The 71,142-nt window shown below is 42.5% G+C and overlaps 4 protein-coding genes across 5 annotated transcripts in view; 3 read left to right on the top strand and 1 right to left on the bottom strand.

Annotated features, from left to right (window-relative positions):
* The window catches only part of SLC25A48 (solute carrier family 25 member 48), a gene marked incomplete at both ends in the record, with an annotated part of 12,827 nt that extends 10,347 nt beyond the window's left edge, over positions 1 to 2,480 (top strand). The window contains one exon of the mRNA XM_082291252.1: positions 2,358 to 2,480. Coding sequence (XP_082147378.1) covers positions 2,358 to 2,480 — 123 coding nt within the window. The remainder of the gene's footprint in view (positions 1 to 2,357) is intronic.
* Positions 2,481 to 12,684: 10,204 nt separating this feature from the next.
* LOC309578674 (uncharacterized protein) lies at positions 12,685 to 14,932 on the top strand (the record flags this gene model as incomplete). The annotated part of the gene is made up of 4 exons (XM_082291437.1): positions 12,685 to 12,792; positions 13,026 to 13,052; positions 13,732 to 13,803; positions 14,825 to 14,932. 4 exons carry the CDS (start codon positions 12,685 to 12,687, stop codon positions 14,930 to 14,932), a joined length of 315 nt encoding a protein of 104 aa, XP_082147563.1.
* Positions 14,933 to 31,226: 16,294 nt separating this feature from the next.
* LOC309578581 (F-box/LRR-repeat protein 3-like) lies at positions 31,227 to 44,479 on the top strand. Of its 2 annotated transcripts, none has more exons than XM_082291322.1 (7): positions 31,227 to 31,363; positions 34,606 to 34,701; positions 36,116 to 36,256; positions 38,734 to 39,183; positions 39,903 to 40,025; positions 40,524 to 40,695; positions 41,872 to 44,479. In XM_082291322.1, the coding sequence occupies exons 4-7, from the start codon at positions 38,809 to 38,811 to the stop codon at positions 42,513 to 42,515; spliced, it is 1,314 nt and encodes a 437-aa protein (XP_082147448.1). In that variant the 5' UTR covers positions 31,227 to 31,363; positions 34,606 to 34,701; positions 36,116 to 36,256; positions 38,734 to 38,808; the 3' UTR covers positions 42,516 to 44,479. The 2 variants fall into 2 exon arrangements, with proteins under 2 accessions (XP_082147448.1, XP_082147449.1); XM_082291323.1 differs by having other exon boundaries at positions 31,258 to 31,363; positions 34,580 to 34,701.
* A 1,051-nt stretch (positions 44,480 to 45,530) lies between these two features.
* LECT2 (leukocyte cell derived chemotaxin 2) lies at positions 45,531 to 49,670 on the bottom strand (the record flags this gene model as incomplete). Its single annotated transcript, XM_082291436.1, has 7 exons — positions 45,531 to 45,721; positions 46,151 to 46,302; positions 46,778 to 46,892; positions 47,229 to 47,399; positions 47,911 to 48,062; positions 48,931 to 49,063; positions 49,625 to 49,670. 7 exons carry the CDS (start codon positions 49,668 to 49,670, stop codon positions 45,531 to 45,533), a joined length of 960 nt encoding a protein of 319 aa, XP_082147562.1.
* Positions 49,671 to 71,142: the final 21,472 nt, after the last annotated feature.

Here is a 71,142-nt window from a genome sequence, read left to right as displayed (position 1 = left end):
CAAACAGGAAAATAACCCACAAAATCACAAGTCAGTGTGATTTCAATATTTGCTAACATGCCACTACGTTAGGCTAGCTGTCACAGGAGCCTGTGGTGTGGTTCAGTTTTTGCCACTGAGTGAAAAAAGTCACATTCCTGTGAAGCACAAGCACCTGGAGAGCTGCTGGGGACTGTGCTTGGACAGTCAGAGGGGGAACAGGGTGCCCAGGCTCTACAGTACCTGCCTCGTGCATTCCCCTTGGTGTGCACTTTCAAAGTAGGGTGGCTGAAATGGGAACTTCCATGGGTTTTCCCTTCTCTCTCCGTCCTCATCCTCACCCTATGCCCTCCTTGTCCTGCCTGAATTAACAGCTGTAAGGGTTTGCTGCTGGACTTCTGTACTTCTTGTAGTTTTCCTGCTGTCACACCTGGCACCTGCCCCAAAGCCATCAGTAGGATTGAGTAATAGTTGATAGCAAGACTGGATCCTGCTCTTGTAAGAAAAATCTTTTTAAATGTTGGGAGATTCACGACTGACAAATGGCAAACCCAGGGCTGTATGTTTTCATTCTGGGACAAAGGAACAGCATTCTCAGTGCTGGAAAAAACTGCTTGATGTACACAAAGAAATGCAACTATAACCCTTGTCTTTTTCCAGAGCCAGGTGTGTTCATTCTGATAAGAAAAATTTATGCCTCTGGACTTTTCATCCTAAATCTTCATTATTATTTAACTTGGCTCTCTTGTGTTACTTTATGGATAATGCAAAAACACTGAATTTCCTCCCAGAAACTTCTCTTTACTAACAAAATAAAACATCCCAATAAATCAAATAATATGCAAAATGTCCCAACACAGCAATTTCACATTGCAAGTTTTATCTAAACTATGTGAACATATTTTGATTCTATCTCAAACAAGTCAGCACTATGCTTAGGATTTATTGGACATAAGATAAGATGATTTTTAGTAGAGTTCAGTAATTTCAAGGGAAAAACTGGTTATACATTTAAGTCTAAGGTCTTCTGCTCTTGGGGACAAGATTTTTCATGTTTGTTTTATAATAGCTGTGGGAATTTTGCCATTATAAAGCCTGGAAAGGGGTTTAATTGCTGATGCTCCTTTTCATGTCTATTATGAACTTGTGGTGTTTAGATTGGTGACTTGTGGTGATGAGCCTTGGTGGTTAATGGAATGATTTTGTGAGAAATGGGCCAGCAGAGATACTCCCCGCAACCATCATGTTATGAGCAGACTCACCCTGAAGTGAGCAGTTTGTGCCCATCCTCGCACACACCAGGGTGTGCTGTTTGTAGTGAGGGGGGCTCCAAAGGGAGACCGGTTAAGGCCAAGAGTCAGGAGTGACAAGGTTTTTTCAAAAGCACTTTACTGTTCAAGCACTTAAAAGCCACATAATCTTTCACTCCTGTACATGCCAGCATCTTTTAAAAGGAAATATATTGAGCAGAAAAAGGAAATCTGGAAGCTGGTATTTATTATTTTAATTAAAGAAAGCACTGGGTTATGTATGGGTACCAAAGTTTGACCCTAGGAAGACTCATGTGAAAATATCAGCTTCTATCAAATATTTTTGCCAAAGGCAGTAGTGAGAAAGTTCTCAGCAAGGTACAGAGGAAGTCTGGTTTTCAGTTGATTGAAAAATTCCTTCTATGCTCAAAGGTGAAACCTGAAAAATAATCCCTGTGACACAGTGCCCGCGGGCATGGCTGGGCCGGCTCGCAGCCACACCGCTCCCTCTCCGCTTTCCAAACATCTTCTGTGCCCACAGACCCAGCCCCGAGGGTCAGAGCATTTCCTGCATGGAAACAGAGCCTTCTTGTACCCTGAGGTTTGCATAGGGTTTACAAGTTTATGGATGCAAAAGGAAGGAAGGCCAGGTTGGACGAGGTTTGCAGCAATGTGGTCTGGGGGAGCACCCCTGTCCATGGCAGGAGGTTAGAACAAGGTGAGCTTGAAGGTCCCTTCCAACCCAGAGCACTGTGTGGTTCTGTCACCCTATGACTGTAGCTAGGTAGGACAACACTGGAAGACATTTTAGATTTCTTGCTTTCTGTTTTACACCAGTTCCATCAGACCAGCTTTTACCCTTTACCTCTTGTAGCTCTGGCTGGTATGTACAGATGGGGGTCCATAGGGAGCACAGGGCACAATGATACCAAACCAGTGACTTCTGCCATTGCATTCCCGTTCCCCAGTGCCAACCTCAGCTAAGACCAGCAGTGGGAGTGTATCTTCCAAGCAAACCAAAAAGATTTGGTTCTTCAGAATCCCACCATGACTTCAGTCAATGTTTTCTTCCTCTTCTTAAAGCAGTCAGTATATTCTTATGCTCTAACCTTTCTCCATCCCCAACAGGTCTTTTTTAGGGGCCTCATGGTAAATACAGTGCGAGGATTCCCATCGAGTGCAGCCATGTTTCTTGGCTACGAACTTTCTCTCAAAGCAATGAAAAGATGCCAAACTGAGACCAATCCCTAACTCCCAGGTCAGACCCTCTAGCTTTATTAAAATTACAGAATTAATCTTTGAATCCAATAGGGTTGCAATTGCATAGATCCTCTGAAAGTCATATTACTTACATGGGTACCTACACCTGAAGAGCCAAACACAATTTGGGTCCGTGGGATTCTGAGCAGACAGCAGATGTGCCAATGGATTTTAGTTTCAGTCTACATCTCCTGAAGCTTCACTGTAACCCGTTCTGATTGTTGTGATTATTTTAATTAATATCAATCAGGAAAAAAAATTGGAAAGGAGAATATTCTCTAAATTAATAATTAATAATTAATAAAATTTATAAATTTTGAAATATTATTTTTACTGTAGTCCCTGCACAGTATTCTTTCTTCCTTTGTTCTATCCACAAAGATATGAAATTAAGCTGTTTCGAAGCGCCTTGACTACCAACTCACTGTTTCACTCTTTCCCTCATTAACTTAGAGTTGCATAAAGGAGCAAGATTAAAAATACCTGATTAAAGAACCTTTTTTAGCAGCTAGATACTCAAGATTTTTCTTGGAAGTCTTTGCTGTTTTCTGCAGTACTTCATAAATCTCCTTCTTTCTTATTTCAAAAGTGTTGCCGAGAAGACAAGAAAGTCTCCTACTTTCCTGAGCCAAATCAGCAGTGTCGTGTTGGTGAGGGCTCACCTGCTCTGACTGAAGACTCCCATCCTGCACCTACAGCAACTGCTGTGGACACGTAGCACATGGAGGACACTGAAAATCACACACAAAAGCTCTATCAAATCCAAAGACTATTTTATTATCAAGTCTTTCACTGTTGACTGAGAACAACTTAATAATTCTGGTGGTGGTGGTGGTGGGCTTCTTCATCAATGACATTTCTCCTATTGAACCAGGAAGACAACTTACTTCCCTTTCCCAAGGGATGTACCCAAACCCAGCCCACCTCACATCACCAAGGCAGTGTCTTTCGTACAGCACGGCATTCCAACATTAATTCTTTTTGTGAACAAGGAAAGGAGGAAGTGCGGTGGGTACACAGGTGCTTTTTCTGTAGGAAGGTCTGGATTCCCACCAAATCCTAGTTTGCTTTCAGGTTCAAAGTGGGTGACTCCTCACATACAAACGCTCATGTTCTACAACACAGTTTGGCACAATTTAACACATTATCATGAAAAATGTGAAAGGTTTCAACAAATTCAGTCTGTTATTCAAGGTATAAATTGAGAAACAGGAGTATGTTAAATTCAGAGACTAAGCTGCTTTTTTTAATACAGAAAACAACAAAACAAGTCTACATTTCATATAGAAGGCTGCCTATTAATTTACACAGCTTGCCTGGTGCAGCCCGCCAGGGACCAGCTTGAGGTATCTCGTTAGACCTTCTGAGCTCCCTGACGTGACCTGCCAGCTGCCAAAACGTGCAGACATCACTTTGTAGCCTTGAGCAGACCAACACCAGAGGAACTCTCTTTAGGACAGTACATTTCAGACCTCCAGCTCTTTGCTGGAATCCCACTGAGACCACTGGGGCAGGCCCAGTCTATCTTTCGTCTACCTCAGCCTCTCAGTTATTCCAAGATCTTTTACATCATGATTATTTCTGTTTATGCTGTTAAATATCCTTATGATTTAATTTCTAAGCATGGAGCTTTTGATGCCAAAGCCCAAGAAGAAACAGCTTTGCTGCGACAAGAGGACTCTGGTGGTGCTGGCAGGAGAGGCCAAGGGGTAACTGGCTCACATGCAGAGGGACACACAGCATGCAGGAATAATCTAGGACAACACTTCATCTGGGAAATGTTCTAGAGGAACAGTTCTTCCTCTGGAGAAGAGCTCTGGGGGAAAGGCCCAGTGATTGCAGTTTCAGGAGATGCCTTCAAAAAAGGTTTTTGAAGACAATGTGGAGCAGCTCTCCAGCTTTCCTTCATAAAAGGAGAAGAAAACAGAAACTCCCATGTCCTCTTCCCTGGATGAATGGAGGAATTGGTCACAACACTTGAAGATCTCAGCAGAAAGTGCCTAAAACTTTGGTTCTGTAACAGTACTTGGAAACGGGGTCACCTTCCTTAGGCTCCTCATCACTGAGGCCCAGATTAAAAACAGAAGTGTGGATGCTTCCAGAACTGGCCTTAAAATGGTGAATAAACAGCTGGTGTTGCTTCATCTCAGGACTTGCAGGTGAGAAGGCTCACAGTGCCTTTGACCTTCTTGAGGACACATGGAACTGTTTTTGACAAACAATATGGAAAAAAATTGATGAGCCTTCACACAAGTATTTGTTGCTGGCTGCATTTAAGGATTCATCCTTTCCATGTTGCCTATTTTAAGGCATGTATGTAAAACATGTTTTTTAGATGGACAATACTGTGTCTCTCCAGGGATAATACTTGGGCAGACTATTTTTATAATGCAAATAAGTGTTGTGTTTATCTGCCTGCATAATGTAAAATGGACCATGAATTAATTAAACTGATGAGTTCACAACAAGCTTGTGTACCTGCATGATCCTGTCGTCATGGTGCCCTAGTTTGATCCATTCAGTGCTCTCTGGGTGTAAAGCCCTGACACCCACATTGGAGTTGCATGGTGATATTTCATTATATTTTTCATCCAATTAAACCAGTTTTGAGATGGGAGCCCAGGATTTGCCTGGACAAAACTCTTGGGTAGCACACACCTGTCAGAAGGAGCTGTCAGGGAGAGCCATGGGCACCCTGGTGTGGAAAGGGAGCAGAGGGCAGAAAGCTACTCTATATAATATAAATATATATAATATAAATACAAAATAATGAAGAGCAAGTGGGAAGTGAATATAAAGCTTTGGCCACTTGATGGCATCCTCATCCCTGGCAGGGCATGTGCTAGAGCTGCCGGGCAATCCCTCTGTGTCTTATCCATTCAACCCCGAGTCTAAGTCTGCTGCCAAACCAGAACACATTCCCTTCCCCATGGGCAGCCCCCCACTGGACAGCTTCTACATGATTTTGGGGTGACCCTGCCTGGCCAAAGGCTGCCTTGGTCTGGCAGCAATGGAGGCAAGGCCTGGACACACTGGTTAATCAGTTTGTCACCCCATTTGCATTCACAGACAAACCACAAAAGAGGCAAAGCAACCCCAGGCTAGAGCACGAGGGTTTCAAAGGTGACGGCAGCACAGGCCACTGTGAAGGAGAGTAGGCTGCCTCTGGACCACTGCTGGTGACCAAGGACACCTTAGGGTTGGGACAAGCAGCTTTTGAGGCACAGTCCTCTGTGATACCGCTCGCTGTGAGTGATCACACCCCTGGGAAGTGCTCAAGGCCATGTTGGGCAGGGCCCTGGTTTAGTGGAAGGTGTACCTGCCCATGGTAAGTGGGCTGGAAGGAGATGAGTTTTAAGGTCCTTTCTAACCCAAAGTCTTCTATGGTTCTATGATTCCTGCACATGGAGACTGACAGCTTAGTCTTGCTTTTGCAGTAGTGAGTGTGTGGCTGTGTCACCAGTGAAAGAGGTCCAGTGGTGCTGGGGTTGAGTGACACCACAGGGGTCAGCCCCATGTCCCAAAGACGAGGGATGGAAATTACAATTTATACACACAGAGACTTGACAAGTCTGTGTCTTGTGAATAATCTTCTGTACGATATATTGAATGCATTCATTCTTGGAAATAATATCAGTATCTTTATCCATGGATAGAAATTAGGATCTCTGAAGAAATTTTCAGGGACCTGGTGATGGAGTTTACAACAGCCTTGCCTCGCAGGCAGACAGACAGACATACAGCTGATTCAGTGGGGTACTGATTACATATATTGGTGATTTTGTCTCTGAATTACAAAAAAGAAAACACCTGTATCAACAGAATTCAGAATATGGACCAGCTCCTTTGTCAGTGCTCTGTCCATATGCACCTGCCATCAGTGGCATGTTCCACACACATGCTGGAGTGGATGGCTTCTACCAGCTTGGTAGGTTGTTCAAGGTGTTTACAGAGCCCCTCATTTTTAAAATAAACACAGTAAATCCTGAAATTGTCAAGAAATGAGAAGGGAGACCAGAAGAACCAGGGATACCCACTTCTATGTATTTGTTGCCTGGATAATAAAAGTGTATTCAGACCTGTCACCCCTCAAATAAGATTGTAATTGCCCAACTTTCATGTCTCTGGCAGCATTCCAGCTCTTACAACAACCTGTATTACTTAATGAGATGCTGTCTGTTTTTCATACTTTATAAGCTATTTAGTGCTATGGAAGGAAGAAAAGGTAACAGCAGCTTATTTCCTTAATTGAAAAAAACCAATCAAACAGGAACCAATTTCCCAGTGAAAATCTGCTTTTCTAGCAAACAGCCCTGATTTGGATGAAGGTCTTTGAGGCTGGGAGAAGCTTTGTGATGTCTGTGGTGCATGGGGTGGGAAGAGGCTGCCCAGCAGTTTTAGCACCTAGTGAAACCCTGCTTATACAAGTCTTTTTCAACCTAAATGATTTTATGATGTCTCTAAACCAGGCTGAGATTTTCTCACGCCTCGGGAGTCCCTGCCTGGTGTGTCCCCACCACAGGGGAAGGCAAGATCACAGTTCACATCTCAGTTTCTGATTTTCTGAGACGGAAGAGTAGGTGACGTCTTTGCAGGCATTAAGATATATCTCTCTGGTTTATCTGAAGTTCTTTGTTTGGTCATAGAGGCTGTTATAGTAGAGATTCCTCCCCTAGGCATGGCATTCATGTCAGCCAAGAAGGCCAATGCCTGTCTTGTACTTGTGAAGAAAAAAGTAAAATGTAGAGCCAGAAAAATGATGAGATCCAAGGAGACAAGTGGGAAGAAGTTCAAGTGCTAAACTGAATGTAAACTGCACAAGAACAGCTTCCTCTCTCTAAAGCCAACTTCTTCCTATATATCCTCCTTCAGTAATGCACAGACTGATCACTGCCAGCTTAGATAAGCAGCCTGTAGAGTATCCTTCCAGAGACAGGCTCCAAAAGGAATGAAGCCATGAAGTGAGGGGAAATTTAAGCAGTCACACTGATTTTCAGTGCAGTTTTCCTAAACTGTAGATCCTGTGACAGCTCCAGAATCAGACACAAGTGGAACAACCAACCAGTTAGGAGTCACTTGTGCAGCAGAAGAAGCCTATTTCTTTAAGGGGATCTCAGAGGGCCCATATGCAGTTTCACTGTGAGATATAAAGTGCTGGATACATCAAGAAATCCCTGCTTTGTAAGGTGAAATTCTAAGGCCATTGGGCTGTACAACACCCAGTCTCTGAAGAGAACACAAAGGTCCTGTTTGAGTGATGGAGAAAGCAATGGATAACCTTGGGTCACAAGGAGAAAAATCTGGAGAAACCAGAACCTTGCAAGTGGGAAAGAAAGAGCACGCTGAGACTGCCCTGCCACCAACACCTGCTGCATCAAACTGGCACCTGCAAGGCCTCACCTCTGTGAAAGCACCAGGACTTTGCTCATCTTCATGGACTGGTCTCTTCTCCCACGTTTCAAAATGTTTTAGCACTAATGTAGCCTACTTCACACACGGCATAGAAATAACACGGTATAGAAAATCCTGCCAATTCCCATGGATAAGGGCCAGCTTGTTCTTACTTATGCAACTAGGTGGGAACCAGTATCTGTGCCTACTTCGTTGTTAAATTTCTATCGCTGTGTTTCCATCAAGCAGCCTGAAGGTGGATTTTCAACACTTCCAGCATGAAAAGTGAGCTGTGATATGGGGATGGCTGGGGAAGAGCTCTAACACAGCCATGGAGTGAATGCCTCATGCTGTCTGTCTGTCCTGCATGTTCAGCCTCCCTCTGCATGCTGTGCTGAGTGGGAAATCCAACACAAAGGGTCATCACACAGTGAGACAAGAGAGGAAGGGTGAGTGGACTTTTGATGTGAGAGCGCTCAATGTTTCTCTTTCCTGGTATGAAAGCGGTCAGGCCACAAAAGAAGACACTGGAAGAAGACACCAGGAAAAATCTTACATTACAAGAGAACTGGTGACCTTTGTGCTCAATTCCTGCTGCCTTCTGCCTGCTTTTAGAGACGGTTGGTTGTGGGAAGCATTTTCAATATGCATGACACACAGCATGGCTGGTGTGCTGCTGTCAGGGCTTTTTTCTTTTAGATGCCTCAGCTCTTGCTAAATATCATTGCAACATGGAAAGCTTGGCTCACTCCAGGACAGCTCTGGTGCCTGTACTATTGCATGAAACAAGAAGGACTTGCAGCTCTAAAGGTCTCTCTCATGTGCTCCCCCCTCTCACAGCTCCTGAGTGCCACTAGTGTTTGTTAATAAGCTTAAATGGTTTCAAATGAATTAAAACTCTTCTGCAAGTAATGAGAGCTCCATTACCTACAGAAGCTAATGTGAGCCCTGAGGACATCCTGTGGTCCATCTGCTAGGGCAGACCACAGCGTGTGGCTCTCAGGGGGTGTCACTACCCTCTTGGATTGGACTGAATCTGAAATGTTCCCTGAGTTCATCAGGATTCAATGTCTTTCTGTAATAAGCAATCTTGCTATTACTATGTTATGGTTTACCCTTTCACAAAGGGATTAGAATGCCCCTATTTTCCTTTATTTCCACAGTAACTTATGTCATCTTTATCTAAGAGAAAGGGAAAAAAATACTCCAAATAAGAAAATGAAACTATGGATAGCATCTCTTCATTTGCGGTCTTTGCATCTCTTCTATCTTGATCAGTGCACACAGCAAACGTAAAAGAAGCTGGTTTGTTATCTGGGTGTTTTTCCTCTGCAGGGAATTGGTTTTTTTTACATTAGAAAACCCAAAATGTATAGAGATTCTTAGAAACTCCACACTGGAATGCAAATTCTCTCATGAGAACTCAGAAGATCTGGAGGTTTATGCAAACCAGGTTAAAATATCAGTCTGGAAATAGGATGTTTTGTGGCATTTTTGGTCATTCCACCTAGCATCAAAGTAAAAGCATTAAAAGAAAATATATATCCCAAAGTATTTACACATAAACCACAAATGTGCAGGACATTAGAGTCTTCAAAGGAGCCAGAACAAAATGCCTGCAAGAGACCACAGAAATACATTGGAGAGTTTTGTATATTCACCTTTTCTAAATGATCTTTTCTGGGTTGGAATCTTAATATCCCATCAATTGAAAGTTGATGGGCTGCCTTGGTGCTGGCAGTACCCGTGGTGATGGAGCTCTCTACCTCCTCCTTATTCTGCTCCTCCACTGCACCCTGCCCACTGCATCCCTCAGCAGGTAGGGAAGTGGTAGGACATGGGGATATGCCATCTGCTGCTGTGTGGCTCTGCCCCAGGCTGACCACAGCGAGTCTCCCCATTCAAGTGTCCCAGTGGCAACATAGGGGATGTTTCTATGTGCTACTGTTCCCAGTACCTTTAACACTGGTGATCTTTATTTCTATTTTTTGAGCAATGGATGAGAAACCTCTACTTCCTCTCCCCATTTTGGTCTGTGTTGCTAAAAGAGAGATTAAGGGAGAAGAGTGGATGATCAGCTACCTAGACATGAGGACAGAAAATTAACTGACAAATGACAACCTATTTGTGAAAATACGTTGCTGCAGCTTGTCATCATAATGAAGATTTTTAAAATATCAAAGCCAAATGTTTGAAGATTCTACTAAAAAGTTAGTCTTTCTGCAGGGATGGCACCAAATATTAATTTCTACAGCCTTGCATCAGCCTCTAAATGCCAGAAAAGAATCTAAACTCTCTAAAGAGAAGCTGTAGCTGGTGCCACTCGCTCCTGCGCCTCATCCACCCTGGCTCTAACCAATACATGGAAAGATCTTTCACTGCCAGTTTGACTTCTGGTGATTTCTCTATCACTGTAAACTGAATGCAGCTTCTCTGATGACTCGTTTAGCCTGGAGCAACAACAGTGTGAGAGAGATCTCACTAAGATACCAAATAGAAATGAAAAGATGTAGAGATAGCGCTGGCACTGCTGGCAGAGAATGACCTTGGGCAAGGAGGAACTGTGGGCTTGGCAGCAGCTCAGAAGCAGCCCTGAAAGCTCAGCCATTCTGATTTGCAATTAGCAACAAAAATACAGACCTTGCCTTTTGGGCTGTAGGCCTGGGAAGAAGTTATCTGATGTGCTCACTGCCCAGTGTCCATAATTACATTTAGTGTATGGAAAGGTCCTAACTATGTATCTTGCATTTTATTTATTTATATATTTTATTATTTTTATATTTATTTATTTATTATGTATCTTGAAGTTTGTGCCAACATTGCTTTTATTTACAGAGCATGGCAGCTGCACTGAGATGTCATTACTCAGGTGACGAGGCCTGAGAGACCCTGCTAGGTACATCAGATTTTGTAAAATCCTTGCAAAGACAGCGTAGCAGTTACTGGGAAAAATGGGATTTCTAATGAACATATTTGCCTTAAAAACAGACACAGTAGAACTTCCTTGTTGTCACAAAGAGCCCCTTGCCCCTCTCTTCCATGACTTGTTACCACTTTCATTGCACAACCTTGGCTAAATCAAAGACACTTTTGAACTCTTTCCTTTAAAGAATGTAAAATCATTTTGTCAAGCATCTGAGAAACCAAGTCTCTCACAAATGTTACACGTAATTTAGTTCCCTCAGGGGATTCATGCTTTAAACTAATTGGGGCTTTACTGGCTGAACAAACAGAGAGCAGCATGCCCACTGCTTTGCTTGGGCAAAGAGAAGTTTCCTCGAAGGTGATGTACCTGTAACAGAAGTCTCCTTATTGTTTTTTAGGGACTCACAGGCTCTCAGTCAGAAATCAATGATTTTATTCCTTCTCTAACTGTCTGGTGCCTTGAAAGATGCCTCTGCCTGGCTCATGGATGCCAGCCATCCCCATGGTATATTTATGCATCTGTTGATCATAACACAGCCTGCCATCAGCTTTAGCTTGCCAAGGGAGGGTCTGTGGCTTTCTCTAGGTGTTCTGTGGCGCCTGTGTACAAGCTGTACCTGCCTAAAGGGCTCTGTACACTTTCCACTGAATCACCTAAGGACAAATTTCAGCAAAAAGGCAGGAAGCATCCGGCCCAGGCCAGAGGTGATGCTGGTGTGTATGCAGGGAGGCAGAGGCAGGAGCAGCAGGCAGGTCCTCCTCTGCTCCCCTTGTTGGCAGCAGAGCCACACTCAGCCAGGTGAACCCGCTGCTGGTTGGAAAATTCCAGAGGAAAACCAGCTAATTGCAGCTCAGTGTTTTCTCTTGCCAGGACAGTTTCCAGAGGAATCACACTTATCCTTCAGCCAGACTGACCAGAAGAAGTTTCAAGGTTTTGGAGGAGACCTTTAAGGCATAATGGGACTTATGGCAAACAGAAGGGAAGCATAGAAGTCAACGCTGGGGATTTAAAAGAAATCTGAAGGGCTACCACTTGCTCTGGCAAGGTGTGCAACTTGCAAAAAGGAAACTTCTGTAGCCAGCGAGGGCTCTCACCAACATCCAGCCTTATTTGGAGAGGCCACCTGAGAGAATTGCAAAGTTAATACGATTTGGGTTATCTAGGACTACTTTTGCATCCAGCCCTTTCTGCTCAAAAGGCAATGGGTAGGATGCAACCCTCTTTGCACTCTGAGGACCCCATGCTCAGATGCACACTGGTGCACGTGCACTCCACAGAGGTGGGATCACGGTCAAGGACTATGGGATTGCTCTCTGGATGCAGCAGCTGTAATTCAGTGTGACAGCTTGTCCAGGCACTGCTCCACAACAGCATCCATCTGTCTGTCTGCTCCACAGATGCCAGCAGTGTCACCAGCTTTCTTTGAGCAAGGTTCTGCTCTGACTCTGGGGGGAAGCCACCCTGCAGCACATCAGTTTGCTTTCTCAGGAACTTTGGCAATGCTGAAGCATTATCATCTCTTTGCTTTCATGTAACTGTAATTTACATAAGTACAGGAGGCAAACCCCACATCTGAAAAAAAAAAAAGCTTTCGTAGATTTTTAACCATTGTTTCCTGCTGGGGTGTGATATCATAATGTTCAATTTAATCTCTTCTGAGGAGCATTTGTGAATTTCCAGAGTACTAAAGTCACTGAAATATGTGACTCAATTCCACATTCGATTTCTTTAAAATGCTGTCCAAGCTATGGGAAAAAATAGTGGGCACCTGGTATCAGTTTATAATTGGGTTTTTCCATATTAGAATGGGAGTTTTGCAAAGACTCAATTAAAAGGAGTGTCCTCCTGTTCTTCTGTCACCCATCAGACTGAGCTGACATGAATGCCAGCATGCTGTCATACATACTCCTCTCTTGTCTGCTGCTCTCTGTGCAAGCAGAGTATTGCGGTGTCCGGGAAATTATCCGCTATACAGAGCACCTGCTTGTAAGTGGCTGTTCAGCACCTTAATTCTGAAAAAATGCATGCTTGTGCAGGAGATGATAGTAAATACTGATTTCTCAATTGCTCTTCTTCCAGGGCAAAAGTCCTGTGAGTTGCCCATGTAGGCAGGCTGCTGTCAGTGTGAGTACATGGCTTTTGAGAATATAATGAGACTAAACAAATCTGTACTTGTACATTGAATGCTGGATTTTAACACTCACTCTTTTTGTTTTCAGTCATGTTCGTGTCTCCCCATCCCTGAAGTAAGTATATTTCTTTTTAAGCTATTGTAGATGTTAAAGAAGGTTGGTATTAACTGAGTTTAAGTTTGTTCACTTTGCTCCTAATGTAATTTTTGCTTTCAGTTATAAGGAAGATTGTAATACACCAATAGCAGCAAAACTGAGCTTGATGAACAGTGGTGGGGAGGGAAGCAGAAGCCCTCCCACTACAGAGCAATCAGAACCAAGCCCAGATTCAGGCCAAAGTCCTCTGTGGGCTTGACTTTCATCTCAAGAGATACAGACTCTTGCTTTGAAAATCTCTGCAAGACTTTGTTTTATGGCTGGGTGCCTAAATACTAAGTGTACCTGGGCTAGAGATGTCAGGCCTCAGACTTAGCTCTAGGTGTACCCAGCACTATTTCATTGTTTTAAGACTCAGATGTGGTGAAGCCCCAGTATTAGCTGAAACTATGCTTCAATGAGGTAACTTTTACAGTTTGAGGTTTTCTGAGAGATGGGATAGGTGTTTCTTATGGCATACATGAGAATTCAGTGTTTTACAGTCTCTCCAAAATTCTTTTACCAGTTTTCAATATATGGCAAAATAGGTTGCATTTGAGTGTGACATGCTGCCACATTGAGGAATACAAATTTCTTCTTTCTGTGGATAAACACAAAATGCATTCTAGGTTTTTCTGATGTCTGCTTTGTTGAACAGAGTGGCCATGAACTGGCATGCTTTGTGAATGGAACCAAACACCTGCTGGAAAACAATGAATCTTCCAATTCAGTAATTACAAGGCTTTACCAGACCTTCCAGGCTCTACTGGATAGAAAACTCTGTAAAGTAAGACTTTCTTACTTTTCTACAGATCTTTTTCTATCTGTTACAAAAGAAGTGATTTTTTTTATAATTTAAACATTTGTAGATTAAGTGCTTCATTTATTTCAGATGTGTTGTAAATACTCATATTGTACAGGAGCCAGATAAAACTGCAACATGTGTGAGGCAGTGAAAAGCTTTTTAAGTTGGCAGAGCCCCACTGTGCCCTTTCTCTTCTCCAAATCCTTTGAACATAGATCTCTGGGACAGGAGCTTTATTTAAAATGCTTTTCTATTCTCCTTTCTCAAAATGTGTTTTGACATGAAACAATAATGATCTAACACTGGGAAATGGATGTGCAGGAGTTGCATGGCTGGAGCCAGGTCCTTCTCCTCTGCAGCTTTAAGCAGCAGTTTCTTCACTGGTTCTTGGCCGTGAAATATTGCTGTGACCTGTAGCATTTTCCAACTTGTGATGACGCTCAGGAAGGCTCGTGGGTCCTCCCTCAGGTGCCTTTTCTGAGGCAGTGAAACATCCTTTATCTACTTGCTGAGCAAAGCTCTGGTGTGATTCAATGAGACACAGAAGATGCTGACAATGCAGTGTCTCCAGCTCCTTTAAGCTGCCTTCAAACCTGCAAGGAGGAATAGTTAGGGTGGCCTTGGGACACTGAGCAGACCCCTTGCCCCAGGCTTACCCAGCTCTTTATGGTATCTGCACTGTTTTCTGGGTTGAAAAAGCCTAGTTTAAATGACTTCAGCTATAACTGAATATATGAACTGAATATACAGAATTATATGACAATCCACCTGCCACCTTCTTAGCCACCATGAAAAGCCACTCTTACTCCTCAAGGAACAATTCCCTAGGAAATGTTTTTGAAATCCTCGTGTAGCTCCAAATAATGTATATTTTCACTGATTCATCTAAATTCTTTATTTTATTACAAAATCTTTGCTAACCCAATCTTCGTTCTTTCTTTCACAGAGAATGGCACATGACGATCAATGCCAGTACAAGACCAAGGGAAATGTGACGGAATTTCTGGAAACAATCCTGAAGACCTATCAAAAAATTAATAAATCCGATGCTTAATGTTTTGGTTTTTTTTAAAGATTTTCAAAACTCCAAAGTCTTCGAAAAGAACAGGGAACAGAAGAGTTATTTATTGTATTTATTGTTCACCTGCAATATAAAAGGTAGAAATAACCATTAATAAACCAAATAAAATTATAATTTACCTGAGCAGGAAGAGTATTTGAGTCTTCATTTTATGTTCTGTACTTGGTGAAAGGTTTGAACATCCTGTTACCATACCAGTAGGTGTCAAAATGCTTCTGCAAAGCTCCAGTCCAACAATTTCACTAATATGAGATGCTCCAGCAAAATTCACACTCTTCCCACTGTATAGCACATGAAATATTTCTGGACTTGAGATGGAAACAAAAAATCTGTGTTTTCTTTCTGCATCACTTATTTTTTGACAATATCTACACACCATGAACAAGTCACTTAGCTTCTTTCTTGCAAGGCTGCAGGTTTTCCTGCCTACAGCCACTTTTTTTCTTCTAAATATTCAGTAGTAGACAACTCATGAGCATCTTAACTTACAAAAACAAGACCAAACCCAGCGTTAATTACAAGGTCTTAATGGGGTTGTGCATTTGAAATGTGTTGTGGACAACTGTTTATTTCTCAGGATGTATTTAATGCTGACTTTTTTTCTATACTGCCATGAGCTCAGAAATGCTTCTCTATCACTTCTCCACTCAGCTCAACAGAAGAGTCAAAAATGGAGCTTTGCCGGAAAAAGAAACCAACCCATGTGTATGGGGAGATGCTTATCTCAGCCACCTATTCCAGCCTTACCAGCACCTTACTTAAATCTCTTCACAGTAGGGAAAATCCCAAACAGGTGAGAGGTCAGATTTCATCTCTGTTGTGGCTCAGAGAGGAACAAAAGCATTGTAACATGGCCTTTGAGATGGAATATCTTAAATATCTCCAAGGACTCATATCTTCACCACCTCCAATGGAGTAGGGTGGATTTTTCAGAGTTCAAGAAAAAGACACAAAGCATATAATTTCCTTTCTTTATTTCATTGGCAGGATGGACATGTTTCTGGGATCAAAAGCATGATGGAAATGCTCAACTAAACTGTTGTTCTTAAATTTTCCATTTGTATGGGCTTGGGGAAGACACAGAACTGGGTTATAGAAAATGCATCGGATACAACTATATAAAAGGAATTAAACTTATGTAACATATCAGAAGCATTTTCTCATGTGTTTCTGCCAGCTGTTTAAAATGATAAGGAAATAATAAATATTAAAACAGAAAAGACTATTCTCTGGTAACACCTACAAAGATGAAACCAAGAAATAAAAAAACTATTTCATCTTTCTCACATTTTCATATCTTCCTACATTTTCTATACCATTCAGCTCAGACAGCTCTGTCCTAAAAAAACACTTGTTTTTTTGCATTCTAGTGCAAAGAAAAATCCTCCATATCTCTGATGAATTAGCAGAATGCTTATGATTGCTCCTGGCCCTAAGCAGAAGAATTAACATCCATCTATCTTATTGAATCTATGATGCCAGATCTAAAATTCTAAGTATCATCTCTACAAAATTGATATTCATCTTGTTAATATTTTCCAAGTGCAAATCCAAGCTATTTCATTCTTCCCGTAGTGTTTTGCTTCGTGTGTGCAGCTCACCAGCACTGTGTCTAGACATATTATGTAGCAAGAGGAAAGAAGCTGATTCATTTTTATAGATGAGCAAAAAAGACTTCCCAGGTCATAGGACTGCAGACAGCAAGGAAAAATAAAATTCTTTGTCCAATACTTTTTATTCCCAAAATTAATTAATTAAATTTATGAAATATAACAATGGTGAAATTGTGACACAAGCAAAAGATACATAATAAATTCAGCATTGTGCAACATAAGCTGGCAAGCATGGAATATAGTCAGTCAACTTCCAGTCAAGAGACAATAATATGAAACTCTTGCACAGAATTTGAAAAAAACTCCCAACTTACAAACTGCAGAAGATACAGCTGCAAAATCTCTATTATCTGATGCATCAGTTTGCATCTGCGTGAGAGAAATGATCACTATGTGCTTAAACCATTGAGTGCAGGATTGCGCAACCTGAAATAGGAGCTCCACTGCCGACTGTCACTGAACCCCTGTGAGCTGATGCAAAGTGTTTGCTTGCACTGGTGACCTCCCCAAGCTCCTGCGAGCTCTAGTCCAGGAATGGGGCACTCCTTCATCCTCAAATATTTTCACCCTCTGCCTCCTCACAGGCATATTCCGATCTTCTCTGTGGGACTCCTACACCCTCAAGGCTTTGCAAGCCCCAGGGCAGGCTGTGGGAAGGGCTGGATGTCTCTTGGCAGGCCAGAACATCCCTGGGCTGGCCCCTGAGTGGATGTGGGACCCAGCAGATGCTCATGGGCCTCTTCTCTCTCTGGTGTTTGGCTCTCAATAGGATTGGAAACTGTCAGATGAAACAAAAGGCAACTAATCATTGAGTTACTTAATTACCGGAACAAGTACCTTACTCTGTTATCTCAGTTATCTTTCTCGGGCAGCTCTCTAGCGGGATGTGTCATATTGCACTCTGATAGAGAGGATGTGGCCTAGGGCAGGGAGGACAGGGGAGGTGAAGAAGGTCAGACATTCCATATGCAAGATAACTTGTCTGCACAGGTCAATTATATTGTGGAATAGATTGACAATTATGAATTGATTATCAACAGTGGCTTTGGGAAAGAGCCCTTCTTCCAGCCATTCAAACCTGTCCAGGAGCCCCTGGCAGGGTGCGTGCTTGTTTGCAAGTATGCACAGTTAAACACCTGCCTTGCTTCTACACCTCACATCAGATACTTGGAGACTATTTGCTTTATGATTTCAGAGACAGAAACCCTTGGTAACTGAGGAGGCAGGGTAGGAGTGGCTATTTTCTGCAAACTGGAAAGTAACACCATTATCTGTATACAAAGCACCTCTTTCTTCAGGAATGCCTGTTCAGGAGAGTTCAGTGTTGGACATACACAGACCAGTTCCATATCACGTACCACCACAACTGTAGTATTTTTCTCATTATCATGAAGTAATGCAAAATTGTATGCTATGAGTGACCCAAAGGCACCTGAGAAGCTACTTTGCTCTTCAGCAAAGAGGAATTCTCCCAATCCTGCTACAGCATCCAGCACACAACTCTTTCTTTGAAGGGTTTTGCTGCTGCCAACAGTCAACCAGAAACCCATTCACAAAATCTGCAGTTCCATGTAGAATTTTCTTAGTTCAGGCATCCACGTAAAAGCACAGGTATTGTAAAACCTGTAGTGTTGTCTTCAGAAAGCTGGCTAGGCCAGCTTTAAGTGCTGGAGTCTCTGCTAGGACACTTACCAGGGCAGAAGTACAGCAGCAGAGCCAAAGCTCTTGTGCTCCAGTCTGTTATCCCTGATTTTACCTAACTTCATGACCTCCTGCAGGACAAGCCCAAGCCCTAAGCAGTGCCAATGGTGCCAATGACAAATAAATGAAATAAATGAAAACTGGTTTTGAAGATATTATTGGAGGCACTAGAACTGCTGTAGTGCATCTGGCATATTGTTGTTTTTCCCTTAACTTCTTGCACCCCTGTAAGAACAAGTCTGGTATATGCCATGCTATGGGAAGGAGAGGCACAGGCTGTTCAAATGTTTCCCAGCCATAAATCACACTTGGTATATAAAAGCAGCTCTGAGTATTTGTAAAAGAAAGCTGATCTTATCTGGGTTATCCTCACAACACCCTCCTGAGGCATGTGGACAAGCCTCACTCTTCTAGTTTTACAGAAAAGTAAGGAAATGGCATTTGTTAAGATGGAGAACTCATTTCTTCAAAAATCTCTGCATTTTACAGTTGTCTGAAGACTGGTAGTGCTTGCTTGTAAAGCTCAACACACACCAGGGTTTAACTTTGCCAAGACTCAATAATTTATCACATAAATTATATCCAATTAATGACATCAGGTGGTGCTCCCAGGATGACTAAAGCCAAAGGAACTACAGTTCCCAGTCACAGATAAGCCTCTACCTGCCCATAAGTGGTTGCAGCTCCCTTCCCATCTTCTCTATTGGTCTCCCACTTTTGACTCAATCAATCAAAAAATCTCCAAAAGTCAGAACTAAAGATTCTTCAGGACCTCTACATGCATCTCTCATGGAAGCAACCATGGTGATCTATAAATTACAGTATCTTAATGGACATATCCCATTGCACGAGTTGCACATGTTCAAAGAGTAAATCTTTTGTCATCTTTCGTGAACTTCTGTAAATAATCCTGAATTTTCACACCACTGTTACAAGCCACAAAATAAATGCTGTCTTTTTCCTATTGGGATACAGAGTGGGTTAAAGCTCAGGCAACGAGGGAGTGAAAGAGCTGGAACCTGAAGGCAAAAAGCTTCAGTAACACAATGCCATGGTTGCAAAAATTTTATATTTTTTTTGTGAATCACATACAAAAAATCAAAGATGTTTATTACGAATGAGCAATGTGTCTGAATTGCTTTTGCTATCTTAAATCTAGCAGTGAAGTAACACATGATACAATCCTAAGCTTGTATCAGGTTATAATTTAGAAAAAATATCAATAAGTATGAAACTGCTTTAAAGATAATTTTCCGTGTAAAATACCAGTGATATTTCTTTTTACTCATGTCAGAAACAGCATCATCAAGAGACTTCACAAGAAAACAGATGCCCTTGATTTTTTCATTGTGTTCATATTGCTAATTTTTAATTTGATAACTTTCAGACTAAATAAATATTTCCCAATAAGTCAACAAAAAGCCCAGGAGTGAGGGGAGTTCCCCCTGACTCCCCATAAACTGGAATTGTAAAAGATCAAAAGAAGAGGGAAATCATGACTTAAGAGATGAAGATAATGATCAGCCTAGTTCTGACTTTGCAAGCCGCTTGTGGGAGAGAAGAGACATATTCTGTCTGGCATTGACTTCAGGCAGGATATAAATCAGCCATTGAGACATAAGATTGTTCCACAGTGGCACAAAGTTTCTCACTCTCATTTTGCCATACTTCCATATGCCTGACATCATGCAATTAAGTAGAATGGAATAGAAAGGAAAGCATGAAGACCGAAGATCCCTACGACCACAAGGGATTTTCAGCAGTATAGTGCACTTAGAAATAGAGGCTGTGGCATTCAAAGAGAAGGAAAAGTGCAAACATGCATTTAATTGTTATCACCTACTCAGAAGCAAGCCCCCTAAAGACCACACATCTCACAAGGGTTTAAGAGAACAGGAATTTAGGGCCCAATGAATCCTTCAATGATGGCTAACTGAGGCAGCAAAAGTTGTACAACAGTTTTGAGGAACAGAGAAGAGAAAATTAAGAGTTTCAAAGTACAGTCTCCGGGCTCCTCTCATGCTCCTCTATACACTGAGGGCAAGATGTGCATGAAAATTTAATTCAGCTTTCACTATTCCAGTAATCCCCTTACTGATCTTTGTGGAATCAAGAAAAGGTCTGAGTATAGCACATATTCGGCATATTTCAATATAATGCCCTCATTAACACAGAGCACAGAGAAGAGAAAAAGAAAGGAGTGGCAAGAATCAGAGAATCATAGAACTGTTTGGGTTGGTAGGGACCTAGAGCTCATCTCGTTCCAATCCCCTGTCATGGGTAGGGACACCTTCCATGAGTCCAAGTTGCTCAGGTCCCTGTCCAACCTAGCCCTGAACACCTCCAGGGATGAACCAAACAGACTTCTTGGGTTAGGTGGGAGCTGCCATTCAATGCTTCTGTTGGAAGTGTTCTTGCCACTCTGCCCCAGCTTAGCTGTGTCAAACACTGGGACAGACTGGAAGGTCAGGACATTCCAATGACTGCTGAAAACTCTGTTCCTTGCTAATTATCTCCTACAGATGTCCAGTAGGTAGAAAAAGCTTGAAAACTCTGTTCCTTGCTAATTACCTCCTACAGATGTCCAGTAGGTAGAAAAAGCTTGGGCCCTGGAACAAACTGATTATGGGGATCCAGAGATTCCCAGGCTCTGAGAATTCCCCTTGCATGAAGGGAAACCATAAGGGAAGTGGAGCAGCATGGGTGAAACAGAAGCAAGAAGCGCAGGAATGCTCTGCTGCCAACCCCATGACAGCCGACAACAAGGCAATACCAGCTACAGAAATGAATAAAGAATGCTATATTAATCTCATTTTGTACTTATTTAACATAAGAAAGAAGGACTATTACAAACTTAATGAGGAAAACCTCGGTCCGGGTGTACAGATGAGAGATGCATCAGGGAGTAGCCAGTGGAGGCATACAGAAGCCCAGTCTGGTACTGGTTTGATACTAGACATATTTCTCAAATGACATGTCCTAGGAATTGTCATGCTCTTGAATACAAATACCTTATGAAGTAATTTAGAATGTACTCAGTCAAAATACAGACAGAATTCCTGCTATAAACAAAGTACCTGAAGTTATTAGCAAGTAGGCAGACTGCAATACCAAAACAGATGCTCCAAAAATTCTCCAGGGAAGCAGTGATTAGAAGATACTGAATCCTTTGCTACTACTGACCCCAGGAGCTGATGGGATGACTAGAGAATGCCTGGGACTTTGGATCAAGGTGGCTGTACCTAAACAGTTTTGTATGCAGGAAATGTGGCTGTGCGGGATGGGGAAAAACTGTCCTACCTAAAAATAATCATTCATTTTCCATGGGACTATTCACACAGGAGGGAGAGGGCAAAGAAGAATGAGACTGCACCCGCACTGAGCGCCCTCAGTCAAGTTAGTGTATTTTGAAAGTAGATTAGGCTTATCATTAAATTATACTTGGACAAGTTGTCAGTTTTTCTGTTCACCAAGGCCAACTCCAAGTACATTCACTAAAGGTATTTTTTCAATCAACACCCAGGTAAGTACTTTGGCAGCAAGTTTTATCCATTCAGACTTACCAGTAATGAAGGGAAACCTGGCAGAATTATCACTCCTGACAAGTCTTGTCTGACACAGTAAACATAATGGATGGATCTATAATGAACCTTTTCATTCTAAATGTCTGTGTCTCAAAATAAAACTATTTCCAAGCAACACCTATCCATTCTCATTGGAAAACATATTCTTACTGGAAAACTTTCAGAAATTATGTTCATTTTCAGCAATTGAAAACTAAGGAAAAACTCCTGTTTTTCAATGAGGTGTTCTGAGAAAACCTTAGGAGAATTAATACTGAAGAGTACATGTTTTTTGTTCCCATTCAATTTTTCCTCCAAGTTTCTTGGAATCAAGTCAACCTGTCACGTAGTTCTACAGCTGGCACTCCTCTGGCTCCATTTTGAAATGAAGCTCAGTTATTGCTGTGCTTTGGTTATACTTCACACTTTGGTCACTACAAATTTGCAGTCATCCCTACCAGAATTCCTGATCAAGCTGGAAAACCAGTTATTGCAGATTAATCCACAAGGATTAGATTAGCTAGAGCCCAGACTCAAGAATAACACATACTCTTTTCCAAGGAGGACCATCCAGGCCTGTAATTTGACTGTATACATTGCAAAGAGACACACCAGTGAAGGGCATCTAAAAGTATATCAAGACACAAACCAACTCCAGAATGAACAGCACACAAAAATATAGCAGTTAAAAGATACAGCCTTGAGAGGGTCTTTTGTCCCTTTTCTAGCAGTGTGTTTGTGCCCACATCCAGGTTGTGGTACCACACATGGAATCACAGAATCACTTAGGTTGGAAAAGACCTCTGAATCCAACCTATGACCAAACACCACCGTGTCACCAGACCATGGCACTGAGTGCCATGTTCAGTCTTAAACACCTCCAAGGACGGTGACTCCACTGTCTCCCTGGGCAGCCCCTTCCAATGTCTAATCACACTTTCTGGGAAGAAATTCTTCCTGATGTCCTCCCCTGAGGCAACATAAGACTTATGTCCTTTCATCTGCTGGTTGCCTGGGAAGAGAGGCTGACCCCCACCTGGCTATACCCTCCTTCCAGTAGCTGTAGAGAGTGATAAGGTCACCCCTGAGCCTCCTCCTCTCCAGGATAAAGGATGTGGTAAGTTCTAACAGCATGAGACATGTTCTTGGCTGTTCCACCTGGCTTGAGGTATAACATTATTGATAGTCTTCCTGGACTAATCCCAGCCTTTCAAGATTTTCAAAATTAGATTGCGCAAACTTTGTTATGCCACAAAGTAAAGCAAACAGGATAATGGTATGCAGGTGTGGTGCAGTTAAATAAATAAATAGACTGTTTAATAAATCAGATGTAGAGATTATAGATAATGATTAATTATGCATCATCTTCCCTTAGCAGTTTCAGGACCAGCAGCTGTATTGTCTATCAAAACTGACAGATATCAACTGTGATTCATAGTTCAGTAAGCAAGTTCAGGCTAGGAAAGCTGACTTCTATCCTTAGTGGCTTTCATCCTATAAACATGAATTGGTTTAACAGAATCAGTTCTGGGCTTCTTGAATCCAAACATCTCCTTCCAGATCCCAAACAAAATATGTAACAGTTCTTCCAGGAATCACCCTCTGGTGCAGGACACCTGTTTTCTCAAAGGGTCCCAAATCCATTGCAACCCATCAGTGATGTGCAGCCCAACATCCCCTGCATCTGCAGCAGTGTCACCAGCCACAGTGAGGATAGTCTCCAGGAGGTTGTAGTTGAAGGGCAGCACTTGTAATAGAAAAGAAATAAAACTTGAAGGGAGATAAGGAACTCACGCAGCCAGAGGATAAAATGGAAAATGTGCAAAAAGGGCATGATACACCTGAAAGACAAACCAAGCAGGACTGAGTGCTGCAAGTGTCACCTGATGATGTATCCCCTGCTCCAGTGGGACTGCAGTGCTTCACTGCCATGGGAGAAGCCAAAAGGCCACTACAATTTGACAGCAGAGCTTAGCAAACATGTGTGAGGCACCAGACACCCCCCAGGGGTGAGACAAGGTAGTCCACGTTCACAGAGGAAGGCGACTCCTATTTCATAGGAAACCAACCACCCTGGGCATCTACAACTCAGATATCAACAAGCTCAGATCCTCAACTGCAAGCTGTGCATGGGCTGTCCTCTCTAGGAGCTGGACAGAAACAGCAGCATGGTTTCAAAGAAAAGTTCCCATACTGTGCTCAGTTTACTGGGGACATTTAACATGTGCTTCTTTGAAGGAACCTGCAAATACAATAGCAGGATTACTGGGCAATTGCTTGACCAGTGGGAACATCAGCGTAGGAAGATGTGGACACCAAGTTCTGAGGACAACATTAGTTGTCAAGTTAGAAAGCTCTGGGTTTACAACTTTATTTATTTTAGAAATATGAACCTTGGGCAGATTGGATACAATCCATGATATTTCCACTGGCATCTAGCAGAAATCGGAAATTAATTAGTATTTTAGTCTCCTCCTCTTGCAAATGCATTTAACAATTGAATTATACTTATGTACATTAAATACCATAAATTCTGGAACAGATCCCAAATACTGTCAAGTTTTGGCTAGCAAAGGATTCTCTCAAGAGGTGAAGGGCACACAGTTCAAATAAAGGGCTGCTCAAAACTTTTGGTAAGAATAATCCCTGCTGGTGAGGCTCTGATGGAGGGAGCACGTTCTGCTCCATCAACATCCTGATACCATTAGTACTGGTTATGAGATTTACAGAACTGCAGAGTGGGAACAGAGATAAGCCACAACCCATGAGCATATATATATGAGTGTAAATATATACCCATGAGCATAAACCAGCTATTTTTGGGCCATTCTAAGGCTCTTTTCTACTGCCATGCCTGCCAGGGTTATTGTTCCTTATTTCTATGAGTGGTTTCCCTTCTTTGGTAACTAAAAGGCAGGGGTATATAAATAAATATAGATGTAGATATGCACACTTACACCCCTGGCACACATGCATATCCCAGTATCTCTTTACTAATCTGCAGAGTCCTCAAAGTTCTAATATAAAAACAAATCCCAGAGACTGATATGTGAGTTCCCTCTTGTGACCAAGTGATGTTACAGCAATACCTGAAAGTACACACAAAATGTGTTAAACAAAACAGACATTTAGAGAGAAACAAAACAATGCAAACTGCAGAGAATCTGTCCGTTTTGCATTTTTTTGTTCACCAGCCATTAATCTAACATTAAAAAGAAATACAAATTACACCATCTATGCATAGTACAGAAAAGAATGAATAGGAATACCACTGTGAAGAAGACTGTCAGAAAAATGAATTAAAAAGGAAGATGAGGTTGCTAAAGCTAAAATATTACTTTATCTATGCATGAATCCTAGGCCCCACAGATAAAATCCAAATAAGGGGGAAGAAAATGGTTGATACCCCTTCTACAAGTTTTATAGAATTTCTATAATTTTTTAAGAATTTCCCTTCCTGGCAGAGGAACTGCAACAAACCCACTTCCTCCTCCTGCCAACTGGGTGAACAGATTTTCTCAAATCTGTGAAAAAACCCCAGTACTTGGCAATGGCAGAAAAAGATGATATGCACATAAAGAGAGCATGAATGATTGCAATATAGGATTGAATGGTAACGTACACAGTTGTTGAATCCCTTCCTCTGATCTGAAGCAGGGTTTTGTATGTCTGGACCATCCTTACCAAAAATTTTCTTACCCTGCTCTGAGATCTTCCAAAGAGGGTTCTGGAGGCTCCATAGGCAGCTTTGCCAAGCTATAACTCAGCTATAAAACTACAAAGCTTTTATGGTATTAAAGCTCAAAATGTTTGCCACTACATCAGGTGCTGACTTATCAGGTATTTCTTTTATCAGCTATTTTTCTGATCAAATCAAATCTTCAGCTGCCTGTTACGGACAGCCTTAGTTCTCTAAGACCTGTGTTTTCTCAGTGTAAAGAGCATCTATTTGTTAAAGAGGGTAATCAGAACCAGAAGTATTACAGAGGGCATCTTAAAAGACAATTTGTCATGTGCTCAACTCAGACACATTTATCAGAACCTCAGTGGATATAGCCATTTCAGAGGATTTCATTACTCAGGTCAGACACACTGTGATCTCTATACCAACACTAACAAACAGAAGCTGAATTAGCTGGCAGGTTATTTTTAACTCTGCTTAGCTAATATTAAGTCAGAGGATCAAATAACCTGTGCTTTACGGATTAGTGGGCAGAGTGACCCATCGAAAGTGTCACAGCACTAATACATTAATAACCTAATAGGCACTAACAGCCCTGAGCAGCCCTGGCCTCACCCTGAGCCTTGCCCCAGGGCCCCGAGTGCCCACTTAAGCTCAGCCCTGGCCTGTCAATCCCTCCCTGAGCAAAGCAGGAGTTTGTGCTGGGCTGCAGCCACTGCCACCCCTGAGCCTGGCCAGGAATCCTGACCCGGCTTGACCGTGGACCTGCCTCACCCCCAGGGACCTGCTCCATGATGTGGCTGAACCTGGCTGTCACCTGTGGACCTGCCCTGCTGAGCTGGGTGGTGACCCCTGCCCAGCCAGCTGCCAGACCCCTGGCTCCCAGCCAGCCTTCATCATTCTGGAACCCTATTCAAAAAGTTAATGATTCGAAAACTAGGGGTTTTGCTAGATAGAAATTATATATATATATATATATATATATATATATTTAAATTAAACATTAAAACACATTGGCCTGATGGGGTTTGAATAGCATGCCTACAATACACCACAAGAATACAGGATCTTCACATAGTTTATTTTCAGACAAGTTATAAACTATTAATACACATTTGTGGTGGCTCTTTCCACAGAAAGGACAAACAGCACTTGTATCAATAATTTTCTTATCTTGTTTTGCAGTTTGATGGGCACTGTTAACTCTAACTATTAAGAATTTTGTCTAAGACATATGTCTAGCACGTATATATATATATAGCAACTGTAATATGCCATCTTACCGAATCACAGAATTAAACAAAGGGATTGGACTGCAACACACTTAAGAGTTACACCCTTCAGTGATTCATGCTTATTTCTGGGGAGACAATATTAGACTACTGTTGCATTTCTAAAAGCTCATCTCACAAAGATTTGCTCACATAAACCCATGTTTTTACCTCATTATTATGAAGGAAGGCATTTGCAAAGAGGCTTATAAATGAGCCATTGTTTTCCTAATCATATGTCAGGTTCAGTGTGTATACTACAAACTTTTACAAAATAACTTGGGTGATTTCTATTCCCCAGAAAGGCTGTTTCTTGGTTCCTGCCTGTGCAGCAGCTGGTATCTAGCAGAGCAGCTCATGAGCCTCCAGCAAACACGACATACTAACCCACTTTCTGGGCAGGAGCCTCATTCACTGCTCCAGCCTGCACAGTTAGGTTTGAATTGTTAAAGTCACAGAGTTTGATCACAAACTCAGAGTATTTGGGTTTTAAATTAAGAATTATCATCAAACTTTTAAAAGGAATGGCTACAATATACCACTTATTTGGCTTAGCACAGTGACGCAAATGGAACTGCTTTCAGAGGGAAGCTACGACTGACCCTGAATACCCTTCAGCATGGAAATGATGGGGCCTGTGTGAAACCCTAGCCAAAGCCCCGCACCAGGGCCTCTGTGATCTTCCAAGAGTTCAAGACAGCAAACACTCAACCAAGAGTTGTGTCCTTTGGTTATGTGGATTTGTCAGAATCATGATGAAAATGAAGCAGAGCTTGCACTAAAACGTGCAAGTCCTGCTATGAAATTCAGCTATGCCAAACTAAGGGTGTCAAAAAAGCTGGCGGTAAGTTCTTTTTGAGAACTCTCTGTATGAACTGGCTTTGTACAGCACAATATCCTGTATGGCTTCCTATTTGATATTACAATAAACATCCTTAACTTATTTCCTTAATTTTTTTTCTGAACTCTCTCACTTTTGCAGTCCCCCTGTTAAAAACTACTTAAGAAATGGCCAATAATTTCTAGACTTTTCACACAGCCCTTGTAAAGCTTTCAAGTTCATGGCACACTGATTCGGAATTGACACACGTTCACTCTTCGGTCTCAGGGAAATTTGGATCTCCTGAATACTTTCTTATGCTAATTAACTCACGGCTTTATTCAAATTGTTTTCCTTGATTTCTATTTCAAAGCCCAGTGATAAAAAATTTGAATATCATTCTTGATCAAAGTACAGAAAGAGTAAATGCTATGAAACCTCTGTGAATTATTATGCAAAACATTCCTGTAATCACCATAAACATGAGAAGTGAATAGACTGTGTCTTTCTGTAAATCTGGTTCCAGGAGAGACAACCACAGGCGGAAGGCTAAGGTCGACTTTGTGTGGCTGGATGACGTGGGCAGTAACAGCTTAGATAAGCAGGGCCTGTATCCAGTATCCCAGTCTGTATTGGGGCCAGGCTGGATGGGGATCTGAGCAGCCTGGTCTAGGGGAAGGTGTCCCTGCCCATGGCAGGGCATTGGAACAGGACCTTTAAGGTCCTTTCCAACTCAAACCATTCTGTGGTTCTATGATCCAGTGGTGCAGTCTTCCTTCATCTTTGCATCTTGTGTATGAGATGAAGGATTTGGAGACACCAGCAGAAGCTCTGTGCCAGGCACCTGGGGTATGAGTAGAAGACAGAATCTCCTGGGTGTGCCCATGTTTGTGCCCATTTCCTTCTGGTACTGTCAAGTCTACAGCTGATTTTTTTTTTATTCATATATACCCATAAACATTTGAGCAATAATGTCTACAGCTATAAAATGCATAGAATTCTTCTACACTATTTTATACTTGTCAATTTTAGGTATAAAAAGTGTTTCTGCTACACTAGATCAAAACAGGAAACTCTTCTATACAGAAAGCCTCAGAGATTAGACTATATGAGTCTTTCTAAAGTACATTTGAACCTGTTCCTGCACAGCAGCCCAAAGGTTATTGGCAATGCACCATGACTGGTGGATTTAGATAGTAGCTGCAAATCTGCGTTAATCTCTGTTTACAATCTATTTTCTACTACTGTCTACAGAGAGTAACGACTAAGCTAAAGATGGTTTTCATAGCAGTATTTACTGAAAAAATAAGTTTTAAACCATCTACTAGGGATAAAATACTTGAGAATTTTACCTGGAACTTAATCTCCTACTTCCTGTAAGCGCTGAATAAAGCAGTCAAGAACCAGATAGGTAAGTCATTTTGGTAGGTTTTCTAAGCTATATTAAGTGTGCAGGGCATTTTGTCTCTCTGAGGAAACTGAAGATGAATTAAAGAAGTGAAGAATTTGAAGATGTCATGGTGACTATATGATAAATATTCCTTTCAGTTTGTTTCATTAGCCTTTCAATGTGCTAATTTTCTAGGTTTTTAGATGTGTGTGAATAAACTGTATTTTGATGTCACACAGATAAAGAGTTAACTTTTGTCAGCTTTGGTTTCATGTAGGGCAGATATAATCTACCATGGAAATGCTGCACATGTTAGCATTACCTCTTCATAAAAAGATGATATCAAGGCTTATTATTAGTAAATAATTGCTATATGGAAGAGCCAGGAAATCCATGGCTGCAAGTATTTTGCAGATGGTAATAAAAACTCCATTGTTCTGATACAGCTAGATATAACTAGAATAATAAAGCAGCACTGATTCGTGATGAGCTGTTATGCAGTGTGTCTGCATAGATTAAATCTGCAAGGTTTTTAAAAATTGTGCTTTAGATAGTAAAATAAAAGGTATACTTTGGGCATCTGCAGTTTGGATGTGATGCAGCACTCAGCCTTCTCTCCTCGGTGGGGTGCTTTGGAGAGGCCCCAGAGAGGATACACAGAGTAAGCAGGGAAAGCCTTGCTGTTCAGAATGGGGCCCTTTTTGGCCAACAGATTGCTAGAAATCAGTAACAGCTGCTTGTACCCCATCCTCCTTTGAGTCTATGTTTCTATGCCTAGCTCCCATGGGAAGGGTAGGGGATGGCTCTGCCTGGAGGGAACAACCTCTGGAAGAGGCCTGTGGGGCAGTTTCCAAGGTCAGGGCTGCCCTAGCCCAAGGACAATAAGGGCTTACAAGCCCCTCATGTCAGGAAGTGATGGAAAATACATGCAGCAGGAAATAAATGTGAGCCAGCGTGTGTCCAGGTGGCCAAGAAGGACAATGGCACCTGGCATGTATCAGCAACAGTGTAGCTGTTGGGACCAGAGAAGGGATTGTCCCCTGTACTCGGTGCTGGTGAGGCCACACCTCCAGTGCTGTGTCCAGTTCTGGTGCCCTCACTCCATGGACATTGCTGGAGCGGGTCCAGAGAAGGGCAACGGAGCTGGGGCAGGGTCTGGAGCACAAGTCTGGTGAGGAGCAGCTGAGGGGGCTCAGCACTCAAGGGAGACCTTCTGGGTCTCCACAACTCCCTGAGAGGAGGGTGCAGCCAGGTGGGAGTCAGGGACCAGGCAACCAGCAATAGGACAAGAGGACATGGTCTTAAGCTGGACCAGGGGAGGTTTAGGTTGGCCATTAGTAAGAATTTCTTTCCAGAAAATGTGACCAGACACTGGAATGGGCTGCCCAGGGAGGTGGTGGAGTCACCATCCCTGGAGTGTTAAAAGGAAAAGCTGGATGTGACACTCAGTACTGTACAGAAAAATCATGCTAGGAAAAGCCAGTGTCTATAAAGGAGACACAGGAGTCCTGCAACTTTATTCGAATAAAGGGAGGGAGTCCACTGGGGCACACACCCACAGGGGTTTCTCTCTAGGGGTTTTGGAGGGTGCAGTCTCCTTTTATCCTAAACTCCCGGCTGCATGTTGCCCTCTTCCTTTCCCCATTGCCTGAGGTACTAAGAAGGTATAGCCTTCCCGAACCGCCTACCACATATCGCCCCTTGAACCTGACATTTTACCCCAAAGTTCAGGAACTCAGGCTTGTGTGGATCCGTTTCTCTGTTTCAGGAGTCAAATTGTCTGGGTTCTGTAACAAACTTGCGGCTTGAAGTCGGTAGAGACATTAAGACCCATTTCAAAGACGTTAACACCCATACCCTCACCCATGGAATTGTTTGGAAAGACATGAGCACGCATCTTTCCTGTCAGTGCCACGGTCTATTTGACAAGTTGGTATTCGGTCACCGGCTGGACTCAATGATCGCAGAGATCTTTTCCAACCTAAGTGATTGTGTGATTCTGAGATAGAGGCCTGGTGAGGGGCGAGCAACCGCCCTTGCTGCTGTGGAGGACCGGCGAGGGCCAGGGACCGGACCCGTCCCTGATGCCGGGGGTCACTGCTGACCCCAGAGCCCACACCTCAAGCCCCCCATTTTACCCGCGGGCTCGGGCCCGGCGGGGCGCGAAATGGCGCCGCCATCACGTGTCCGCCGCCCGCGGCCTCGCCCGGCGCCTGCGCTGGGGCGGCGGGGCCGCGGCTCCGCCCTCGGCGTGTCCCGGGCGCTGCGGGCTGAGCGCGGTGCTGGCCCTGCTCGGCCCCTGCTCGGCCCCTGCTCGGCACCTCGGCCCGGCCTCACCCTCGAGGGAGCCGCGCACCGGCGGCGGTGAGCGCGGGGCGGCCGCGGGGACCGGCCCTTGCGCGGCGGCCGGGGGGGACAGGCCGCAGGGGCGGCCCGGGTTGAGGAGACAGACAGACAGATAAATAGACAGACAGATAAATAGATGCGCGCCCTCCGCGCCTGGAGACTTTAAATCTCCCTGAGGGCCAAACCTCGTGAGGGGCTCGGTGTGCGGTACCGCGGGTTTGTGCCATCCCGGGAGCTCTCACCGAGCTGCAGGAGCGCGGTGCCTGGCAGCTGGTTTTCCCATGTAAAGAGCTTAAATGGCTTGTTAAAGTCGGGTAGGAAGGTTTCAAGAAAACCTGTAGAAGTAACAATTATTATTTATTTGTCCCATAGGTGTGTAGATAAGCGCTCAAAAGAGCTTTTCTAAAGAGCTGTGCAGCTTCAGATTTGTCACTGAGTAAAACGAGGGGTCTTGGGCGTTGTGCACAGGGAAGTGGCTTCCTTTTAAAAGTAATGCATCAGTAGAAGTCAAATATCTTAATTTCACCACCGAAATACTACTAAAGGTTGCTATGCGTTTGTATTTCTTTAGTTAAAATTAATGCAAGCATTAAGATGTTCAGCTGAATGTGGTTATTTTTAGAACTTTGAGGATTTGTTAGAAACGTACGAAAAATGTGGTAAATCCCTTGAGTCAGAGGCTCAGTTTTGAGAAAAATGAGGACTGATTATAAAAAAAATCCTCTTCAGAAGCAAAAATTCTACCCATTAAAAGTCTGATGTGCCCTAGATGAAGAAAAAGTTTAATCTCTGAGCTCATCATCCTGAAGGACTAGATCTTCTGAGATTTAAGCTTAAAATGTGGATTTTTACCTGTGTTTTGCATCATACTCAGTGGTTGAATTTGTGGTGGCAGCAGTTTTCCAGGGCTGCCTGCCTTGTGCTGCTCCTGTTCCCAGACAGACTCTGAATTCCGAGTTCCTTAACGTGGTGAGGGGGTGGCCTCGGTGCTGTCACTGAACTGCGATTTCTTTAAAGACACTGTGGTTAATGGGACTGGTATTTCAGCCGTGTAAGGCAGGTCCGTAAACATTAATTTCCAAGCGTTAGAAATTTAAAGCTTAATTATCAAGATGCCTGCTTTATCCCAGAATATTTCCAAGCTTGGTTATTTGGAAGGTTTTTTATTTCTCAGGAACTCAGTCTCTGCTGCATTTGTGTTTGGTTACTGCTGTTTCTCCTAGAAGCCTGATTTTATGGTGTTTTAGTAATTCTTTTTGGGTCCTGGTGTTGAGAACTGGAAGGGAAATCTAGAAATCAGAGGAAGCAGTTACTTCTTTGTGGCTTGAATCTGTGATATGTTTGGTTATAGAAATAAAACCTTTTTTTGAACTGACATTGTAGCCTTGGAAGTAGTGAACAGCTGCTTGCTTAACGGAGTCACTGCTGACCACTTTTCAAATTCCCCACCAAGCCCCCATGCCTTGGGAGAGGTTTTAATGTCTTAATTTTAGCAGAAACTCACAGCTCTGTTGTCTGGGTAAGTTGCAGAAACAGTTTTTAACTTGGTTTTTTTCTGAATCCTGATGGTTTTAGTGGATTTGAGGTAGTTTGAGCAGGATAACGTGCAGCTGTCAAAATACTTGATCACCGGTAGAGCTGTATGGGGGGGTGCACCAATTTTTGATACTTTGCTTTATACAAATGAGGATATGAATAGATTTGATGAACCTCAGTAGTTATCAAAGTGTTTCATTTCAATGACTGTGTGGCTGCTGTTTATCTTTGATAATCATTTGGGTAACTATCTTAGATAACAATTTACTGTTTGCATAACAAGCTTGTATTTGATTGCATCTCTGATAACTATAATATTTTATTATATACATTTCTGCTTATATAAGCTAACATGATTTATGTTGCTTTGGATTGTTCTTGTGGTTTTGGACACTCAGATGTTTATTAGATGTAAACCTGATTATATTTTTATTGTTAACAGTCACTTGCAGTAACTTTTTTTTTTTTAATGCATTATCTAAAATTCTGCTAGTTCTTGTCTGCAGTGTAAAAGTATGAACTTCCTTCTCTACAGAGGGCTTTGGGACAGGTCTGTTCAAGAGAAGCTCTCTTCCTCAGGGGTACTCTTGGTTATTTAGCTGTTACAGGTAACCAGTCCCATCTCTGTGAAATTCAGAAGCCTGCTGAGCACTGTAGGTAGTCTTTATTGACTACCTGTATTTGATACAATTTTTACTATAAAAGGATCCTGTCCTTTTCTTAATTTTTCGGGTTTTATTTTACTGTTAGTAATTACTTTTGCCTGTGGCCACATGAGAAGTGTTGGGAAGAATACTGAAATTCTGAGTTGAGAACAGGTGGAAGGGTACTCTTCCCCCAACCCCATGGTGAGGGTTATGTAAAAGCATCGTAAAGCTTATCACAACAAAGATTTCAGATTTTTGGTGTGTTTGTATAAAAGAAAACTTTGTGATATTCCTGGTGGTAAAGCTTTGAATGATTACGTGTAAGGGTACACTCTGAAACACAAACTTACTTGTAATGTAGTATTAAAAGAAAATAGTGTAGGGGGAGGCAGGCGACTTTTAATCTGAACCCCTGGATGCAGTGCCTTGTGATCCACCTTCCCAGGTGGCACAGGCTGTCACCCGGACTGTGGGAGCTTGTAAACAGGGAGGTGGCTGGGGCTGGGTGCTCTTGTTGGGAGCAGCTCCTGCCGTGTGACTTCAGGCAGGCCTGGGCAGGTGCTGGCGAGGGCTGTGCACGTTTGTGGTAGGAAGCTGAGCCTCTGTGTTCATCATCTGTCACACGGTTCCCCAGGCCATTCGACAGCCTTGCCACAAAAGGGAAAAAGGCAAGAGAAAACATTTGGGTGGGTTTTTTTCTCTGTTTTTCATGACTCTTAGATTACATTAGTAGCTACAGTGTTGTTTACCAAGACTGCCTAGTAGTGATAATGATAATGCAAATACTGAATAACTCACTGTTTACGTTGTACTGTTGACCAATAAATGTAGATGCAGTTGCAACATTTGTTTCCCATTACTTTTATACTTGATCTGACCTCACTTTTCTCTCAGTAACAGTATTTGCATTGTGGAATAAGCTACCTTGTGTTGAGATGATCCCCTTGAGCGCCTCCACTAAAGCAAGAAAATTTATAAATTGTTGTCAACATATTTCCCTATCATTTTTGCATTGGATGTAATATGAAGATTTCTTTTCTAACTAACACAGGTCTTTATGGCATTTTATCTGGACAGGAGGGGAAAGCAGACAGATGCATGTGAGTGCCCCATGGCTGCAGCTGCCTCAGTTCATTCATTTATTGCCTATTGTAACTTGGAAGCATTATTTAGGTAAGAGAGTTGCTTCAAAATATGTGGTTTATAAACTTAATACACTTCTCTCTGGAATCTTTAAATTGCATCTCAGTGGTTTGTGCTCTCAGTTATAATGTTATTTAAGTATGCTGTTTATATGTGGCATTATAAACCTTTCAGTATGCTGTTTATATGTGGCATTATAAACCTTTCATTTGTTGGACACTGACAGTGCTTGAGAAAATGAATTCTATGTGCTGTACAGACTCTGCGCACTTCACAGGAGAGAGAACATGTGATACTTGTAGACTGTGCAATAGAAGGCCACCATAAATGACAGATTTCTTCAGGTGCCACCCACAGTTACTAATGAATATCAGCTTTCTCTTTATAGACAAGCATGACTACTCAGCTCTAAATTTTCTGGTGTGTGAGCTGAGCAGCAGCATTACTTGCACAGATTGCAGTACTTGAGTTTGATTTTGTATAGAAGATGGGGGCTACTTCTCATGTATAAATAATGTGTACTATACCTTTGTTAAACTTGGCATCTGTAAAGCTGATATTAACTCGGTAGTTTTTCAAAAGATGATGCTATGACATGGCAGAATCTAAAGCCTTGTCTCATTTCTAAAGAAAAACAGAAGTTCAGCATTGGAAGGTTTCTAAAGATGTTATTACTGGTTGAACACAACACCTGGTAAACATCTGCTTTTAAACCTACTTTTAAAATCTGTCATGATTTAGTGAGATGGGTGTTGCTGTGCTTGTAGCTTTCCATTAAAGCATCTTCAGATAATGTAAAATGGGTAACTGGATTTGGAGGTCTATTTTCTCATAGTGCACCAAGATACTCTGTCAAACTAAGCTAGAGGGTAGTTTTTTCATTAGTATGTGGGGTATATTTGTACATTTTTGGTATCTTTTTTCCAGATACAGTTTAATTAGCTAAAATTGTTTGTTTACTGTCAAGGTGCAGTAAGCATACTTTTGTGGAGTAAAAGTGAGTAAAGTTTAAAGCCAAGAGTCTTTAAATGTCAAATATTAGAGGTCCTGTGTTTAAGTGTAACTTTTCACTCATGTTTTGGTATAGGGTAAGCTGAAAAAAACCCCATTTCTTACCTAGGTTTGTAGTTTTCTTTGGGTAATACTCAAGAACTCAGAAGTGTATCTGTGTTGCATAAGAGTGCTCATCTAACTAAAATTGTAGATAATGTGAAAGCTAATTTTTTGCCCACAATTATACCTTCCCCTTAATGAAATGATATTTTTCAGATAATGTTTGGTAAAATTAATTTGCTTGTTACATTCTGTTGCTCTGCTTCCACATCTGCCCTGCAGAGCAGTGGGTGGTATTCATCTCAATCTTTGTTCCAGAATGTATGTTAGTCCTTCGTATGGGTTTCCCAGACACTGCAGAACAGTTTTTGTTTGGTTGGTGGCTTCACAGGTCGGTTCATCTTCTGGGACCCGTCCCTGCCTTCTGGTTAAGGAATCCATGCACACACACAGGATGATTCAACAGTGGGATGGATGTTCAGATACCAGAAAGGTGCTGGTAACTTGACAGGAACCTCCACATTCTTTGGAGGTAGGAGTGTATGTATGTGTGTGTGTAAGCCTCTCATTTGAATACTACCTGGATTATATCACATGGGACTGTAATTTAGCTAACTTCACTTGTGCTTTAAAATACATACTGTTTATAAAGTATTCAGAATGAAATAAGGATTCTTATTTTTGCAGTAAATGTTGGGCCTTCATGTTTGGTAAAAATGTTATGATGCATAACCAATGGAACCTTTTTCTGGCTTTGCATCCCACAGTGAGTAATAGGAATTCATTTTGCTTGATTTAAAGGACTGGAGTATAGAATACTAAACATAGAAATTCTGGAGATAGCAGTTTTTAAAGGCTGTAGCAGCAAGTTCTGGCCATGTTCCAGCAGGCAGAGCATAGATAACTGTACGCCAACAATACCTTGCATCTCTTCCTATATTTGGGGTGGATGTGCTGCATCTGGTCTGTAGCCTGACCTGTGGTTTAGGGGAATACCTTTTCTGGTTGTTCTCACATGCCAGAACTTCTTTGTGAGAGCCAAATCAGCACCCATGAAGTTCAAGTAAGTTTCAAGTAAGATAGGAAAAATTTCTGGTTTTATCAGAAACCTGTCTTTAATCAAGATGTTGCAGATCTGCATGGGAATAGCAACAGCAAGGAGAAACTTCTCAAACAACAGCATTTATTTAATTTTATTTTTTATGGTTCTGAGCTTTAGTTTTAGGAAACAGCCAAGTTTGTAATTCCTCTCAAGTAGGGAGGAGGAAGAACAGACAACAGGGATGTTTAACTCAAAAGGTATTTAGCCTTTGCTAAATTTAGCAAGGCTATGAGCAACTGTAGGAGAGAGTTTTGTAATGGTTAATTACTACATCCACACTTAATAGTTTGGAATGCCCATTTGTTGTGTGACTTAAAGCAGTCTAAAGTCATAAAACATGATTGTGTGGATGATAACTTGATGGTCTAGTAGCAAAATGTTTATTCATGCTGAGACTGCATTTTCATTACATTTGTAACACTATTAAATGGAAATCATGTGTCTATTCAGCGAAGAAGAACTATTATTTAATATAATTTAAAGTGTTTCTGGCTTATCCTTCTGCATACATTGCTGATTCCAATCATTAATGGGAATTTAAATAGACTGGGTGAATATTTATAACAACTGCTAAAATAAGTTCCTTGGTAATCGAGGTAATTTGTCAGGAAGTCAAGCAGTAGTGAAACTGCTCATATGAAGAGCTCTTAATAAATTGGCTGCATTGTGCTTTCCAGCTTCTCAAAGAATGCACATGCCTTATTTTCATAAAAATGAAGTTTGTCAGACACCTAATGAGCCAAACAGATGAGGTCTTACAAGTTGGGGAAAATGCCAGGTAAACTTTTGATAGGGTAGTGTGTATTTTGGCAGCTGTTTTTGCAGTACAGGGATTTGTGGTTTTTTGGTTTTTTTTTCTTTCTTTCCCCCTGCCCCCATAGTGAAGATACTATGGAAAATTTTCAGTCCAGAAAAAGCAAGCTGTGAGGGTTGCCATGGAAGTTTGTTCAGTAAAAATAGATGATTTGCTCTGTTCGTTCTTGAAAAATACATGGTTGCTTTGAAAATACAAACTTCACACAGGTTGGGAAGAGAGAAGGTCTGGATGAACATCTGATTAGTGGGGCATTTGAGAAGGGGCCTCAACTGTACTAAAATAAAGTGGCAAAAGCAGTTGTTGAAAATTGACTGAACAACAGAATTCAGTCTAGAACGGACTTGGTTAGATTGCACTGCTTCAGCCTGTGAAAGCAGAGCTTTTTTTATGCTGCTCTTCTCTGAGCTCTGGCTCATGTGGCAAACGTCCATTGCTGAAGTAGATCTCTGCAGTTTGCTGATTTCCAAGGTCACTGTCCTTTTCCAGCTGGAAAACAGCATGTGAACTTCACTTACTTTGCCCTGCTTTGATAACTGGCCTCTGAAGTTTTTTTATTGTTGTACAAACGTTTTTCCTCTGCTTGGCATGATTTGGAAAAAAAAAAAGCGGGGGAGAGTGGGCAAAACTTTTCAGTCTGGCTCTTCTGAGCACATCTCTTCCAGATGTGTTTAAAAAGGGAGTTTATGAATTAAGTTCTGTAGTTGATAAACTTTTTTTAGAGATCATGAGTGGGTTCCATAGTTTGTCAACAGAGTTTAAATTTAAACTGAATCCACTTTCTAATTCTGAATTAAATTGCTGTTAAATACTTCTTGTTCCCTACAAAATGCTTTATGTACTGTGAAATACTAATGCGTGGAACTACACCTGGTAAATTAACAAGTCCAAGTTATCCAGATTCAATCCAAGTTGTACACAAGGTACTGAGGGAGAAGGTCCTTGCCAACAATCTGTGCACTGGGTATTGACATATGGATATGCTTCTTTTCAAAGTAACATTGCTATATTTAAATTCTGTTAACTTGCTATCTCTCACTGTGTTTCCACTGCCCTGTCTCCCTTCCTTCCCTAATCTTCTGTATTTTTCTAGAGACCTATTGTACGTGAGACCTTTGAGGAACCTGTGCAGTTTGAATACGTCGGATTGTTACATTCTGAAACTCTCATGATGAAGAGAGCTGGGCAGAAGGTTGTGGCTGGAACTGAAGCTCCTGGAACATCACAGACAAGCAAAAAACAGAAAACTAGTTTACATGGCTCAGGGTTTGGGGAATCTGACCTGTGCACCTCGATGGACTGGGGCAGCCTTCCACACCACGTGATTCTGCGTGTTTTTCAGTTCCTGACTTTAGTGGATCGAGCCAGGGCATCTTCTGTTTGTCGAAGGTGGAATGAAGTTTTTCACATCCCAGATCTCTGGAGGAGATTTGAATTTGAACTTAGCCAGCCAGCCACTTCTTACTTAAAGTCTACACATCCGGATCTCATTCAGCAGATTATCAAGAGGCACGCTGACCATCTGCAGTACGTCAGCTTCAAGGTAAGCCATGGATGAGTGCTGGCTCGGTGTCACGTCACTGGGCACGAGGGATGCAGCTGCTCTGTGTCAGCTACCTTAAAGCTTGTACCTGGCAAGTCTGATGTTTAAAAATACAACTACTGCAACAATTTATTTCCACATGTGCAGGCAGTTTCATCCAGTTTTCTACACTAACTTCTGCAGAGTAAAGAAAAAGTGAATGCCATGCAAAACCAGGAGAAAGGTGAGACAAAATAAGAGAAAGTTACTCTTCAGGCTTATGGCTTGCCAATCAGTTCATTATTTAAGATGCAAAGGTGTTGGCCATGCAGATAAAATGGATTAGTTTGCTGGAGCAAAGACTTTGTCAAGTCTATTTTGGGCTCTAAAAATTGGCATTTTTAAAAAAATGCATATGTATCACTGTCTCTCATAGCACCAGTAATGTTACAGTATTGCAATAAAATGAAGTTATTTGAAGACAAGACTTAGATTTGAGGTATGTGTTCATACTAGAAATACCCAGCAGTTGCACTCAGGCAAATTTTCTAATAGTAACTTCCCTGAACTCTTTCTGGTCTTGAAATTTCCAGTCAGTGTTGCACTTGGTGCCACTGATAATTGCAGTCTGGAGCAGTACAGCTTAAGTAGACGTGGAACCTGCAGTCTCAGGTATCCATGGTGCTGTTTTCTAAATAATACTGAAGAATGACTTCACTATTTTTATATTGCTTTTTTAGGTTGATAGTAGTACTGAGTCAGCAGAAGCAGCCTGTGACATCCTTTCTCAGTTGGTGAACTGTTCTATCAAGACCCTGGGTTTGATCTCTACAGCAAAGCCAAGCTTCATGAATGTCTCTAAGGTAAGGTTCTGCAAACTGTAACTAGCATATTTTAACTCACTCTTAAACCATTTTAGCTTTCTTAAAGTTCTGTTTTTCAGTCGATGGTAATTTTTATGGAACAGTCTCTAGTTACTGTGTAGTAACAGAAGAGTTACCTTCTGGAAAATAAAGACCATTTCTTTTTTTCTGCAGTAAAATTCTAGATACTTCAGGCTCATCACTGTGTCCAGTTATCCTTGTACTTGTCACTGTATTACAGCAAAATGATAAATCAGAGTAGATGAGTTAAATAATGAGTGTAAGGTTAATTTTGTCACATGTAACAGCATGTTTTTAAACAAAGATCCACTATGTTCATGTTCACATAAGCCTTCCTTTGTTACACAAGAAAGGGGATGTGTGGGAAGTGCTTATTTTTGAACTTTCTGCATGTGTAGAACATGAGGTTAAAGCACTGAAGTTTTTGCCCATCTTTTCACAAGGTTTTTTTTCCCCTCTTTCAATTTCTCCAAATAGGCTCATTTTGCATCAGCACTGACAGTAGTTTTTGTAAACTCCAAGTCATTATCATCCATCAAGATAGATGACACACCACTTGATGATCCTTCCTTGAAGGTTCTTGTTGCTAACAACAGTGATACTCTAAAACTGCTAAAAATGAGCAGCTGTCCTCATGTTTCACCTGCTGGTGAGTAGTGAATATAAGTGAAAAATGGAGCTGTAAAGCACCATAATTGACTTAGTCTTGAGTTTGGACAGTTGGAAGGTGAAGGAGAATGTGATTGTTGTTAGTGGATGAGTTGGGTTGATGAAAGTGGGGGTGCTACTCACTTGACTGCATCTTCTGGAATCCTGGGAATTTTTTTTTCATTCTTTCCAGCTGCTTTGCTACGTCTGATGATAGGCCTTGAGGAGGAAAAGCCTCCAAAACTAGTGTAAGCCTTTCACACATGCTCAGTGGACGTGATATTCTTTGCTTTACTGTGTAAGGGTAACCAAATGGGTGCTCCTTAATGTGTGCAGATTTGTAAACTTAACTGTCTAGTGTTCTGTGGGAGCACCACAAAATCCCTGATCCATGAATCAGCTACTGCTTGGTGGGATAAAGGAGATTAAAACAGTTGGTCAGTAATTGTTTTGCAAGGTGCTGTGAGTGTGTACAAATTTCAAAGACCTGTAGTGTAAGACTGTGTATGTTTCCAAAGTGCCCTCTTGTGTCCAGATCTGGGACTGGTAGCTTCCTCAGTGGTTGATGAGGGACTCACTCCCTTCAAAATACAGCCTTGCTGAAAGTTCAGAGAGCTTCTCACTTGCCTTTCTCCTGAAACCTTAATGCTAGGGAAAGGGAGTCTGGGTCTGATCTGTTTCTGTATTCTTTTCTGGAGTCCACAAAAGGTGACTTAATCTGTGTACTTCATATCCCAGCACATTAGGAGGAGTTAACGTTATTTAGGTCTTAATTCACAGAAGGTTCTAACTGTTAAACTGGGTGTCTGATGGTGATTTAAATAGTTTAGTTGAAAGCTGAAGGAATGAATATTAGGGAAGGGAATGGTGGTAACCTGAGCTGAATCTGACCTGATTCCAGTTGCTTCTTCAAAGTTGAGGAAATTCTGCATAGGGAGCAAAAAAGAGGAGAATATGCAGATCCAAGATGAATGTGGCTTGTGTCTTCTGCTGTTAAATGTTAATGGCCAAAACCCTGTAAAAGGTTGTGGATACCTAGAACTTAGGTATTTCATGGGGTTTGGATATAAGTGTGAAAACTCAAGCCAGTAGAATCAGTACTTGCTTGAACTTTACAGTGAACAACTGTGGTTATATTCACTTTCCATTATACAGAGTAAATTTTTTTGTTCCTCAGGCATACTTTGTGTGGCTGATCAGTGTCATGGACTTAAGGAGCTGGCTTTGAACTACTACATATTAAGTGATGAACTGCTGCTGGCTCTTTCAAGTGAAAAACATGTTGATCTCGAGCACCTTCGCATCGATGTCGTGAGTGAAAATCCCGGACAAGTTCAATTTCACACCATTAAAAAGCAAAGCTGGGATGCTCTTGTTAGACACTCCCCTAAAGTCAACATTGTGATGTATTTCTTCTTGTATGAAGATGAATTTGATGCTTTCTTCAGAGAGGAAACACCTGTTACACACCTGTACTTCGGTCGTGCAGTGAGCAAGGCAATGTTGGGTCGCATTGGCATGAACTGCCCCCGGCTGATCGAGCTGGTTGTGTGCGCCAATGGACTTCAACCTTTGGATGATGAACTCATCCAGATTGCTGAGCGCTGTAAGAACTTAACGGCCATGGGACTGGGGGAATGTGAAGTCACCTGCAGAGGTTTTATTGAATTTGTAAAGATGTGTGGGGGCAGGCTTACTCAGCTTTCCATAATGGAGGAGGTGCTGATTCCAGATAGTGATTACAGCTTAGATCGGCTTCATCTGGAAGTCTCCAAACACCTTGGAAGAATGTGGTTTCCTGATATGATGCCAACATGGTAAATTCCTGTGTTTGTGGATAAAATGGTAGAATCGGGCTGTCGCTTTCTATGCAAATAAAAAATTTAAGAATTAAATGTGAAAAGTTTCTTCCACATTTGAGTTTTTCTTCCTTGAAAAAACCTCTCGCAGACTAGCAGCAAAACACTCTACAATATTAATTGTATATAGAAATAGAAAATAGATATGATTGTACTTAGCAGTTCTGAAAGTTATGTCTGTGGTTTACAGGTGCTTCAAACTTCAGTGAATTTGGGCTTCTCTGAACTTCAGTTTAAAGGTTCCATTCACTTTAAAGTGGGCTTCTTTGGGGTTTTTTATGTCTTTGTTTAGTCTTTCTGATCTAGTCAGAAGAGGAATAGAGAAACAATTTTCCTTTAGGAAATCTCTCTGTGGAAAGCTGGATAGAACTTTGAGTACACTATTATTTGTCTTGATGTTTTATATAGCTATTTTTTTAATTATTCATGTTTTAAATTTAAAAGCTTGTATATTAAAATACGCTAGCCTGGGCTAGTCAGATACAATCTATCTTAAATTCATGGCAGTATAATAAAATGTTAATAAGCTTATGCTTACAAAAACTTAACAGTTTTAAATTGCACTTTAATTTTGTCAGATTACAGAAACTACAGAATGCATTGTACAGTATGTTGTTTTTGTTTTATGCATTAAAAGGATGGGAAAGAGATTTTGTTAAACTTGCTGATTCTTAGAAGTTTGGTTCTAGATTGATTGCTTGAGTGAGTAATAAAGCACTTTGGAAACTGTCAGGACAATAAGGAATAGCTTTGGATTTGGGTTCAAGTCTTCGTTATCAAAGACTGATGTCTAAATGCTGTTCCATGCTTTCATTACTAAGAAATAAGAAGGATTTCATAAATGTGGCTAGTGAGAAGGAAAGATCAAATGAATACAGTTGTCTTTGATCCATTTCTGTTTGGAATCAAGGATTTAGAGCACTTACATTTGTTGCTTAGAGGCCAAAATGGACTGTAGTAATCTTTCTTATCTGTATCTTACAGAGCTTTGTGTAAGCACTGATTTCTAGAGAAAGGCTTGCTGGAGGTAATCCTGAAATATTTAATTCAGGACTGTTGAATACTTGTTGCTATTACCTGTTTTTTGAGAAAGATTGTATTATATTTATTTTCTTAAAAGGGGAAGGGCATGGTGAGTTGATGTAAATTAGAGTATGTATTTTTGTGTTGACATTTTGCACACTGTAAACTCAAATGCATTGTATATAAATTTTACTGTAATGATTTTGGTGCCACACTTGTTCTGTCTTTCTCTTGATAATGAGAAGTCGACAAGAATTTGCTGGTGGTGTTTGTCACTGTCTTGGTTTAACCCTGGCTGGCAGCTGAGCCCCTCACAGCCAGAGAGATGGGGGACAGAATCAGAGGGTAAAAGTGAAAAAAGTCATGGCTCGAGATAAAGAGCTTAATAGTAAAGCAAGAGCCACACATGCAGGCAACCCCCAAAAAGGGAATTCATTCACCACTTCCATCAGCCATCTCCAGGAAAGCAGGGCTCCATCACACAGAAACATCCCCGTTGCTCCTTCTTCCCCCAGTTTTATATGCTGAGCCTGATACCATACACTATGGAATGTCCCGTGGGTCAGCTGGGCTCAGCTGTCCTGTCCGTGTCACCTCCCGGATTGTGCACCCTCAGCCTCCTCCCTGCTGGGGCAGTACAAGGAACAGAGCCGGCGTGGGCTCTGTGTAGGCAATGCTCAGCTACAGAAAAACATCCCTGTGTCATCAGTGCTGCTTCCAGTACAAATCCACAGCTCGATTCTAGGTCCTATGAAGCAAATGAACTATCGCAGCCAAAACCAGTGCATTCATAGCAGAGAAAATGTGAGTTTCTTCCCCACTTCCACAGAACACCAGCTAAAGGGTCAAACCACCCTTTGCTTGGACACACTCAATGGATTTAAGGTAATGCCCACACCTGAGTCAGTAATGGTTTGTTGCCTGTTGCACAGTTAAGAAGCATCTGACTCTGGTTAGTAGAGCCTGTGATCTGAGCACTTCCATAATCCAGGAGATTATAATTTAAACACAAAACTGAAATATTTCCAAACAGTATTTGGTTTAAGATGTGTGGCTTGCTTTAAATGGAAATGTAATAAAGGGCTTTAATCTATGCATTGATGCTTGGCTCATCCATCTCTTGCACTGTGTCCTGTTAGGATTCTCTCCTGCTAGAAGCCATGTGTGTAACAAACCTTGGGAGAGGCTGGAGAATGGCAAATTGTCATTTCATGTTTGTGCCTGAAACCTGAGGGTTTCTGTCATGCAAACCCTAAAATGGAGTGTGGACAAAGCTTGTGGGTGTTTGGGAAGTCCTTGAGTCCTCTGTGTCTCTCCAGCTAATGGAACAGTGTTAGTGTATTTAGAAACACTGGTGACAGAGTTAAAGTTCAGGGGGAAACTCTTAAAAGGCTGCTTCGGATGTTGTCCCTTTCTCGGTCCGTGTCACTAAGGTAGTGTTTCTGTGAACCTGTGAATCATGGAATTGCTATGGTTGGAAGAGACCTTTGAGGTCATCAAATCCAGCTGTTGAATGTCAGCTTGCTCCGGCTCCAATCTTCCAGTTAAATGGGCCTGCATTGATAAATGTTGGGATTTTTGATGCACTGATTTTTTGAAGCATTTGTTCTGCTCCCTGATCTGAACAAGTGAGGCCAGCTGGTGCTTGGAGAAGCTGACAGGAGTGCACCTTCTCTGCCACAGGAGGGAGTGAGCGCTTTGCTTTTTAGCTGATTTTTCAGACTTAGAAAAAGGTAGTCTTTGCTAATTTCCTGATTCTCTGGTAAATAGAAATTCCAACAAAAACGCAAATCTTTTTTTTGTTTGTTTTCTGAGTCCCTGTTGCCATCCAACAGACACTGCTTGTGTAAGGCGCAAAGTATTGATTAGGTTATAGTATAAACTTGTGCATGGGAAGAAAAAACAACTTTTGGATGCTGAGATGGATTTATTTGGAATTTACTGCATTTCCATTTCAATCTCTTTGCCCTTTACCCCTTTCAAGATTGCTTGTAGGATCCGAATGATCGCAGTTCTCAATGTGAATATGAGATGTGATCCCAGGAAATACTCTTTGCATTGGCAACATTCTCCCAAGGACTTGTCCCTTGGAAATTGCACCGTTGTATCTTATGGGATGGATACAGAGTAGTTTTACACAGAATCCTGGTGAAAAAACAAGAGGAGGGAAAACATTAGATGACTGATGAAGCATTTATTCTTCTGTACTAAATCTATTTCAGAAATTTTAACAATTTCTGTCATGTCCTTTCCACTGAGATAGCAATGGTGGAAATACCAAAAAGCAAAGACGCTGTGATCATAAAAATTAGGTAGTGGTTGGAGTCATTAACTTGATGGAAGAGAGAAGATGGAAGGCAGGGAGAAGGTGGCAATTCATGCTGTAGGAAAGGGAAAAGCCTGAAATTCTGCAGGACTCAGTTATCTGCACTGTAGCAGGAGCAAAAAGTTCTGCATGTAAGTGGATAGAAGAAAACATGGCTAGACTACTTGGCTAACTAAGTAGTATGCTAAGGTAATGCATCCTGTATGAGCTCAAGACAAAGAAATGTTAAATGAAAGAGAGCTATTTACCTGATCCCCTGATTTGGACTCCATCATCAATGGCATTTCCATTGTGGAAGAATTTAACAGGCCCAGAGAGCTGGCCAGAGAAGGGAGCGTACACAGTCGCCCCGTCAGCACAGATGACATCCACTGCCCGGTGCTTCCCTTTGCCATTGCGTCTGAAAACAAACACATCATTACAGAAATCTCTGGTCAGGCCCAGTGTTACAGAGAGAGGTCAGGCAGCACATGGTGAGATCTGGAAATGCGCTGTTAGGACAGAAATAGTGTCAGTAAACTGGCTGAAGGATCTGCAAAGGTGTAGGTGATGAAATGCCATGTAGGGTGGATGACCTGTAAGAGTTGGAGAAAAACACTTTTCTTCCAGGTCTTTAAAAAAATCCATAGTCACAGAAGGTTTGGTTGTCTGAAGCACATCAAGTCCTACTTTCCCCTTGAGTCAGGAGTGTTCCCAACATTAGGTCAGGTCAGGCATGGCTTAGTCTAGAGAGGTGTTTTGAGCAATGTGGGCAGCCTAAAAGTTTCCTCATGTCCAATCTAAACCTTCAAAGCTGTAATTCTTACATGACCTAAACAGAATTCAACTCTAGTGGAAGGACAGCAAAACCCCATGTGTTCCAATTACTGTATTACCTTGGAGCTCCGTAGTATCCACAGCCATACCTATCGCAGCCTCTTATCTCGTTGGTAGGGTTCCCAGCACACACTGCAGCCCAGCCTCTCTCCTGTTGTGGCAATGGTGGAACAGCTTTGAAATAAAGGAACACAGCACATTAAAGTTAACTTCTAGATAGTTTTAGCACTTACATGTTTGCAACTACGATGTTTGATTTACAGTTAGGTAAGAACATACTGGAATTACATCCCATGCTTGTAGTTGGATTTCCCCCCCATAAAATTTGTCATCCTTTAGGAAATGTAAATGGAATGTAGAGCTAAGATGTATGGTTATTTTCTAGATTAGGGTTATTTCGTAGAAGAACCATGCTTTAAATACAAAAATTCAAAAATACTATCACAGGTCCTAGAGTGCAAATCTACTCTTGTTCTGAGTTGCTTTTTTTGTTGTTAAGGGTTTTTTTACCAGGCGTAAGCAGATGAGTAGGATCAGAGTGGTCGCAGTTCTCAACGTGGATATGAGAAATAATGCCAGGATATACTTTTTGCATTGGCAGCATTTTCCCGAGTTGTTGCCCTCTGCGGATTTGGCCGTGGTACCGGATGGGGTGAATGCAGACAAGCTTCACACAGTAACCTGGGAGAGACGGGAGAGGAAGCGAGGTCAGGAAACATCAGCTGCATCTGCTCCTGGGGTGAGCAAGAAGCATTCCCTGCCAGTCTCTTACTGGAGACTGTTAGGATAAAGCAGAAATGTAGTCAAGGTACCAACAACGGTGAAATCAAAATTACTGTATTTGCCAGGGCAAAAAGGAAAAAAGGGAGCTGAAAATAGAGATGGGAAAACATCCTCTCAGCAAAACTGAGGACGTATTTCCGGTGCTTTATTTTTACTGTTTCCTATTTTTTGATTTGGGATTGTTATTTTCCTGCTACATGTTTTTCAACTCCTTTCTTTCCTCCTCTCCAAGAAAAGCATAGGAAAGGACTACATCCTGCTGGTGCTGTCTTCCAATAATTCAGCGTGCTAGAGAGGGTGCAAGATTAATCAACATGGTGCCTGAATTGAAGAACCACAGAAACCTTGCTCAGTAAATGAAATGATTACTTGTGCACACCTCACAGCACACCTGCTGTTAATTACTTGCCTGATCCCCTGATCTGGACTCCATCATCAATGGCATTTCCATTATGGAAGAATCGGATGGGTCCCGAGAGCTGCCCGCTGAAAGGAGCGTACACCGTGGCTCCATCAGAACAGATGACGTCCACACCGCTGTGCTTTCCTTTGCCACCATGCCTGGAGGCAGAAATACATAACTAGAGACATCTCTCAGGGTTAATGCTATGTATCACTTGGTCACTTAATGCAGGATGATAGCTGAAGCTTGTCTAACAAAATTTTTTACCTTCAATGAAACTGGGCAGAAGTAGCAGGTTTGAAGCATCGGGGTTTTTTGTTGCAAATTGTTCATATTACTCTGAACTACTTTAGAGTGAGATGAAATTTCAAATTTAAGCTTATTTTTTATTTTCCCAAGTTCATGGGCTATTTCAAACTATTATAGAAGAGTACCATTTTTTTACCCCAAAAAACATCTGTGCCCATGTAAAATAGAATCTTATGTTTGGCATTTTCTCACTTAGAAATTTGGAAGTTGCATGATGAAGATGGACACTTACAGAGCCTGGGGAGAGGAGATGACAGGAAAATGCAGGAGTGATTCTACGTTAAAAAGCATTTTTTCAGAGAAATATAACCTGTTATTTTATGAGGTCCCTACTTAATGATGCTGACAGACTTTTAGTTTGTGTAAATGAATCTACTCAGCTTCCTATAAGCTGTTGCTGAGTGTTAGTTAAATTTCTGGAGTATAAGCAACAAGGATAAAGGACAAAAATCCTTGAAATATTTCCATTTCCTTTACTCTGTCTGTAGTTCATGTAACAGTCCTGCTCCTTCACCTCTGCATCTGTTATCAGCAGTGGTATCACTGTGCTTCTGTAAGATTGCCAAGGAATATCCCAAAAATGAGTAAGAGGTCCTGCAGACAACAGTATTCTCTCATTGCGAGTGTCAGCCCTGTTTAACTGTTCTCTTTCTGCTGCCTGAACATTCAATTTAGGAAAGCCAAGTGGCCCCCGGTGCCCAGGCTCTGCTGCGTTACCTGTCAGCACCGAAATTCCCGCAGCCGTATCTGTCGCAGCCGCGGATCTGGTTGGTGGGATTCCCGCTGCAGATCTGTGCCCAGTGTTGGTGCTGTTGTTGGGGCGGGTGTACATCCAGCTGCCTGGTGAAAACTTCACATGGAAAAGAGGAAAAGCGGGAAAAATTCAAGCATGTTCTTAGTCCAGTGGAACAGAAAGTGTTCAGGTGCACAATAGGGTATTTAAAGTGAAAAACATGAGCTCAAAGGAGTTTGCAATTTCAGAAACTGTAGGTAAAAGGACATTTTACAACCTGCTGTATAGATTTGATCCATTTTTTCCTGACTTTAAGGTATATGCACTAAAAAGAAAGCAAAGCTATAGATAAAGATTTTTAAAAATAGTTTGTGAAATAAACTATGTTTACTTTCTAATGGTGCTTTGTTGATGGTTGGTCTTGATCTTAGAGGTCTTTTCAAACCTTAATGATTTTATGATTCTTTCTGAAACCTCCAACTACTTCAGTATATGTCTCTTAATGCGCACCTAATTGTGTATTTTATAATAGTCATAACTGTCCACATTACCATCATTCTTCATAAAACTAGAGGGAAAACCCCCCAGCATTATTTATGTTCAACTGAATTTCAATAATTCATTATTGTCTGCCTAAGCCCAGTCAAACCCAGCTGCACCACAGCAATGTCAACTCACCAGTGGACACCAAGCTGACCAGAGCAATCAGACCGAGAGCTGGCATTTTGGGGCCGTGTCACCTGTGTTCTTTGATCCAGTCAAAGACATCGAACTGCTGCCACCTGAGGTATTTATGTGCTTTTGAAAGGCCAAGTCTGTTGTCTTGGCCAATCAGTCTTGAGCAAAGTATTACAGCTCCAGGCAGGTGGTGTTGCCATACTGGGAACTCTGGATGTCTACAGGCTCTAACAGTTGTTAGAGCTGGTTGGGAAAGATGGGCAAACTGATTGGGCTCTTAGCACACAGTTACAGATGAAAATGAACAACCTCATATTTCAGGAAACTCTGGTTGAGCTGTGTCTTAACACCTTTTCTTCCTCGTCCTGAAGTAAGGGCACATTTAGGACAAAAATAGTAGGAACTACAAATATGGTTCAGAGGACTGGCCTGAAGAGAAAAGGTGAGTGAAGCTCCAGAGTAGATGCCACCAGTTTGTCCTTTGCTGCTCATTCCTCCCTGGGTGTTTGTGCCCACCAGGGCTTTGTGACTGAGAACACAGGAAGTGTTTGGCATTCATGAGTATTCACTTAGTCTAAGAAATACAGATGCTTTTGCGTTGAAACATCTCTTTTTTCTGGTTCAGCTGAAATTGTCAATTATTTCACTTAAATCCGTGAAGCCTGTTCACTGAAACCCTTGTTTTTAACAGTACAATACTTATTAAAACATCTTCAAGTTATGAAACAACAGTTACAAACCCAAGTTGCATGGGCAAAACTGACCTGGAGGTCTCAATAATTCTAGGTTTTAAAGTGATGCCTTTAGTGCCTTCTTGGTTTCAGCTATTGTACTATAAAGCAGACTCCTTTGTGTGTCTTGTAATCCTTCAGTTTGATTTTTCTGCACTACTTACAGAAAAGCATTAGATTTTCTTTACAGACACATCTTGGATAATATGAAATTTAAATGAGTCATGGTGCTTTCACATAAATTATCTGATATTTCAAGTTACAGAAACCTCTGGAAGTCCTGCAGATTTTATTCAGAGAAGAAACAGATGTGTCTCTGCCCCACTTCTAGTTTGCAAAAGCATCTGTACATTGTGTTTTCTGAAAACCTCCATGGAACAAGCAGTTGGAGACAAAATTTTCACTTGTGTTTCCAAGGTTTTCTTTACAGCCAAAATTTAATCCCCAAACATTATTTTATCCCTCCCTGGGGTTATGACAAGTGGTTTGGCTGGTTTTATCCCTGCTGCTTTCTTCTCCATCCTGCCAGGAAGAACTGCTGGTTTCCACACTCATAACCAGCAAACAGATACTTATGTAAAAGTTATGTCCCTTCAGTCCAGTTTGGATGGGGCATTTGGTTGTAATTTGCTTAATATAATGGAGCCTTGGCTGATAAATGATACAATGTGCTGGTAAGGGTTCTCAGGGGGTATTCAGGGTTTGGGAATGCTGCTTATCCCTGAACTGAAAGATGGGGTGTGTGGGTTTGTGTGATCCTTGCCAGAAACAACCTTCATTGCTTCTTCTCCTTCATTTGACACAAACTCCCTGCAAACCCCCTCAGCTCTCCTTAACAGCAGGAGTCAGCAGGGGAGGTGGTATGGGTGGCATTTTCAATGAAGATTTCATAGCAGAGAGGTAGCAAAGTGTTTCTGAGCCTGGCTAGCTCCATACTGGCTGCTGGAAGCTTTTTTCCTGCTACAATCAGAACCATTTTAAAATGAAGATTTTTTCAGGGGATGCCTGGCCATTCCCAGTTGAGGGGTGTCCAGTGGGATTTCTGCAGTAATGATCTCTCTCAACCAGATTTTATTTCTGATTTATTTCAGTTTGCAGTGGGAGTGTTTTAAATACCTCATTAGATAACTTTAGCCTGGGGCAGAGCTGCCTTGAAAAGCTACTGATTTTTATAGACTCTTGTGAACTCACATGCTCCAAATTTTACCAAGGAAAGAATTGCAGCACTTCAATCCACTCCACAAAGTCTTGTGAAGGAAAGGCTTAGTGTAAAGCCGGCCAAGCTGGTAGGCACAAGAAGGGAAGGTGTTATGGGTGCACAGACACTGAAGAAGCTTTTCCTTGAGTCTTGCTTTGCAGTCTGGTGCTTTGTAAAATGGCTCTAAGCAACCTGTTCTTTGCAATTTTTTTCCCATCTTTCCTGTGTGCGGGGCTGACTCCAAATTGCTCATAACTGTGTACATTTATTTTTATTTCTTCTCTATAAGAGGTCCTAACAGTATTGTATCTTGCTCTGGTCTATCAAAAACACATCAAAATGCCATTGTTACTGCAATATATCTAATACACTTGTGGTAAAGTACTCTTAATAAAACAGCTTTCAAGTGTAGGATGATGCATCTGGGATATCTCAGTGCATTCCCCATCTTTCCTGGGTGAGCTGGCAGGTGCAGATCTCTCACCTCAGGCATGAGGAAACTCAGAACCAAAGTTGAAGGGATTTCTGTGTTGGGCACCCAAGATGTTAATTTAACAGTTGGTAGGTGCAGTTGTGAAAGACATGAATTGGCCGCTTAGCACCCAGTAACAGAAGGATATGGAACAACCTCCGGGCATTGCACAGTCCCGGGAGCTGCAGTTGCACCATTTCCTTCTCTGTGGTGGGGAGCAGCCATGGAGATGGAGAGGAGCCAGGTGGGTTAAATTGAGAAATGCCGATTCCTTGCTCTTGCACAGGGTGTGAGGTCCCCATTTTCTCCCTTTTAGGTCAGTAGTAACTTACTTGGCTGTGTAAGAAAACCCTTCAGAGTCTTCTGATGGACTGAGCAATAGCTCAGCGGGCAAATGGGAGTGTTTGGGCTGGTATCACTGAATCACAGAATAATAAACTGGTTTGGGTTGGAAGGCAGCTCAAAAACCATCTCGTTCCAACTCCCCTGCCATGGGCAGGGACACATTCCCAGGTTGCTCCAAGCCCCATCCAACCTAGCCTTGAACACTTCCAGGGACAGGGCAGCCCCAGCTTCTTTGGGCAACCTGTGCCAGGGCCTTGCCACCCTCACAGGGAGAAATTTCTTCCTAAGATCTCATCTACCTCTGCCCTCTGTCAGTTTGAAGCCATACCTCCCTGTCCTGTCAGTCCAGGCCCTTTTCCCAAGGCCCTCTCCAGTTCTTTTGTAGCCCCTTTAGGCACTGGAAGGGGCTCTCAGGTCTCCCTGGAGCCTTCTCTTCTCCAGGTGAACTCCATAGGCTCTCCCAGCCTGGCTCCAGAGCAGAGGGGCTCCAGCCCTCAGAGCATCTCCATGGCCTCCTCTGGACTTGCTCCAACAGGTCCATGTCCTTCTGATGTTGAGAGCCCCAACAGGCAGAGAAGGAGTTAAGCCTGATGCTGTCCTGGAGAAATCCCTCCTTTGCTATTCAGCTTTTCCAAGATACCCTGATTCTGCTGTGTAAATGATGTCATATTTCAGGAGTGTAAACTGCCAATTACCAGGGCTTTTGGATGGTACCTGCTGTACATGTGTCCATAAACCTTGCAAAGGTTAGACTAGTCCCCCTTAACTTACTAATAACTTTAACATTATGTCTTAATAAATAAAGTTGCATAGTAGAAGAATGGAATAAGACTTTTGGAGAAAAAAACCCAGAGAGCTGATATATGCCTGAGCAATGGTAGTGGGGCCTTTGAGCAGAAGCAATCAGCAAAGCCAGGGCCAAACCCTGAGCCAGAGCAAATTCACCCCAACACCAAACCCTGTGGTTTCCTGTCAGCCATGCTGCCTCCCACTTCTGCTTGCCCACAAGTGAGGGCTGGTTTCTCCATGGTTTCCTTTACATGGTTGGATTCAACCAAAGTCCAAAAATTGATAAAGCCCTTCCTCTTTGCCACCTCTGCAGGGTTTTTCCCCAGTGAACTGGATAAATGAGTGCTGCACATTTTATTTCTCGGTCGTTTTACAATACCACAACTGTAGGCTTGCTGGGTTTGTTGGCAGGTGATGGAAAAGGTAAATCCTCTTCCCATATCTATGTATGTATGTATCTATCTATCTATCTATCTATCTATCTCTGTATCTGTATCTACATCTATATCTATATCTTTATATCTATATCTATACCTATATCTATATCTATATATCTGTATCTTTATATCTATATCTATATCTATATCTATATCTGTCTCTATATCTCTATATCGCTATATCTATATCTAATCTCTATCTCTATATATCTCTATCTCTATATATCTATATATCTATATATCTATATCATCTTGTCTTTGGCTTGGTCCTTCTTGGCTAGCCCAGAGTGTTCCATGTGGGAGCAAGTCAGTGCTGAGCACTCATCTCCCAGCTGAGCTGTGTACAAAAGGCTGTTAAATATCCCTAAAAGCGGTTTCTCTGAAAAATGAATCATATTCTATGTGCTAATCATTTTAAAATGAAATGTATGTCAAGAATGACTGTAGGAGAATTTACTCGTGCCACTTCCAGCACAGGCTTTTGTAGTGAAAATTCAGTGAGCACAACGTAAAACAAATTGCTCTGGCTAGTAATTCCAGTTTCTGATCATTGAGATAAGAGGAATCTTGCCCCAGCGATTAACTAATCCCTGTGTAGGTGGCTGAGGTTGTAGTTCTGGTGGGATATCAGCAGGTTGCGCTCGTTGACCAGCAAGAGGCAGGGCTGGGCCTGTCGTGTTGAGGAGGTATCAGGCTGTGGGAGATGTGACTACCCTGCCATTCTGTGCTAAGTATGAACTGAAGACGAAGCTGAAGTTGTGCTACTGCACAATTCTGATTGAAGGCTCCATCTCAAATTTATTTTGCCCTTATTAACAAGCATACCTAAGCCTGAGGTAGGCTGGTTTCAGTAGGGAGGATTAAAGAACACAAAATACCTTTTTTGCTAGCTATGCTCTATCTCCTGGGGAGGATAAAGCTTTGGCTGAATCCTCAAAAAATCCTTTAAGGCTTGAGGAAATAGAAGGGCATACTATAGATTTGGGATAGAAGGAAATAAATCTCTGCAAAACTGGTGCAGAAAAAAGCAACTCTGCATGGCTGAGTTTGCTAGCTCTCTACTCAAAAGCCTAATTGTCCCTGATTCTTCCCCAGCAGCCCTTTTCCTCACCTTAAATATTTCTAGAACTGTGTATTTTACCAGCTCTTTATTTCCCTCCCAGAGTCAGCTACACATTGTATTTTCCCTTCCTCTAGACCCAGTTAATTTTTAGTAGACTTAGTAGATAAAACTGGATTTATTTATACTGTTTGCCCCCCTTTTATGTAGGAGCATCCCTGTGCTGCCAGAAAAACTCTGATTAAATAATGGATCCCTGAAAATGTTTGCGAAACCAATCTGTGGGACACTCTGGAAAAGTGTTGAGCTGTGGTCATTAGTGTACAGGTGAAAATGTTACCTGAGGAGGAGCAAAGCTGGGATGTTGCTGAAAGCTCAGAGCCCTGCTCACTCACAAAAGTCAGCTCAGATCTCATTAGGATTTGCATGGAGAGGTGGAGACTTGAGTGGGAGCTTCTCTTTTCAAATATAAGTTGATAACTGTGTTAGAACCTGGAATTTTAGACTTCATAAGAGGAAGTCTTTCTTTCCTGAGGGCAACCAACTCCATGATAAAAATTTAAAAAACTTTGTCAACCTGGAGAACACTGGAGACTTTAGCTGAAATATAAGCAAAAGAAGGAAAAGAAGGAAAAGTTTTGGGTTTTTTTTCTCAACAAATTTTCACAACTCAGTTGTACAGTCTTGCCTTCAATGTCTGGTCACTATCTGCCTCTGCAGGTGGGGCTGAATATGTGGACATGCTGATTTTTCACTCGTAGCAAAACTAAAGTGGTTCCTGGGGAGGGTAAGACAGCAGGTTAAGCGCCTCTCACAGGTGCAGCAAATACCCTTCTGTAGTCGGAAGAAACAAACATGCTGCCAGGATATACACAGCCCCCCCAAGAAGCAGCTTCCCTGCTTCTCCTGGGCAGGAGTTGTGCTAGGAAAGATGTGAGCCTGCAGCATTTGCAGAGCACTTTAGCCCTTGACACTCCCAGTAGCATGCTGGCAGCCTTGCCCTCAGCAGCCCTGTCCTGTTCACAAGAGCTTGATGTCCCGGGAAAGACTTCAGCTGATTTACTAATGGAAAGAAATACCTCACTTGGACAAAAAGAAACTTGGGTGTGCCAGGAGTCTGGGGAAAAGAAATGAGTTACTTCATCAATGTTGTTTTATGGGTTTGGTGATGGGCCTTGGGGAAGATTTGGGTTTCAGCTTTTTACAGGTTTTTTCTCCCCAGCTGCCTTAAAAAAGCAGAACCCAGCCCATACTCTGTGACAGAACCAAAGAAATTCAAAGCAATTTGTAGTGAAGCAGTCCTTTAATAATGCAATTTTCCATGTTTAAGCACAAGTGAAATTTCTGGCTTATTAAAGAAATCTTCATTTTTGGCTGCAAGAAAGTAGTGAAGCCCAAGAGGAGTGAGCTGCATCAGGGCTCAGGCTGCTGAGCTTTGAGGATCCATCTCCTCCCACCATCCTCCATCTCCACTGCATCAGCCCCCATCCAAGAGAACAGCGATGAGCAGGATATGGTAACAGCTTTAAAGAAGGTGTTGTACATTATTCTGACTCTGGTCTTGCTCAGATAACCACCAGTATTTTGCTCATGGATACTTCTGAGGTGGAACAACTGCTTGAGGCTCAGTGGTTTCCACTCTACTGGAGTGACTACCTATGCCCAAGCAATGCCCCACAAGTGGAGGGCTGGAGCTTTGACCCTGATGTGCAGCCTTCTGCTAACAGGTTGGGACGGGATCTCTTAAGGCACAGTTCTGGGTATGAACATGGAATACAACTCCTCAGTCACCCTTTGAATGGGCATCAGGACATCGATTTTCACTCCCTTCTTATGGGGCCACTGTACTTGATGGGTTTGATGTAAAAATCTTCATGCAGAATCCTGTTAATGTGGGAGAGAGAGAGGGAGAAACTTGGTCCTATGAAATGGTTTCAAAGCCTGGCAAAGCTGTAACATTCAGTAGAAAAATACAAATGACAATAAAATTATAAGAGATTTGGCAGCAATGCTTTAAGAAGAAGCAAAGAGTTGACATTTGTGTGTGTGCAGAGCTAAGCAGGCACCATCCCCTTTGGGCTCTGGGAAGAGGAAGGGAAAATTTTATGCTGGCACTGGAGGTCTGACCTAAAAGGGTGCAGAAAATCTCTAATGCTTTCCCTAAGTAAAAGAGCCGAGGTCCCAGGTAGTCTTCCTTTATTTTATGAATTGTGTATTCTTTGTGAAGTCGAAGGTGATTGCATTAAAGACAGAAACATCTCTGGACACTCTCTGTACTGATCTTCAAGTAAAAGGCTTTTAAGAAATCAGGCATGCTGTTAGTAATCAATATGCCTCAGCTGATTCTTGCTTATTCAATCAACATTATTTTTTCATGAAGATTTTTCCACAAGCCTTGACCAGCTGATGCTGGGCTGGAGTTGTTTTCAGAGCCTGGTGGAAATCAAATGAGATGTTTCAGCTCCAGAGAACCCCCTGCAAGACAAGGGGGGGCAACATGCTGGTCCTGTTACATGAGGGGTTTTAAGCCCCTGCTCTCTTCCCACACCCTGCTCTCCCATTTGGATCCCTGTGTGATTTTTTTCTCAAGAAGAAACACTCTTGGTGCACTGTTTTCCTGCTTGTCAGATGTCATATGTAGAGAGGGGAAAATCTATTTGACAGTAAAATTTTGAAACAATATGTTTAGACAGACTATATAGGCAAAAAAATCACAATAGCTACTTCAGTGCAATGCTTCTCATGCCCAGAGCTCAGCTAAAGCAAGCCAGATAACATTGCATCATCCTAAATTAATTTTGTTAATTACCAATTTTGTTTGAGAGATCAAAGAGTAGAAAAAAATGAGTGAAGTAATATTGTACATTTCCTCAGAAGCTCAGAAAATGAGGGGTTTTTTCCTAATTCTCTTAATAAATATCCCGAGGGCCAAATACTCTCTGTTTCTTGTTGCACACTCAGTTTAGAGCAGTGGAGGTGAATGCACCATGGTGAGATGCCACAGGGAAACCCACCAGCTTCAAGGGCATCCTTCAAACACAACAGCAAGATTACCAGCCCATGACAGCTCTGATACTCCTGACCCACAGGAGAGCAGCCACCACAGCTAACTTCTGCTCCTGTCCCCAGAGAGGGGGGCCACCAACATACTGGACTGCAGAAAACGTGCTCCAGCTCTTGTGTCACTGATGCCAAGATGATTTTTTTAATATATACCCTTTTATATAGCTTTTATGTATCCTCAGTGCTTTTAGCATGCATACTTGTAATTCCTTAAGCTCAATAATTTAGCATAGTCCTAATATTCCGTTAACCAGGAGACCAAACATCCTGGAGGCCTCACAGTTGGGGCCAGAAAGTCCTATGCTACCCTGAGAAACCAAGGTCCTCTCTGGAACACAACCTGTAAACTAAAATAGGCCCATCCAGGGGGGAGTTCCTCGGGATGGGGGGATATCACGCTATTCATTTAAGCTTCTCATTGGGGAATCTTTGATAGATCTGCTCATTTGCAAGGTCTGTAAATTGTATACACGATCTATCGTGCATGTGCATTTCTGGGGGTGCATTTTCGGGGTGCATTTCGGCGCATTCCACCTGGATGAAGTCATGCACCTAAGGATCCTTAAATAAATACTGAGGTAAAAACCCCTTTTCCCTTAAACTGTGTTTGGTTCTTAATTTTAAGACCAGGGAAAGACAATGCCACACTGGGAAATATAGGTTAAGAGCTCACTGGAAATTTGCATTTCCAGGCTGCAGATGGGTTTCTCTGGGGTCTTTTAATAAACTTCTGCCTGGCTGCCACTAGTGCAGGAGAGGGGAAGATGGTGAAGGTCTGCAAGGCATGGCTTCTGGCACCCCTGCTGGACAATTGTTGGCTTTGCTTTGATTTTGCTGACTGAGATGAGAGGTTTTTACACAGAGTGAATTAAACATGGAAAAGACCAAATTACTTGCTGACATTTTGCATTATACCCTGAGATTCAGATCAGGGAGGTAAAGAGTGATTCATGAAGGTTTTGTGTGCACTGTGCAAGATCAGTGGATGCTTTGCTTACCTTCTCTGCGCCCACCACGCTGCATTTCATGGGGGTTACAGCCTTGTTCTGAGTCTGAGCAACATCCCAAGGCTTGGAGCAATGCAGATTACCAACCAGTTTCTTCACCTTTTGCTTGTTCCTAACTGGATCCAAAGGTGTTTTTTTTAAATTTGCAGGAAAACTGTTGGCAGACAGGTGGCAGTGATTGGCAATTACTTAATTTGCATTGATGGCAGGAGTGTGGAAGAGGTAAAGCAGGACAAGGTAAGCAAAGCAAGGGCTGTGTGGTGCAGGCAGTGAAGGGTCTTACTGGGAAGGAGATGGGGGAATTGTGTGGGAGGTGAGGCAGGATGGATTTTTCCTCATCTCACACAGTGCTGGGAGACACAGAAAAGGGGAAGATGTGTGTGAGGCACAGGCAATTCTCTTTACTGTGGCTGCAGAGCCTACATAGTGTGTATGTCTGAAGGGGAAGAAAATCACAAAAAAACCCCCAAACACTGCAGCTCTGTAGGCTTTGTAGGACACTCTCTGGTTCAGGAATGCCCTCTGCTCTGTATTTGGGGTCACACCAGGGAGGGTGGGTGCCTTGCTTGCAAAGGGGTGAATAGCAAAATGGTGAACTGCTCATGTGCAAGTAAGCACCACAGAGCAATCAAATTAAATGTAATTCAAGCAAGATTAAATTTGAAAGACAATGGCATTAAAATTGAGCTCTAAAACTCATAAAACTCTCTAAAAGTAATTTCCAAAATCGTAACCATGCTGAGATCTAATAAAGTTTTCACTAAAGAGGAAGTGCTCGACTCAGTCTGTCACTTAGCAATAGAGAGTTGTTTTCCCCTGTTATGGAAGGGATGCAAATAGCTATAATAGTTTCCTTTCTGTTTTACCAAGTACCAAGGCATGACTGAAATGGTCAGCAATGCTCTAAGGGCTGTGAATCCCCATCTTATGCTAAAAATGCTCGTTTGGTGAGACAGGTGTCTAAAAACTGTTTGGCCTTTGACCCAACAGACAAGATCCTTCTTGTTTTCTTCTATTCACCAGTCAATACAACCTGATAGACCTCAATGTGCTTAATGAGAGCCCCAAACAGAGTGAAAGCCATGGGTGTGGGTAGATTGCAGTGAGGGAGAGAGGGTGATTTGGTTTCCTGAATGTCAGGTTTTGGAAATATCCAGGTTTTGCAAGATTCTAGTTTAATTTTTGACAGGAAATAAGGCCTGGGGCACAGCACTGCAGATGCCTATTAGCACTGTCTTATTTTTCCTCCATTTTTTTTCTCGATGGTGACAAATGCCACATGAACCATGTATGATGACAAGCTGTAAGCCCATGTGCCAGCACACTTTCACTCTGAGTTGTGTTGCTTCTATTTCCTAGAGGCTGCAGAGTGCATAAAAGAGGGCCTGAATTATTAAAAAAAAAAAACAAACAACTGCCTGTGGGGATAATAACTTATTGTTTCTGTTAATTCTGCTTATAAAAATAGTAATTTGGATGAACTAGAGGGGCATTCTAGAGGGCACTGTGGTGTCCAAAGGCAGCTTTTGCCTCCCCTTCTCTGATAACATCTTGCACCTTCAAAAAAATAGGACATAGTTTAACATCAAAAGTCTTTTTAACGTAATTTTTCAAAGGAAATATTGTTGTTTGCATGTAATGGATTCCTGAAATGCAGCATCCAACTTGTGTAATGGGCTCTGAGGGAAAGGATGGTAATGAAATCCAATTTAACTAATGAGTGTAATTTAGACTTTACTGCAGACTTTTCACAGGAAATAGTTTAGAAACATTCTGCCTATGGAAAAGAAGGGGTTTGTGGTTCTTCAAAAAGCCTTGTTTCAATCTGCAGAAACACATAGTGGTTTTTTATTAGTTAATGTGAGCAACGGAATTGCTGTGTGCAATCCTGACATTGCACTTGTCCCTGCAGTGCTGCCCTGGCCGAGGGAAAGCTGCCTCTGGCTGTCCCACCAGGCAAGGGGCCATTTGCAACTCTCTGCACCACACTGATAATTTAGTCCCTCGTCAGTTTAAAATCCTGCAGTTTTTTGTGCAGAACTGGCTGTTGGTTCTTGCAGAAAGTAATTTCTTTGGAGTCCTGGGTCCCCATCAGTGTGGCATGGATGGGCTGCACAGTCCCATGTCCTGCTGTGCTGCCTCAGCCCCAAGATGTCCCTCATGTCCCACCAGGTTAATTGCTCACTCTCTGTGTTCCCCACAGTGGTCTCTGCTCTTGTCCTGCTTCTGTGTTTGGGAGTATTTTGAATGCTTTTTTCTCCCAAAGTACTTGTTGAGCAAGAGCTCATCTTGGCACATCAAGGCTCATCCAGGACAAGCCTGTGGAAACCTGCTCCCAGCCAGGTCTTGACTTTGGGCACTGGAGAACCAGGGATGGGCAGCACTTGTGCTCCAGAGCAGGAAGGTGTTGGTGAGATGAACTGGGCAGCAGGGGACAGTGAAAGTGGCAGGGCTGCCACTGCCTCTGAGGGAAGGCAGGCAAAGGCAGTTCCACTGAGCAGCCTGTCCCAGCCTCCCTGGATCCTCATGTCTGTGTATAGGTAGAGATAAAATGTCTCTGTTATGTGTATATGTATATATATTTGACACCTCTACTGCTCCTTCCCCGGTTAAGGGGAGCTCAGCCCCAGTGATGGGGTTATGGGGATGCTTGTCAGCATCTGCCCACTGGGATGTGCAGCCACTGGCTGCTCAGAGTCCTTTTTACTTTCCCCTTCTGCTTTGTATGTGCTGAGGAAGGGCCGTGTAGTGCAGAATAAGTCCTTTGCCTCCTCTGCTCTTTATCTGACTTGAAGTGATGACCTGGTGCCTGCTAATAGCGGAGGTTTGTTGGCAAAATGGAAAAGTTGCTTTTTTTCCCCTTCATTTCAACATCTGTTTATCCCTGCACCTCCTGCCATCTAAGGTTGTGCTCTAGCACCTTTGCTTTAATTTGGAAGAAGGAAGAGATATTTGTCTCACCTCGAGTAGTTCAAATCAAAATCCTTAAACAGGTTTTGTGTTGTCCAGGATCCCAAATCTCCCCTGTCCAGGTGCCTCAGCTTCTGGGATCAGTCCACAAACAACTTCTCAGTGCTTTGGCATTAGCAGGGTGGAGAACTGCAATATACTGGATATCTAGTTATGAAAACACATAAAGAAGACTATAAAAATAAGTCATACAGCTATTGTGGTGACTGCTACTCTTTTGTGTTCAGCAGATTTTTTTTTACCCTTTAAGAGGAGCTGTTGATGGATTTAGAAAAGCTGCAGACAGAAATGTGGTGCTGCAGACAGGCTGGTTTTGCTGATAGGCAAAGGCAGATATCACCTCTCCCCTCACCTTTGGGCTGGCAGAGCCCTGTTCTCACTAAAATACAGACTGTGTGGGAATGGCCTCTTGGCAGGTCTCTGGACGGAAACCATATAATTATAAACCACTGTCTAGCCTAAGGTACTGCTAAATGTTTAAGCTATCACATTTCCATGGCTCATTCAGGGGTATTTTTAGTGCTGGTGGAGAAAGTTGCTGACTCCAGGTCAAGTAATCTCTCCCAAGGTCTATGGTCCCGATTCAGGGAAGATCAACCATTTGTTTAAATGTTTGTTATAGTGAAGCCCCTCTCCCTGCCTCTGCCCAAGGTTTCCCATGGGAGAGGACTGGGCCTGGACTGCAAGCATGAAGAAAAAAGACCAGCTTGCATTGGCATTCAGAGCAGAAAAGTCTGATACTGCTAGAACATAGATATCTGTCTAAATGTCATTTCTCTTTCCTACTTCCATTGCTCATGCCTGATTTTCCCAGAGTGGAGGCAAGCAGCAAGGAGCTGCCTCCATACGCAGTGCCTCGCCTGAGGCTGTTTGGGGCTCATGAACCCACCTGTGCAGCACAGCTGGCTCAAGAGCTTGGATTTGTTTGTTTTACACAGAAGTCTCTTGGTAAGATAATGAAGGGAAGGCATCGTTAAGCTGTCACTCACACAGCAAAGACAAGAGCCAGAAGCTGGAATTTTGCTTGGCATTTGTTGTCCCATTTGTGTGTCCAGTGATTCACTGCTCCATGGCCATGGCTGATGGTCCCCACCATGCCCCTCTGGTCCCTCGTGGGCAGGGGTATGTGAAAGCCACACTGAGGGAGGGGACTCAGGGCTGAACCCATAGGAGGGAGAGAGCAGCAGGGACACCACAGTGGCCAGCACCAGGGAGAATGGCTCTGCTGGCCTTTCCATGCCTGTCATGGAGGAGCAAAAACTTGCAGGGGAAAACTGAGGAGGGTTTCTGGGTGGTGGAGAAGAGCTCTTCTGCATGAGGAGGAGAGTTGGATGATGGAAAGAGGCTTTCCTGAAGACAGCCAAGCAGGGGACTGTCTGGAGTTTGCCTTTGGCAGTGGAGGTGAGGGGGGCTGGCAGATTGGAGGTGGGTGTTGATGGTTTGACAGCACATGGGAGATGACCAGTGTTGGGATGAGCTGTGAGGAGCCTTGAGATGAAGATGAATCGACATGTTTGACATTACAGGGGGGAGCCATGGAGAGAGAGGAGTGATGTGGTTATACTGACAAACCAGAAAATGAGTCCAGGCTCCTCTGAGTGAGGAGACATTCTACAGTGGGGCCAGAGGGCATTATTGAAGTCACCCAAATTCTAGTTTAATTAAAAATCAATTCTAGAAAAAAACACCCAATATAATTTTAACCTGCCAATGAGTATCCAGCAGCAAGTCTTTCTTGTGGGCAACAATCCCTCAGAGTTGAGGACATGAGCAGGGGTATCCCTTGATACATTTGAGGGGTCACAGCTTAAATGCCACTTCCAGTGGTATCAGCACCCTGCTGCTGAGCATGTACTCCAGGTTTGATAACTACATTTTACCATTAAGACAGGGTTTGTAAGTAACTCCTTCTTGTGCCATTAAATTCACTGATCATTGCCTGATCATTGCCTGTGGTTTTATTACCTTTGTGCTGATAACTTTCCTGTATGAGTTCTCTCTGAAAACAGTCTTTCCTGCTAAGAGTTTCCTTCCACTGGTGGGTGAGGATTAATTAAAACATCCATAGGATTTGGTGCTTTGATGCAATGAGGGCTAGGGCAGGTTTTTTTTCCCTTTTAAGAAATAATCAATTGTCTGCAGGTAGTCTGCATGCTCCTTTATCTCTCATAAGAAATTACTACTTGTTTGCAAGGTCCTTCTTGGATACACAACTTTGGATTAGTTGATCATATTGTGAAATGGGGAAGACCTGTGGCTCTAGAAAACCTCATGGACTAATGGTTTATTAGGGAAACTAGGGGTGCTCTATCTCAGGCCATGGTTATCCAGCTCTGGAGCTGGATGGTGCCTCTGTTTTGCTCCATTTCCCCTCAGAAACTGGCCATGTCACACCAAGAGCAGTGGGATGTGATCAGCTCACATGGGGCTGAGGATCCCCAAAACCTGCTCCAGTTTGGAGTATGCCCTGGGCTGTTTCAGCTGATCAGTGGGTGCTCCTCAGCAGCAAGGGGTGCCTGGCCCTTCTCCAGCATTTCTGACCCAGATGTTCCCAAACCAGTAGTGTTGGATCTCCCCCGTTTGCTCCTGGATGCTGCTGCAAGTCTGTCCCTGAGCCACTTTGAATACTTAGGCTAAAAAGATGTTTAATTTTAATTATTGCTGGAAGCAAACTTGTCTGCTGCCCAATTAACTTGTAGTTGTGGCTGATGCTGAATTTATAATTCCTGCTATCTAGAGCACGATTTCTGTTCATCCCTAATTGGGCTGACAGCTGCTTTGAGCCATGTTGTGCTTTCATTTGCGCTGTACAACTGGAAAGACATAGTCAGGAAAAGTTGTTTTCTACAGGACAACACATGTCTGCAGCTTGTCTGAAGTCAGTCTCGAGGAGTCCCCTCACTAGGCTCCAGCAGAGGGTGCAGTGGCTTCTTGTGTCTGCAGAGCAGGCTTTTAGGAAAGGTCTTGCTTCTCTTCATCCTTTTGTGTTTGATTGCAAAGTCCTTTTGCTTCCTGAAACCTGAAGTTGTTTAATGCCTATAACAAAAACAATCTCTACTTAATCTTAGAGAAAAATATCGCAGTATTATAGTCCATACAGCAAACACTGATATCCAAATGTGTGAAACCTTTGTCAATAGGCAACAGATGGGAGATTTATGAGTCCTCTTATATTTAATCTTACATGCTTTTATGAAGCCTTTATCTATCAAATTGTGTTGGGACTGTTACAATTTTGTAATACTTTTTGGGGTGTGCTGTTCCCAGTGTTTGTAGTGAGGGCAGGATATTTTTTTCCTTATGTTACCAGTTCTCAGTATCACACATGCCACAGAAGAGCATTATCCAGCAGAACCTCTGAACCTTTAGACTCTTGCCTTAAAAATGCAAATACTGTGCAAAATTAGCTCTCCTTTACATCGAGTATGAGACCTCTCTCAGTGCTCAAAGGTTGCTCCTTCAGTGTCTCTATAGACTGAGGTGAGCTTTTTCCCTTGGAGTAAGAAGTTTTAGAAAGTGTGCAATATGCACAGTTGGGCAGAAGGTGTCTGACAGCACAGTGATGAAGCCCTCCCTTGTGGTACTGGGTTCAGAAGTTGCTTGGTTATGATACTTACATCAACCAGTTGTGAATAATTCCTCTGCCACCCAGGGTCAGCCAAACTGCACCAGAGGTCAAGTTTTGGTCAGAAAAGTCTGGTTTCATGCTTTTTTAATTTAGGAAAAAAGAAAGAAGATAAACAAAAGAACAAAAAACCCCAAACACTGGTCCTGCAAAGAGCCTGCAGGCCTTTTGCCCCTGGTCGGGCAGGAACAGCCTCACCACACACTTGCCCAGGCAGGCTGTGGCCTCTGTGTGCCGGCACCCGGTGAGAAGGGGCAGCGGATAATTTCCCGAGATTACAGAGCAGGGTTTGATGCTGCAGGCTGTGTTGATCGAGGCCTTGATATTCTCATAGCAAGGAGCTTCTGTGCCAAGTTCCCTCCCTGGCGAGCAGTGTGACATGAGTGCCAAGTCTCCAGAAGGTTCCCAACCTCTTTGCAGTGGTCTGGGGGCTTATTTATTTCACAGTGCCAGTTATGATTGACAGGAATTGGCATGGGGATAATGAGGACTGCTGCAGAAATGATCAGTGGGTTTGCAAAATGTGCTCTTTGAACACCCAGCATGTAAGCTGTACATCTCCAGTGGGGTGGGGCTTTTGTGGTCTCTTTAGGACCTGGAACATGGCAACTCAATACAGCCTAATTGGATTCAGCCTCCTAATTCAAGTCTATATTCTCTTCATAATGTGCCTACAGATCTTACAAAGATTATTGATGGGATATCAGTGTGTGAGCAATGCACCAAATTCATTCTTCCTGCAAAGGAAGAGAAAGCCAAGACCTTGACAATGAGCTGGGTGCACCAGCTGCTGCATGTGCTGTTGCACCCAGGCAGAGCCCCTTCTCTGCCTGGCTGCTGTAGCAGCTGTGTGCGTTGATCTAACGAGGGCCAAAGACTGATCTAATTCCTGCAGGAGGCACACTGAGCAAGTCAGCTTCCATACTCAGACCTGCTGCTAGCACTGACATCTCAGGGCAATGCCAAGGACATAACTCAGGTCTGGGTACAGCCTGGGACCACGTGCTCTCCTGCTTATGGCTCTTTGATTGATCTATTTACTCTGAGCTGTCTCTAGATATCACTAAACGGCTTGCTAATGTGTTTGAAAAGCCTATCATTTCTCTAAATTCCCTCATTTAAATGTGACATTTCTTTGTGTTTATATGTGCCAAAATGATCCTTGTTTTTACACCAGGCTTGGAAAGTTTCCACTGAACCTGCTCAGATGTGGTGGGGTCAGACGATTTGGCTGCAAGTAAAGAGGCACAAATTCAGTGGCTCTTTGTCACTGTTCTCCTGGTATAAAGAGAAAATGAGTAACTCCCCTTCCCAATGAATGGTCTGAGAAATTGGGTAAACTTCCCACATCTTTCAACGAGGAAACCAGTCAGATGCTGGTCAGTATTCCAGTTTCCCCATTACTTGTGCTGTGGGTAAAAGCTGACCCATGTGAAGGGGCAGCATTTTCATTTCTGGAGGCCATTTCTCTGTGGAAGGGCTGAGAGCCCCCCATTTTCTGTTGAGGATGGCCTGGAATGCAGTAGCAGAGCAGAACAGATCTCTGTAGAAGGGTGGTGTCAGGGCAGGTTGGGATGAATTGATATGGAGGGCAAGATGAGATCCTTTCACATAGTTCTCAAATTAAATCATGGAATGGTTTGGGTTAGAAGAGACCTTAAAGCTCATCTCGTTCCAACATCCCTCCCAAAGGCAGGTACATCTTCCACAAGACCAGTTCACTCCAACCCATCCAACCTGGCCTTGAACACTTCCAGGGATGGGGCAGCCCCAACTTCTATGGGCAGCTGTTCCAGCGCCTCATCACCCTCACAGGGAAGAATTTCTTCATAATATCTGATCTAACCTTTCCCTCTGGCAGTTAAAACTATTCCTCCTTGTCTTCCTTCTTGCTTGCCTCCAGTGGCCCCTTGATTCAGGGTGGAGACATGGTGGGTGGGGGACTCAGCAATTCTGTTTCAGCAAATTTCCAATGGAAAAAAAGGAACCAAAAGAGTATGAAGTACCCTGAGAAACCTTCCTGTGGCATTTTTAAAGTCTTGAGTAGTCAAAATCTTACTTGGCCATGGGGGAAGAGGAGTTGCTCAGGCTGTTCTGCCATGAACAGGACTTGTGAGCTTGCCCCAGGCAAACAGCTGCCCACTGCTCTGCTCTGGTGATAAATAGTCCTGGAGAACTTTCAGCCAGCTCTTGCTGGCAATTAAGAGGTGACCAATTAATATGATGCTGCAGTGGGTGTTTCCAACAGGGTATTTAGTGCATTACTCCATTAGGGTATTTCCCTAATGACCAAAGCAAGCTGAAGCCATGGCGTGCAAGCTGAGCTGCATCCTGTGCTCTGCATCCCTTCAGGGAAGGAAACTCTGTTCCCCCAGCTCAATGTGCTTCCTAGCAAAAAGTTCAAATCCTAACCTAGCTGTATATATGTTCTTCAGAAATGATGAAGCAATATTTTCCTACTCAAAAGTTATTCCACCTCCCCTCCCCCTTCAAGTGAGCCTTCATTTTCATTCCCTGTGAAAAAAGTACATCTTGTTTCAGCTTTGTCCTGGTCTCAATTTTTTGCATTTGCAGTTAATTTCCTACTTCAAAGAAAAACAGAAAAGTCTTTGATTTACTAGATTGGCTAAATTCAATATCTTTTCCAGAAACAGTGGTTCAGTGTTTCCTAACAATAAGTTCAAACATTTGAGTGATACAATTTCCTCACTTCTGACACTCATCAAAATCAGCATATTGCATCCAGTTTGGGCTCCTTCATCTCCCTGTGGCAAGCTTGGCATAAATTTTATCCATTTAAACAATAGCTGTGTTTGCCACACAGTGTCCTAAAGCTGCAAGGTCTGACTTGTGATACGAATAACATGCACAGTTGGATACCTACATTAAGTATGTATGATGAGATCACTTCCAGTAAAATCTTGAAATGCAGTAATGTGAAAAACATCTGGTTGTTGTGCGTTTGATTTAAAGTTGGAAGTCTTGGACAAAGAGACTATACATTTATTAATGAGTTCTCTGCTCTATGGAGGTTTCCATGCAATTTACTCATTAGACTTCAAAAGCAGGAAATTATACCACCTCTAGCTTATTAGACATCAAAAGTAGGAAAATATATGATCTCTTGGTGGAAAATAATTATTGCATTGGTTTGGTTTTTTAAAAAATGTTTGAATTTAGCATAGCAATTCCCTCCTATGAACCCTTCACTGATGCAATATGTCTGTGTTTGTTTATGTATGTATATGCCAAAAAAAAAAAAGGGGGGGGAAAAATATTTGGATGCTGGCAGTTGGCCACCCTGAGCTGTGCTGATGCCTTAGCTGGAGATGCTGGTGTGTGTACAAGGGGTAATCCCAGAGCAGGGGCCTAGGGCTCAACCCTGTGGCCTTGCCAAACGTCTAAAGCCACAGGAGGTGGCCACATGATGTCTCTACCCCAGAACAAGGAGAAGCAAGGACAGAGCACCATCTCCCCATCACCTCTCACCTGGGTTAGTGCCTGACATCCCCTCTGTGCCCTCAGCAGGGCTCATTGAGGGTCTCAGCTGCACCCACTGCTCTGGGTGGTTGTGTCTGCATCCCCCCAGCAAAAATGCACAGTGTGTTTGAGTCCTATCCATAGCAAGCTGTGGTAACCATGGAAATCCTGCTGTTTAGCAAATTGTAGAGAGGAAAATTCAACAGAGATGGCCAAGGCGATGAATTAGAGCTGCCCCTTGGCAAGCACAGCAGAGAAACTGGTGGGTTTGGTTTTTAAAAAAATTAAAAACATGTAGGCATGTGACATTTCTAATTTTTCATTTGCTGCTGACTTTCTGCTCTGAGATGTGGAAGATGTTTGCAGTGGCATTGCAAGTTCTGCCGTGTTTCTCTTGCAGTCCCACCTCACCTTGCTGGATTGGCCTCTCCCTGTGCCATGAGTGCTGCTGTGGTGGGGTGTCCCTCTGCCCCCTATACCTCACAGGAATGTGCCCTTGACATCCCCAGATCCACATGTCCTGAGGGAAGGTCCCCAAATCTGTAGGAAATGTTGCTGGAAGTGTTGCCAAGAGCCAAACTGGCAAGCAGAGGGACTGGCCCTGTGTTACCCGTTCATTTGCCCATCACCTCTCTATACATAAATCTTTGTACTGGACCTCCTGCTGGTCTCCTGTTGTATCCAGTTCCTCACAAATGCCCAGTTATGGTGGTTTTTTGATAGTTTTTTCAAACATGGAAGCTGCAATGGCAGATTAGACTGGAAAAATCTATGAAATGTATATTATAAGGTATCAATATTTCTGGAATTGTTTTGTGCTCCAGTCTTTCTGAAGCTGCTTAAAGGTGCATTTGTTTCTATATTTTGTTTCCTACTGCTGAGGATTTTGTTGCATTAGTCCTCAGTTTTTGATAAATTGTTATGTACCTATAGGGAGAACTATTGTTTTAATCCCTATAACCTCTGCTGTAGGGAAATACGGATGGCAAAGAAATACATCTCTGCAGCAGCCACTGTGTTGTCCTTAGAAATATGGGCAGTGAGCCAAGCAGAATTTGAACAGTTTATTCAGAAAAATCAGTTATTTAGATCTTGCCTCAGGCTGCGTATTTGGGGTGCGGATACACAAATCCTTTGGCTTGGGCACAGTGGGCATAAATACGACCAGTTTCCACTCCATGCGCAGTTCCCCATGAGAAAGAAAGATGGAAACCTCAGGACTTTTTAGAAACAGTTTTTCTGACCAGTCATTTTTAACTTGTTCTGCTCTGGCTACTCATCTTTTGGGTCCAGCAGTGTTCCAAAAGCAACCATGGTTTGCTGTATCCTCCTGCATGGGCCAGGAAATGGCTGAGGAAATCTGTCCTCTGGATGTGCAGATGATTACAAGTGACCAATTACTGGAAAATACTCTTCTAATGAAACCATCTGCGTACAGTGTGACTCATCTACGAGCTGACGAAGTGGACAAGTCACCTCTCGTGTTTAAAACACCAGGTTAGCCCCTTGTATAAATGTTCTTTTCCAGTAGCACCATTACTTTATCCATCAGGCATGTTCTGCTGAGCCTGCTGTGGGTCGGCTCCCAGGGAAGCACAACGAAGGCACGATAGCCCCACTAGTACAGGACAGCTGCTCTGTGTTTTCACATGATTTATAAAGGCAACATGTTGAAAATACATATGCATGTGTGTGTATGTATATGAACGAATAATACCTTATCACTGAGCAAAAATCCTGCTTACTATTCTAATGCCAATAAAAATATTTTTTAGGCTTCAAGGATCACTTGCTGCCCAAATTCCTGCATGGCATGCTTGCAGAATAAAATAAGACAAAAACAGCAACTCCACTGATCTTCAAAACCAACTGCACTTCATTTTCCTGTATGAAAAGATGAGGGAGAGATTTATATATGATATTCCTATATTCCTAGAGTTAAGACTAAGGTACTTAGCAGGAGTATGTTTCAGCTTTGGACTGTATGGAATCATTTATCTTCATGTAATACCAGTGAAGGTCTCTAATTATTTAAGTGCTTACAGGGTTTATTCTATTTATTCTATTATGCTTTCTATTCTGACAAAATGTGATAGCCTTTGGAAGGAAGAGAAATAGGGTTTTTTTCTAGATAAAGAGAAATTGGAGCTGTGACTTGGCAGGAAATTTTCTTGATGACTTTCTTACAGACTAGATTTCACTATTTCAATTCTTTTGAGTTTTCTTCTTCCCACTCTGCCTTTCTTTTCTTTTTTTCATTTAAATGGGAAGGACCCTTTCTTCTTTCTTTTCTGCTTTTTACAGACTGAGCAGAACATGAGGCAATAGAACTGGGGACTAA

The sequence above is a fragment of the Coloeus monedula genome, assembly GCF_965178545.1.
Source record: "Coloeus monedula genome assembly, chromosome: 15".
Lineage (NCBI taxonomy): Eukaryota > Metazoa > Chordata > Aves > Passeriformes > Corvidae > Coloeus > Coloeus monedula.
The sequence above is the reverse complement of the archived record's forward strand: the minus strand, read 5'-3'. Positions and strand labels throughout refer to the sequence as shown.

Bases quoted from the DNA above. Each gene is read 5' to 3' on its own strand.
- LOC309578581 (XM_082291322.1), top strand. From the start codon at position 38,809: ATGATGAAGAGAGCTGGGCAGAAGGTTGTGGCTGGAACTGAAGCTCCT. The intron at 39,184-39,902 runs GTAAGCCATGGA...TTGCTTTTTTAG, and splicing joins TGCAGTACGTCAGCTTCAAG to GTTGATAGTAGTACTGAGTC. The intron at 40,696-41,871 runs GTGAGTAGTGAA...TTTGTTCCTCAG, and splicing joins TCCTCATGTTTCACCTGCTG to GCATACTTTGTGTGGCTGAT.